Raw genomic sequence first — 60,948 nt, forward strand, 5'->3', positions numbered from 1 at the left:
TGAATCAAAACCTGGCCTTCCCATTTCTTGCCTGTTAACCTTCTTGCATTTTTCTACCTATTCTTCTTGATGTGAGAAGATATCTTTTCCAATAGCATGCTTTACTTGCTTGCTTTTCTTCAGTAAAAACTGCACTGCCACCACTTGTTATTTTTGCTATAGGCTGTCCAACCTCTTCTCTTCCTTCACAAGGTTCTTCTGGAAAAGACTTCTAAGACTCCCACTACTTCTCAGCACTTAGACAGCAAGAAGACATCCAGAGAGAAACACTACTAGACAAGAACAGGTTAGCTCATCTATTGTCCAGACTCGGAGAATACTCCGTGTTCCTAATTCATATGCTTATTCTCAAGGCCAGCACCCCACCATGGAGCAATCTCTCCCCTGAGTTTAGACTGCAGAAAACAGGCTCTAAAGAAGGCACAAGGGAAATCTGCCCTCCCTCATGCAAGAACAGTGTTTATGAGGAGGCTCTTACCCCAGATACCTGCCTTGGTGACACTGCAGCTGCTTGTGCCTGGCTATATCCAAGCTGTAACCTACAAGCTTAGTATCCTTACTTGACCTTGGATGTGCCTTGACAGTACAGACTTCCTTGGTGATGGCTGGGCTAGCACTGATACAGGTTACTACCACCAGACATGCTGATTTTGCTTTTCAGCTTGATAGTGGACTTACCATGTTGGAATGGGTTTACCTAGGTACCTGGATTTGCTGAACCTGGCTACACACAGCTCTGCTCATCCTGGGTAGAAACGTAGGACCCTACCTGATCTATGGCCACTCTCAGCTCTATTTCCCTTATGGAACAGCCTACTTTTCCCTTTCTTTACCATTACTCCCCCTATTCCTCTAACTACTGAAAGCACTACTGAGACTTAAAAGCCCTAACCAGCCTCACCTGCAACTCCCCTACCAATCCCACCTAAGGGCCTGGAGCTCTATTTAACCTCAGCCTGGGGCAACCACTCCTTCCTTCAGAAATACAAGGGGATGGTGGTATTCAGGTTAGGTACAGCCTCTTTACCATGAACATGCCTCATGATTTGGATTCTTGGAGGATACCACCCTCCCCTGGGTTTCCTTGCACAAGTACCATCAGGTGGGTGCTGGCCTGAAAGGCCTCTGCCTTGCTAGCCCTGTGGTCCTCCTTAGTTCCCAGGCTATGAGAGAGCAGCTGGCCCTTGCTGTGCCCTAGCAATTATTTTGCTTCCCTTCTTGGTGTGCCCCCACCTCCCTTTTCTGCTGCTCCACTTTACTTCAGCTATTTGTTTAAAACAAACAAAAATGTTAAGACAATTTGTAAGGCAGCTCCATAGGCTCCCAAAGTAAAATAGAGTAACAGAGTAACCTAGGATTCAGACTAACAGAAAACTGTTCTGTGGATGCAGTTCTATGATTTTTTTTTTCTTATTCCTTATACACTGGAAGAATGCATAATTTCCATATTTATTACTGGCAAAAAAATAAGAAGCTATAACTTGTAGAGATCTGCTGACGAGATACATGTTCTCATGCACTGCATATTTAGTCACCCTTAAATTGAAGGAGGTACATTAAATTCAAAGACAGAATTACTTTATGCATGGAAAACACTACATATTTATAAATATTCAAAGAATACTTCTGGAGGCTATCTGAAGAGCTGCAAATTTCAATTTGAAGGATTTTTATTATAAAGTGTCCTTCAACCTCTTTACTCCTTATTAATAGATTAATAGGGCTTCTCTGTGTTCATGTGTGCATTGCCATTGAATAAAAATGCACACAAGAGAACAGGAAAGTAAAATATTTAGCTGCTTTTGGTGACTTTGAATGACTTCTGCATCATCCCTGTCCCTTGCGCAGCATACTGTGTTTCTAGATGTCCCTTGATCATTCTGACCTCACAGGTACCTACATACTCCACTTCCAAATTCTGATTATGATTAAAGATGTAGAAGAAATCAAGGCTGTTATGTGTAAATTCAGTGATCTGTATTATTTGCGTACTATGCGATTCTTTCTATACACTTACTGTTTTCCTTGTGTATCTCTTTTTCCTCTAATATGGCAACATCACACAGGATACTACATGAGATTATTGATACTACCCTTCTTATAAGAAGAGACAAGGAAGATTTGTGTGTGAGACTTCCAGACAGTCTAGAAAATGGATGATATCACTGGACTTTTACATGTTTTTCCAAATTCAGTCTGAATGCTTTTCAAAACTGTGCAAATCTGAAAGTTGTAATATTAAAAAAAATAATAAATCTATTAGGATGGATTTGCTTAGAGTATTATTTTTTCCACTGGAAAAAGTGTGCCTCAGACTTGCAAAGGACTGTGGGGACCAGGGATTTATGAAAAGTAGCAAATCAAGTGTGAACATACGGTTTTTGTTACATACAATTCTCTTACTATTTTATATTTCTTGTCTACTACATTTTAGTATCTTATTAATTTATTGGTTTAATACACCTTTCAAGTAATATCAGTAAAAGGGTGTTAGAAGTTTTAATGCTATCAATTGAAGGGTATTACAAGTCTCTTGGGAACTGCCGTAGTCTCTCACTGATGTTACTGAAAATAGTATTATTTTATGGTTCTAAACCAGATATCATCCTTTCCTGTACCTTGGAAGAAACTATCTGGTGACAATGTGTAATATAAATAGGTGGGATAGGCTAATAAATGGTCCCAGAAACAAATACAAATGACTGTAGGGGATTATAAAGGGCATACAGCCTCAAAATTGATTCAGCTATATCCAGTTTCATGTTGTGCTTTATCTTCTAGTTAATGATTTAGCTTTCCTTTTGCATGACATCAATGCAAACACATTAAAGATCAGCAATGCCAAATAACAGACACAGGTTTAATTGCTTCATCTACTGTTGTACCAGAATGATAAATTGGTAACCCAAGCTTGTTTGTTTGGCTCCTGGCTTTTCCTGCCTTGTCATGCAGTTATATTTAGGCAAAAAGACATATTTTGCACACATCTTCCACAGTTTACACTTTATCTGATTACTCTGCATTCAAGATATTTATATCCCACCAAAGAAGATGTAAGGGACAACAAGTATTGACACTATTAAAATCTGAACAAGACTATTGACACCAATAGCCTTAAGCAAACAGAAAGTTTGTGTTCATGTTATGATTCAGAAAACAACTTGTTGAGGGCTACATTTCAGGGAAAGCTATTTCAATAGCTCCATGCAAACTGAAAAGCACTTACAGGTTGCATATTTAGCAAATACTCAGAGCATAGATGTGGCAAAGTAATAGATGGAAATAAACATCAAAAAGCTGTACCATAGTGACTTTTTAAATGTCTTTAAACTATCTTATAATAAGCCTGGTATAGGGTTTTATGTAACTATTGAGGTAGGCAGTTCAGTCATGAAATCAGGTATCATCTCAGGCACTCACAGCTGGTTTAATTGCAGACAATCAGATTTCCTCACCAGTGACACTATCTCTCTTCTAGAGGGCCAGACATCACAGGTAAAGCCTTGGATATTTTGACATGCAGTTTGAACTATAATTTGTATCAAAAAAGGTGATATTTTAAATTTATTACTTTATTTCTCAGGGGAACAGTGTAGATTTGTCTTATTATAAATGCTAAAGATAAAATGACTAAACTGCTCTTTTAAAAATACCCTTTTCATGCAGTAATATGCCACCATGACATTATACAGCTCAGAACTAAAAAAAACCCTTTCTGTTTTCTTTCAAGTTAAGCCCTTGCAGCCTCAGGAGCACCTTATAAATTGATGTTGGAGCTCTAATGTGATTGTCATCAGTGAATTTTACAGCACCTGTGAGTAAAGCTGTCACACCTCCAAACAGTAAAATCTATCATTTACAGCAGGGGAGTGAAGAAGCGATCTGCCTCCTCTGTGTTCAAGTTTTGATGGTGATGGATGACTATAAAACATTCTGGCTATGCTTTCTGCATTAGCCCACTTGATATGGAATCTAATGTTGTATGAGTTTGTATCAGATTAAGAGTTACATAAAGGGTATATGCAAATGTGTTACCTCCACCTAAGTTTATAATAATACTCTGTTTTGCACCATGAATGTCAACATGGTATTAATCTTAAGGCTAAGTGATAGGCACAACCTGTAAAAGACTTGACCTTTTTAGTATGAAAGGTTTATTATGACTTCATCTTGTGTGGTCTGACTTCGTGCTGTAGTTTTCCAAGGCTAATTAAAACTAATTATTAATGATGATAGAAAAGCAGAAGACATACAGGACTGACAGACAAAATGAGTGTCTGTAACTGGGGTGCTCCTTTATTGCTCTTCTTAGGGAAGGAAGAGAAATAAAACCTCGTCAGACATCACAGTGCCCCTGACCTTTCCCACCGCCACCCTGCGAAGCACCTACAGTATCTCTTTTGGGGTCCGGGGTTGGTGCGGTACCGGGCGCAGGCTGGACGGCAGCAGTGCAGTACTGCTTTGGTCCGTGCCAGGCTGCTCTCTGCCCCGCTCCACGCGTCCTGTCCTTCGCTGGGGGACACGTTTACTCGGAAGGGGCCCAGAGCGGGGCACTCAGGGGCTCAGTGCTTACGAGACACTGCCGGGGCCAGCCCCGGACCTGCGGGCTCCGTCGGGCGAAGACGCGACTCCAAGCCCGGGCCAGGCGCTCTCCCGCCGGCCCCTGGGCAGCCGCGGCCCCGCCTGCAGGGCGGGGCGGGCGCTGCCTTGGCAGCAGCCGGGACGCGGCGAGCGGCCGGTGTGGCGGAGCGGCGGTGGTGCCGCCATGCTGCGTGCCACGGCCCCCTTCCTGCGGCCGCCCGGCGGATGTCGCTCCCCACCGGGGCAGCCTGCGCATGGGGCGGCCGCCGGCGCCGCTCGCACTCGCTCCTCAGCGGCGGCTCCCGAGGAACGGAGGAGGAGGGTGGCTCCGGCCCCGGCGGCCGAGGCGGGAGAGGAGCCGCTCCTCAGGGGCATCTTCGAGATCAGCAAGAGGAGCTGCGACGTGGTGCTGAGCGCCCGGCGGCTCCGCTGGAGCCCCATCCTGCCCGAGAGCCCCACAGGTGGGATGGGGCCGGGAGCAGGACGCATCCGGGAGCGGGTGGTGGGACCGCCCGGGGCGAGGGAAAGGCGAGATGGGCCTCTTCGGGGGAGCACGGCTGGGAGAGTCGCTTTAGAAGGGGATTAGGGTAAGGTGGTAACAGGCGTGTCTTCTCCCTTCAAGGTTACTGTGGTGATTAAAGAAGTTGCTCATAACTCAACTGAAGTATTGTATCTGGACCAGCTCTTTCTGGCAAAAGCCTTTACTTCTTGGGGGGTGATATGAAGAGGACGAAATGGGAGATGGTGTTTTTATAGTTTCCCAGTAAGAGGATTTTGTTTTTCTGCTGTATCAGCTTTTCCCAGCTTACTCTCTCTGAGGGGAACATAAAGTAGAGCACGTACAGGTTTTGAGGGATGTGCCTGGGTTTTGTGTTGAGGCTTCTGTGGCAGGTTGTCCTTACTTTGTGCTTTTCCAGTAAGGCAACACACTGAAAAAATGAGGAAGGATTTCATCAAGTGGAACACGTTATACACAAGAGTTTTAGAAGAAAATGAATGCTCCTTAAACTTACACAAATAGTCTTTTTTTATTCTTCTAGAAACTGTGAGAACATGAACTTACTTTCAAAACTACATACACACTTTTAAAAGTGCTTGCAGTGACCTCCCAGAACTCCTGTGAAGAAGAAATCAAAGCTGTATTCAGGAATGCAGAGTTTTTGGGCAGCATAGTTGCCTTCTGGTGTGGCGTGGTTAGCTTGTCCTGGCCTAAATTACCAGATTTATTTTAGTATGTACTTTGGGCAGAACTTAAAGTTTCATGAGTAAGATCCAGAACCATAAACTCAGCATACAGAGAAACAGTTTCTTCTGTGTACCAGTTTTACTATGTTAATCTGTTGCTTCAAGGCACTCTATATGCTGCAGAGGCTTGAGAGTGGTGTGGAAACTCGTGATCCCAGTGCTGCTGCTGCTGCAGAGAAATACTCAGATGCTCGCAGCTGAAGTTGTGCTACTTAATTTCATGTAACTGTGTTAGGATATCGGTGCTCCTGAAATCAAACTAATATGGTGCCATGTACAGCTATTGACTCTCATCCTCTGAGTAGCGCAACCATGTAAATGCAGTGCTGTGCTTGGACTTAGATACTGGCTTTTCAGCAGGACCGTTGGGTTCTGATGACAGCTGTGCTGATGCGTGTATAGTTCTTCCTCTTGTGGAGCCAGCCTGGGTGCCTTAGTAATCCTGTTACACAACGCTGTAGCCTCTCTTCCTTCCTTTCTGGCATTAACTACAGGTCTCTGTGTATGTGATCTGAAGTGTGATTTATTAATTATTTAGTTCTGTGTGCAGTGCTCTAATTTGATTGCCACTTTATTTTCTGGCTACTTTAATGTAGCTTGAATTGCCATATAATCAGGTTCACAATTGCCTTTTAATTGCCACCAGTGAAGGATTTTAAGGTATAGACCAGAAGAATGAATTTCAGTGCTTCCAGGGACAGTGAACTTTTTTCTTTTTTTCCTTTTTCCTCCTGGGAAAAATCCACCCCCTTAAGTTGCTACTTTGTGTAAGAGCTTTTCATCCTTAGTTCTGTGATACAGATGCTGGGAGCTTTTCTGTCTTACTTCCTGCAAGGTAATAAAATACAGAGTGCTTATTCAGGCATATTACAGATGTCAGAACTTCAGGAGTCTTACGGAAAACAGCATTGGCAAGCTGGTGTCAATCAGGATTTGGGCTTTTACTGCATGTGTATTATATATATATGTGGATATTTCTTTGCTTCTGACAGTTTGGTTTTGTGCTGTGCAGCATTGAGCTGCTAAATATTTTGGTTTCTGAGAAGCTCTTAATGTCGTACTTCTGTACTAGTTTCAGTGGAAAAGGCAGTGGTGTCTTCCAAATCTTGGGTTTTCCACTGAAATCTGTAGTAAGCTATAAGTTTTCAATATAGGATTTCCAAATTCTTACATTAAAGGGATTTTCAGTTCCTCTGTTGTTATAGATGCCACTGCTATATCATCTGTGGCTGTTTCCAAGGGCTCTTTGAGAATGAAATAGCCTTAAAAAGAAATCTATTGGGTTGCTCCTGAGACCCTTGTATCCTTCTGGCGACATTGTGATGGTAACACAGTGGTCTACCTGAGCAGCAGTCAGAACAATACTTGTGACTCCTTCCTTTGGGCAGCATGGCTCTACTCATGCCTGCCTGGACTGCAGGTGAGCTGAGTAGGTTCTGAGAATTTAATTGTGTAGGGCCTATTGCCCTCACAGGGATAGATCCAGCAAGTGTTTTTCCTTCCATCTTGGGTACAGTAGGTCAGGATGGTTTTACCTCTGCTGTTGCAGAAGCAAAACACAGATTTTGGAGCTTGTATTTTTTCCCTCCTGCATTTTTGGATCCCAGTAGCAATAACCCTGGGGTATTGCAGGTGTGGGACTGTACTGGTACTGGGAGGAACTGTCTGTGATATGGTCTCTGTGTAACAGAAGTACAGCAGTACAGTGTTCAGGCCAAGCTGTCAGTAGGTACAGGAGATGGTCAGTGGCTGTCTCAACAAGTCTATTTGACTGAGATTTGGCTTAAGCATAATTTCTCTGAACTCAAAGCTTCCTAATGTAGTTTGCCTTAGGCTCTAAGAGGTCATATTAGGTCTTTGCACTTTGCCAGTGATGCTAAATGTCTCCTTCTTGGACTTGTATGTAGAAATTCTTTCTATTTTAGGAGAAAACCTTTTTCCTATGGGAGGCACTCGTGTCTGTAAAGTCAGAGAACTACCAGGTAGCTGCTTTCACCACTTTTCCTTAACCTCCCATCCCCAGTAGTTCCCCAGAAGTATTCCTGTCTGGTTGAAATCGTCATCATCTACAGTTCTGCAGTTCCCATTGTATTTCTTACATGGCTGAACCCAGGATACTTGTGCAGCTTGACTTGTTCAGCTTTTAAACAGAACCATAGAATGGTTAGAGTTGGAAGTGCCTTTAAAGATCGTCCAGTTCCAATCCCCCTGATGTGGGCAGGGGCACTTCCCACTAGATCAGGTTGCTCAGAGTCCTGTCCAACCTGGCCTTGCACACTGACAGGGATGGGGCAACCAGAGCTTCTCTGGGCAGCCACTGACAGTGCCTCACCACCATCATAGTGAAGGAATTTTTTGTAATGTCTAATCTAAGTCTCCTGTTCGTCAGCTTAAAATCATTCTCCTTGACCTGTCACTATGTGTCTTTGTAAAATGTCTGTCTCCATGTCTCTTTTAGGCCCCTTTAGGTGGTGGAAAACTGTTATCAGGTCTCCCTGGAGCTTTTCTTCTCCAGGCTGAACAATCTTGACTCTCTCAGCCTGTCTTCATAGGAGAGGTGCTCCAGCTTAAACTTCCAAAGCATCTGTTATGCCTGGGCTTGATCATTTCACACTCACTGCGTAGTTCTGCCCCATTGCATTGTTTCTGTGGAGCTTTCGGCAGCATGATTGTCAGGCAGACTTAGTTCTTTACTCTCTTTGATTTCTGCAGCTTCTGTCTCCTTGAGGTTTTTGGCTACCAGTGCTCACTGAGGACTTTTTATGGCTTTGTCTGTTGTTCACACTCCAGACCTTATAGCAAGCTCCACAGCAACCTCTTCTACGCTTTCAAATAAGCATGACCTGTTATGAATTTTGTGTTCTCTGTTATAACAATGCTTTGGGCAGGCCACTGGAAGTGGAGCCTGAGAGAGTGAATTAGTTGAGTGGGAATGTGGGCAGTGCAAGGCATGACTTGGCTGCCCCTTCCAAAATGCTGCAGTTATAGCCTGGGTGTGCAGCTCAGCTGAGCCTTTTCTCACTGCTCCTAGATAGCCTCTGTCTCATAGCTGGTTGCTTGCTTTTAACAATGCAGTAGGTGTTGCAATGAGATGCAGAGCTCACACACAGTAGCTAGTAGCTATTTCCCTAGCTTCTTTCCATGTGGCTTTCCTATGCTAGAATCATGGAAATGTAGAAAAAACAAGACTTCTCTCTCTGTATTAATAATCTACACCAAAATTATAATTTTTCTCATTTTGGATGCTACTTCAAAATTATAGCAGAGGAAGTTATCTTAAATACATCTCTGAATATTATATATGAGTTTTAGAAGTTTCCAGAAGATAGTAAGAATGCCTGAATGATGGAAAAAGAATATTTGCATTTAAGAACAAATGCTTGGAATGTTTGGGTTTTGTGTGTGTGTTACTGAAGTTTAAAAACTAAGGAAATGTAGGGGATTAGCAGTGGATATGGGAATTATTTGTATTTTAGAACACTTTCAGTTCAAGTAGTGTTAACCCAGTCATCTTTATGCTGTTCTTCCAGTATGTTTTGAGCACTTAAATCCTCATATTTCTTTAAAACCTTTAGCATCCTCTTAAAGATTTCCACAGAATTTCCCAGTTTGCAATAATTGCAGGTTTTCAGCACATTTCTGTCAGGTAGGAAATAGGTCACAACTAGCGCTTGTACTGGTGTGTGAAAGTGTTTGATCATTATGAAAAACTTCATAGTTTCTTGTGTGTGTAGTGTACTTCACTGAAGTGTATAGAAAGTTGCTCTCTCAGCCTGACAGCATGTAAGCTAAACTGAGTATTTGGATATGAACAATAATAATTTGGCTAAAACTTGCTTTTCAAATGTAAATAATAGACGATAATATTCTAAGTTAATTGACCAATAAGAAAGTAAGATCTCTGGAGCAATACAGAGTTCACTATGTTATTGAATATATATTTTGCTAATGAAGTAAAGATCAATGTGGTGTTTAATCATACTATTCTTACATATAGTAAACTACAGTTCTTGTTCATACAATCTAAAATACAGATTTGTAAATATTGTATAGAAGTGCAGCAATAAGGAAGAAAATGACTGATGTATTTCAACAGTGAAAGAGTTAGCAATAAAGGACTTAAAATTAATTCCGAGTGCATAGTGGCCTGCTGCCAAGGCTATTTAGGAACAGATGTGGCTGAAATAGATACCAATAGTCTGTTTGGGATCTTTAAAGTAAGACATCTGTCAGTCTATCGGTCGGTCAGGAATAATGGAAATGGGAACTGGCTGTTACAAAATGGGAATGACTGAAGTTCCACATTGGTCAAATTCAAAGCTTTTGATTCTACTTCTGATGTGTGGACAACATGGTTTATCTAAGTGACTTTTCTATTGTCCAAATAGGAAAACTGTTTTTAAGGAAGAGACATAAAAATAAACAATATGAAGTGTAACTGAAATGCAGTTGTACATGTATCACATGAATATATGGATTTAAGATGTCACATGAAGGAAGAAAGCATTCAGTTTTAAACAATCCCATGGAGCTGAACTTGTCTTACAAGTGGCTTACAAGCCTTATTTTTCAAGGAAGTCCATAAAAATAATGTCTTAGAGAAATGCTGCACAAAACTGTGAAAAAATTTACTATTGTATTTCTTTTTGTGAAAAATGCAACATATTTAAGGACATAGGGTGTATTAAGACAAGATTTCAAAATTAGGCTATATTTCAGGTGGCTTTAAGACATAATGTCTTGATTCTCTGCGTGTCTTTTATCCTTTATCAGCAGATCAGTTTGTGGCTGCATGTTTGAGGAACCATTTACAGGGTTTCATGTCTTCTGGTGTTTTTCTTGTATTTCACATGTTTATGCACCTCTGTGCTTATGTTGAAAGGATGTGAAATGTTGGCTATTATTTATTTTGTTAGACATCCTGGATGTCTAATAGTGGCTTTCCTGTGTACTTTAATTCTCTACTTCCAAAAAGACAGGTCAGATATTTAAATCTTCGCTCCAGAAAAAGCTGTGCTTTGTGTTATTTTAAAGCTGTTGTAGTTCATAAAATGGCAAGTTTTAGACTTGTGCAAAGGTGATGGATTTTGTTTTTGTGGTTTGGTTTTTGCTCTTCAGTTCTCCTGTTGCACTAGATAATAATTGGGCATTGCCATATACTGTTGTTATAGGTAAGGTGATGCTCTGCTTTGTTCATCTCCTCTGCCTGCTTGGCAAGCAAGGGATGGTGGCTGGCTGGGTGCTTGGCACATCATCGGGCGGTTGGCACACCAATAACAAGCCAGATGTAGCTGGTGCTGGTTTCTGGCTGCTGAGCAGGCCAATTGGAGAAAGGTAGGTTGGGATCAAGGAGCAATCAAGAATATTGTGGTGAGGGTGAGCTGATATATTAAGAGAGCGTAAGGGTTTTGGTGGGGTGCCGTATAGGTGTAGGAGGGATTTTTGGGTACTGTGGAGAGGGATATTAGTGAACAGTGGAAAAACTGTAGCTGTTGCTGGGCAGATAGAAGACGTGCAGGGTGATGCTATAGGGTGTGAAATCTGCATGATTCAGGGCAGGGAAATCTCTGGAAAGTCTGGTGAAGTAAAGAGAGGTAGGATGCAAGTTTGTTTTAAAAAAATGTATATATGCTATCAAGCTTCCATAATTTTCCTATTCTAGAATAACTGCCAACTTTTTTGGTTATGCTTTTTGTGCAAAGGTGTGTAAGAGTAAATTGGTGGTCTTCTATGTCATGATGGAAAGAATCCAAAAGTGTCTATTAAAAATAAAAAGGTGATATACTAAGCAATCTTTGCTGTCCATGTTAGTGGCGTTTTCATGCTTGTGATAGTGCTACAGGTCTGACTCCCTTTCTCAGTGTAAATTCATGTTCCTTTAAAATCATTAAAACCACTATGCAGTCAAATCCCTACCTAAGCTTGTCTTGTATCTCAGTTGCTGAGTTGTGCTATTCTTCAGCCTTTGTAAAATACTTTCTAACTCCTTCTCATATTCTTGATGATATTGCAATCTTTCCTTGGTTGCCATTTTACCATACCATCCACAAATTTGTACCCCTTTACAATGTGCCTGTATGTCTTTTCTGTTGCACCAAATGTTGCCAACTTACCGTGTCTTCTGAGTGCAGTTTACTGGAAAATCTGTGTTTTCTTTCAGACAATTTCTTAAGCTTAGAAGCAGTGCTCTGTAAACATCCAAGAAGCTACAAAGTTCCTGAAATCGTTTCCTATTTTATTTATTTAAACGTCTATAGGAAACAAATACAAACCATGATAAATAGCTTGGTCACTCAGAGTTTGAGACTGCTGTCTGCCTTCTCTGTGGCTGTTTCTCTCCCAGAGCTGTGTGCGGTAGCTGTGGGGCTCATGGTGCCTACTTGGGTCTTCCATGTAAGCTTACTTCCACAGTTGTAGCTCTTCATGGTAATAAATGGGTTAGAATTCAGAATGTGATGTTCTTTAGCATATTTTATTTTGTATGTTGGCCAAAGACATGCTCAGATGAAAGTGTTGTTATCTTTACAGTTATAAAATAGAAATAAAAGTAAAGCAGGAAAGCCTGTCATCTGCTCTTGTTGTATTCAAAAAAAACCAAAACTTACATAAACAGTTGTGGGTATCTTATTTGTCAACTAAGTATATTACAAAAGCAGCAGGTAAATGATAGATACTGTTGCTATTATGCAAACCCCAAACAAATACATATTAGACAGAAGGAATCCCTTTCAGTTTGCTCTTTATTTAGGTATATCCAGCTATATTATCCACTGCCTTTAGAAGAAGTTTCTACTTCAATGCATTTAATACTCTAAAAATATTTATATCCTTCTTAGACAATTTATGGAAAAGCCTAAATGGCTGAAAATCTGAGAACATAAACCTGAAGAACTGAGTGGTCTTTGTGTACCTTAACATTAGTGGGTCGTGGAACTAATGTTTTCCCTTCAAGGAAATCATTGGTCCTGGTTTTTATGACTTATGTTGTAACAGTATGTGCAGACAAAAAACCATAATGTGTTGAGTATCTGATATGTGTATTACCATATTGCCATAAGGAACTGCTAGTATGTTAGACACCAACTGATTTTGTGATAGTGTTGGATTTCTCTCACATATGCTTATGTTTTTGTACAGATGATCCTTTAGGAACATCTGCTAGTTTTGCGGTGCTATCTGCTGTTTCCTTTCAAAGTTGACCTTTTTGTCATTTACTACTGGGACTGCTATAGAATTGCATTATGCTGAGATTCTTTTCTAAATTGATTCCTGTCTCAGACATTAACTGTCGATTTTTTGAGTTGTGTTTCACCATTCAATGGCATAGTACAGAGCTGAGTACAACTGTAAAGTTAGTAAATTAACTGTCTAAAATACCCATTAATAATGTTGGGTTTTTTAACTGCTGACTTTAAATAAGTGACTAGAGCTTCCCCCTTCCAATTGTTTAGGCAGTCTCAACACTGCACTAGACTAAGGATGAGGATGGTATTTCTCAAACTATTTCACTGGAGAAAAAGTTTTGGAATTGCCTTCTTGCAGTTTAGGAACCCTTCCCTCTTTTGTTGGAGTGCAGATACTATGCTTTGGGCAGTGATACCAATTTATGATAACATCTTTAAGTGTAGCTGAATAAATGAAAATATATGTGGCACTATATCTGACAGGGAAGATATGACCCTGTAAATGCAACCCAGAATGACTTAGTGTGTTGGAAACCCCTCTTGTATGAATTAGAAAGATGTGTTATAATCTCTCTTTCCCATGTAGATGTTATCTGGGTAACTGGATTTTATGTAGTTGTGATGGAGTGTTGAAAACATCAGTATTTCCTATTTCTGCACTCTGGCTGAGCATAGAAATCCTTTTTATGGGACTTCAGATTTTGCTATCAAGCTGTTTCGCTGTGGGACTTTGCAGGAAAAAAAAGGCATGTTGATTGTTCTGTAGTTTGGAAAAGTGGCTCATTACTTTGCTGAGATACCCTCTAAGTTTGTATAAAGAGTTACTTTCACATAATACTGTTTGTGGTTTTAAAATTTAAAGTGCATTTAAGCATGCATGAGACTTCATATTTTAAAAAATAATTAAGCTTCTGGTATTTCTTTAGGTCCATTTATTGATATATGTTTTCATCTTATGCGTTTTTACTCCAAAGTCTATTAATTCCAAATGTGATTTGGAGTTAAAAGTAATTGGCTTTGTAATTTTCAGTGATGATGCCGCTAAAGGGAAAAAAAACCCAGTTAATTAATTTAAAATGCATTTGTGGCTTCCTCGGTTAAACCTGAATATTTTCTATGAACAGGTGTTTGTTGTTTTTTTTTTTTTATCAAAGTATGCAGATTAAAAATGCACTATTGAATGAGAACACTTTGCCTCCTATACGGTCACAAGGTAACTGTTTTCCTATTGCATTTCCCCATAGAGTCATAACCCCTAACCCCGTGTAAGTTCAGCGGAGCAACAAGAAATGTCCCACAAACCTGGAAGTTTTGTGCTGCTAGAATTAGCATTATTATCAGCTGCTCTTTGGAGAAGAATCAATAAGCTGTGTTTCACAAAGTATCTAAATCTTCATTATTTGGGCACGGTTATCACAACTGGCTTGTCTATGGTGTAGAATAGTATCAACTGAGTTTAGCTTTTGGGAATGAGTTTGGTGCTTGGATTTGAGTGCATTCATTTGAAGCCTTGGCCTGTATTTGTATCTTTATCATGCTCTTAAGTTGGAGTGTTTAAAATGCTTATGTGGAGATTGAAAAGGTGCTTCTTATATTATTCTTTCCCCAAATTTTCCTAGGTTTTTTGCCTCCCCTTTTTGTCCATATTTATTCTTTGATGGGTAGGCATTTGATTAATAGATTTTTTTTGTATGTGTGTGATTTGTGTTTATCACCTTAGCTGAATGTTCTAAAATATTTGAGCATAGTGTCTAATGTAAATGCTAAATATTGAATGTTACTTTGCGAATGTTAGAGATTAAAGAAAACAAACACAGTGCAGAACTGGTCTGAAGCTCTTTATGTGTATCTGTCAAAGACAATAAAGCTCTTGGGAACTTTGAGATGGTTGCAATAAATATGTAAACCCTTAAATTGCAAAACCAAGAAAATGCTTTAAGCCACACTTAATTTGGACATTTTGTAATATGTTTGTAAGCCAGAGCATGTAGAACAATTGTAAGCCACAGTGCTTGATGTTTGTGAAATTGGAGCTTAGAAACCAGAGCAGATCACAAATTATTCAAATAACCCCAGGATAACTTGTGTACGAATTAAAAATTACTTTCCAGGCCAACCACTGGCTTTATTTTACAAGGAACAATGAGCTTTCCTTACTGCTAGTATGGATGCTGCTGTTTTCTGTCATGGTCTGTCAGTGATCGCAGACAGGGATATTTATTAAAAAAAACCCAACACCAAAACAAATGAAGATAAAGGGTGTTTTAAAAAGTAAATACTATAGGTCTGAATTTTCGTGTCAGCCTTGATGTATGGTGGCCTTGCTGTAAGGCATTTGATGAAAGAAAATTCTGCTGCTTATGTTTAAGATCTGGTGTGACTTCCTCCCTTCCCTGGCTTTTTATTTAGTTGTAGATGTAGGAATATATTAAATCTCTGACAAAAAAAATGTACAGAAACTTGGTTTACTTCAGTTTTTTATCTAGTGTGGGGCTGTTTCTTGCCCATGCATTACAGTTTTAAACAAGTGGTCAGTTCATGAACAGAATTCAGTGCTGAACTCTGAATTCCCTGGCTTTTGTCTGTTTAGGTTGTGCAAGATGGTAGTTACCTAGATGGTTTTCAGTACAGAGTAGTTGTCAGTTTATTTGAACTGTGACAATGTATCTCTTTTGTTAGTCCATACACCCAAGTGAATATAGGAAAGTATGCTTTGCGAAGCTCAGAAAATGCAAAGGAACAGATGTTATGTACTGCACAATTATACATATCCTGGAAACAGACCTTTACATAGTGCAGACAGTATTAGAAAAACAAAATCTGACATAGAACTGATCAAGTTAAGGGTAACAACAATAAATACCTATGACTAAATATAACGCTGTTTTGAAGATACTCTTCTGAGTTTGAGTTAAATGCTTGTCATTCTATTAACCCCCCATTTGATAGCTGTTTAAACATCATCTTTGTATTCATATTTTCTGTGTTGTTTTAGTACATTATTAGAAATAGAATAAGTATTCTTACTTTAAAAAATGTTGTAGGAAAGTGGCTTTTCTGAAAAAGCCCATGTTATTCTAACTTAAGTGAAAATTCCTGTGAATAAATTGCTAAAAGTAAATAGGACAAATCTGAAGATAACCAGCTGGTTTTCTGTGTGAAAACAGCACACCTTTGCCTGACTGATCAGCTGAATGTTCTGACGATGGTTCAAAATGAGGTTTCTCCTGTCCAAGTCTTCTCCCTGATACACTGTTTATTGCAAGGCCTTTTGGAGACTCATCAAACAACTGCCATGAAAGGTACTGAAAATTTTCATACTTGGATGGTTTTGGACTTCCCAAAGGCCTGCTCTGTCACATCTATGTAGTGTAACTGGGGGTGAGGTAATTAGGGGTCAAAATTACCATAACACCAGTGAATAATACACACAGTTAGATAGCTATAGATGGTGGTAACTCATGTTAATGACAAGTTTTGAACAGATTTGTGGTTTCATTTAGTAAAATCTGCAAATGACACATTCCCAGGTAAATCTAAATATATTGATATGTTCTAGCAATCAAGAGAGAATTGTATATAGATGTCTATTTTTAACTTGGTATTATTTTTATTAAAGGAAAAAGAATCTTCTGAATGTTTCATATGAAATACAATGTTTCTTGGTCACCTGATTCAACACTCTCATTAAACAATGCTGTGGTTAAACTAAGAATATCTTCCACATCTTTTTTTATTTCATAGATCTTTTGTGATGGAGGAGTAGCAATAACTGTGGTTGCTTTAGAAAACAATGCTTAGCAGAAGAAAGGAGTTTGTAGTTTGTATTTATTTTGCTTCTGTAGTACAAAGAATAAACAATAATGAAAAGGCTTTTTTTCCCTCCATTTACATTTGTTGAAGGGTTAATTATTAAAATATGATAGAAACAAGCAGGTGGTGTTTTGGAAATTTTGTCCCTAGGTCTCACTTGTTTTATGGAACCCATTTGTGGAATATACACACAGAAATGCAGTACTTAATTTACAGTGTAATTTATACATATATGCTTGTTTGGCTTGCTTAAAGCAGCTACAGCCTTTTACATTTGCAAATTTAACAGTTTAGCGATATTTTGTATGCGGGAGCAAGCTAATGAAATTACATTAAAAAGAAGGCTGTTCTTAAATATGCTTCTCTTTGTTTTATGTTTCTAATATTTGTTCTTTTTGTCTAATTCATGGAATGAAGGCTGTCTGAAAAGTTCATAGTGCCTTTGGTATATTAACAATTTAGTCTGGAAGGAGTATGGAAGAGGAAATAAAAGGTGTGGAATAAACAGAAAAGCAGAAATACTGATCTTTTTTGGAGGGGGAGACTGTTAAAATAGAGGTGGAAAAGCCTCTTTAGATTGTCAGTTATGTCCTACAGCACAGCTTCAGAGATATGCTGGTTTAGAGGTTTGAGGAGCAATGGGACAGTGAGTCCAAGAGTTGATATAATTAAGTATACTGTAATGTATTGATCTTTTATTTGAATTCCATCAGCTTGGGATCAATATCAGGAGCTGTAGCTAGACCATTCATAATGTATATGATCAAAGGTTTGTTATGTGGAAAATGTTATTTGTCACTTAAACAGTTGTTAGGATTATTATGTTAAGGCTCGTTAGAACATAAATAGAGACTAAACCAGATATTTGTATGCTTTATAAACCAACAGTTATTTAACCACATCTTGAATACTGTGTGGACTTCTGGTGGTCTCAACAAAGATCATGTGGGACTAGAGAAGGTTCAGTGGGTGACAGTGATTACTAGATAATCTTTAAGGTCACTTCCAACCCAAACAATTCTATGATTAAAGGTAAGGAAAGGCTCCTGGACGAGAATGATGGACTAGGCTGGCCCTTTTTGGTCTGAAAAGGAGGCAGTTGAGATGGGGCCTGGAGAAGAGAGTAAGTGGCAATGGCTTTCTGTCTTCCAACATAAGATATACAGTGCATCTAATAAGGCTAAGAAGAGCCATGCTCAAAACAAAAGGAATAATCATGCAGCAGGTGAAAGAACTGCAAAACTTACTGCCAAAGGATATTGTTAATTCTAAAAGATTCTGTCGATTCAGCCGGAGATGGAAGGTCTTAATGTGAGTGCTGTTAAATGAGTAGAAACTGCAGTCAGTTCAGGGTGTCCCAAATGAAAACAGGTGGGGAGTGGTAAAATAGAATAAATGCTTCCTTTATTATTTCTCTTCTCTTGGCATCTGCATATTGATGTGGCTTGACATAAGATACTAGGACAGATGGGTTTTTGCTCTGACCTGGTATTGCTGGTCTTAAGAACCAGAAACTGGTTACATTATATTTATCTGACATTTTATGTAAAAGCACACATATCAGTCTGTAATTCCTTTTGTATTTGCACTACTAAGCAGGCTTTCTTGGTAGAATTTGAGCTTGAATTTTCCTAGCTTTCCATTTGCAAGGTACTTATTTTTATTGATGGATCAATACAGTTTAGTAAGAATGTGTGTTCTTTGTTTGATGAAATATCAAGAGGTTGATTTTATTAAATGTTGTTAATTACAGTACAGTTGCAGACTGTATAGGAAACATGTACTGCTTAGCCGTAAGTGCCTTGAAAATATTGCTCAGATATATGTTTATAATTACTGTAGTCTTATTTATTTTTATTGTGGAGAAAAGGAAGCTAAATTCCAAATACTATAGCTATATGTGAATAGGATATGAGTCTGGACCCATTAGATTCCATTCTGGAAGAATAATTGGTTTCATCAACCTCAAGATTAGGAAAAAGTGCAACTTCAATATGCTTAGCTGGAATTTTTCCATTAAGGTCTTTCAGAAGATTTCTGATGTTCACAGGGTAGAAGATGACCCTCAATATAAAACATCCATTTGTTACATCAACAGCTGAAGGATATGTGCCAAGGCATCTACAGTAATCAGTTCTTGAACACAGATGATGATAATTTTCTTTCACTGGTTCACTTTAATGCCACGTCAAAGACTGTTGTCTGATTTGTAACGTGTGACTGGATATGTGTAGAAACTCAGAATTGTTAAATTTCCTTTTAAATGAGGAAGGTAAGTTTAATATTTTGATAAAGGAAATTTTAGGTAGAATATTAACAATAACACACATACCATTCAAGTACCTGGTGGAGAGTCTGAAGATACATCCCTGTTAGTTGCTGTGTGGGTGCTTTGCATATAGAATCATAGAATAGTTAGGGTTGGAAAGGACCTTAAGATCATCTAGTTCCAACTCCCCAACACCTCACAGTAAACCCTATCACCCAAGGCTTCATCCAACCTGGTCTTGAACACTGCCAGGGATGGGGCATTCACAACCTCCCCGGGCAACCCATTGAGTACCTCACCACCCTAACAGTAAAGAATTTTTTCCTTAGATCCAATCTAAACCTCTGCTGTTTAAGTTTCAACCCGTTACCCCTTGTCCTATCACTACAGTCCCTAATGAATAGTCCCTCACCAGCATCCCTATAGGCCCCCTTCAGATACTGCAAGGCTGCTATGAGGTCTTCACGCAGCCTTCTCTTCTCCAGGCTGAACAGCCCCAACTTTCTCAGCCTGTCACTCCTTGATCCTGCAACCATATTCAGGACTTTTATGCTGTGAGTAAAATTCTCAGGATCTGTAAGTATGATTATTTACTTCAACCTCATAGTGGTAATCCCTGCACATGTGTTCATTTGGTGTAATGTTAGCTTTTAAAAGTTTGGGGGGAGTAAAAATTTGCATGTATTAGAAGAGGTTTGAATTGTACCTTTGTCATCTGACGAGTTTGTTCAGCAGTGAAAACGCATCTGAATTGAGTTTTGTGTGGTTTGGTTGGTGGGGTTTTGTGGTGTTGTGCAGTTTGGTTTTTGTTTCAGTTTGGGTTTTTTTACATGTCATAAGTAGATTTTATTTGATTTTAGTACTACTGAGTACTAGGATTAGGAATGGACTGCAACTAGGAATAGGGTTGTAAATGTGGTGTGTACCTACAGTTACCGTACCGGAGTTAGGAGTAGATGGGAGATGTCAAGGAATTTGCTTAAAATAGGTAGGAGTCTGCTTGTTTGAGGCCATTGGTGCATGCAAGTATGTAAAGCATACATCATGGAAAAATTTGGGGTGGGCTGTTTGCTGCTGGTTTTTTGATTAGTGGCTCTGTCTTGAAGTGGTTGTTCTGACTGTTAGAAAATAAGTAGGTTTCTGTGTGTAACTTAGCATGCTGATGTAGCTTGATGTAAAAGTAAAACTTGTTTCAATGTTGATAGTTAATTTTGAATCTTATGGTACTTAATGCTGAAATTTTAGTCCTACTTGAGCTAAATTTATAGCTTCTGCATGTTCTTCAAAGTGCATTAACTTACTCTATGCACTGACTATTACACAAATCAAAACCAAGATGAAATTTTCATGAGATTCTCAAAAATTGAAAGATCTCCAAATAGTGTTTTTTAAATGACTCATTATCATTTATTCTTACAATTTGTGAGCTGTATAGCAGCATTAAATATTAAAAGAAGTCAAAGTACTGGCTTTAGCTGGTAATTTTTGAGCGTATTTTGATTTCCAAAATAACATTATATTGAATTTTCTTACAGTTAATCAGATGTTCCTCAGGTTTCTTTTTAAAAAAAATTGTGGAGGTATAGATATACTTTATCAATGGCTTATGGACATAGTTTGACATTTAACTTAGCTTAAAGACATTTATTATTTACAGTTTTTGTTTTATTTTAATGTGTGTTGCAGCATGTATTCAACAATTCTGCTGCTAAATGAAGTAAGCGTACACTTAGCTTACTGCACAGATACATGGGCACAGGTGGACATCTTGGTGCTGTGCACCATGCAGTGAAACACATGGCACTACACAACATGGGGCAAAGAGCACGCAGTTTGAATTAGAAATCATTTTATGGACACATTGTAAATTTGTGCTTGTTCATATATGGGTTGTAATTTCTGAAAAGAGTGTATGTGATTTTATATTGAACGTTTGTGATACACAGCACTCTAATGTAGCTGTTCTTTGTGGAGAGAGGCAGTATTGTATGAGCCTGTTTATGCCAATATCTTAATAATTTATCTTTATAACTGCTTTTGTCTATATTTATAGTAACATTGGCACCCTGTGTACGGAAGATACAATCAGTGCTGAAAAGAAACTTGCATCCATCTGGAAGCAATAAACTTTTCTAAAAGACTGCACAGTGTTACTTAATCCTGTGATTTCTTACTGTGAGTGAAATTAAGGTTTGGTTCAGCTGTGTCACATCATATTGATATCAAATCTTTTGTGAGAGCTTTGTCATAGTGTTACGCTACAAGCTAAAATTGAAGAAAGTCTGAGAATGTAATTTCCTCAGTCACAGGATTGTGCATCACTGCCAATGTAGTCAATTCCATATAATAACAATAATTGTAATACCAAAAAGCTTCTGGATTATTACAGTTTGTAAGCTTTCACTTTATATGAAGGGCTAATTTGTATACTGCACAACTGGCTAATTATCCCTTAAATTGCATTGTTCTAACTATTTTTTGTACCATACATACATCATGTAGAACAAAATGTATTTTAAGTGTGCCAAAATATTTTATGCAATTAGAGAAATACAAGCAGTTCGTCTAAGAGGAAGGCAAAACCCCCATGTATGTTATAAAGATCACCTAACAAAATTCTGTAGGGTTTTTTGTTGCTTTTCTTTTAAATCTGTTACAAGTGTGGTGTGCATGAACAAAATAGGATTCATTCATCCCTGCAGGCAAAGTGGTGTAGCTTCCATTCTTCCTATTGTGGCAACCGGGCTGAAGAGGGCTGGGATGAGGGTATGGTTTTATGCTTGTCAGAGGATTCTGGTGGTGCTGTTGCCATCTCTTATCCTTGGGCTAGTGCAGAAGGTGCAGATAGAATGATAGAAAGGATGGCTAAGTTTATGAAGAAAGTTCATGAGCAAAGATCAATGAGGATAAAGCAAAACATGTAGCTGTTAATAATAAGTTCACGCATGAGCTTATCTCAGCTGATAGCTATGCTTCAATACCTAAAAGCATGAATGGGTAATGTACATGAGTTGCCAATAGCTGCAAAAGGAAATTGTCCTCTGCTTAGAATGGGATGTATCTTCTTTTTCCTGAAGAAATTGTTTCTTGGAAATCTTTTCTCATAAAGACCAAAATTCAGGTATTTGAGGTATGTTGAGTTCCCTGAAAATGAGACACTGATATTTAGCAATACGGATATCTTGTAAATCTGTATTTGTGGCTGAAGCAAATCCCATGCCAGTAAGAGTCCAAGTAGGACTAATTATTAACTTGTAGTTAATCAAACTCAATGATATCATGTGGCTATAAGAGGCTATTTGGTTCACCACTTCCCTCCTTATTTTCTGAAATGACAGAAGTAATTGCCATGATTATGACATAAATTAGTAGGTACAAACCAGTGTGAGATTTATTTATTTTTTTTTAAAGAAATGTAAAACTAAGATCATGTTTCCTTTTGGAGATTTTTTTAGCCTCTTTTAGCTCTGCTAGCCCATTGTACTAAATCATGTAAGCCACTAGATCCCATTCTTCTGTTTTATTTCAGAAATCTCTCTTTTTAAATGAATTCCATTATAGGATGGTTGTTTTGTTGGTCTGTGTAAGACCAGTCATTTAAACTGCAGAGGTGTTACAAAATGATGAAAATTGTTGATGTTTGTAACCCTGTCCTTACTCTGAAGTTTGTTACATAATGGCTTTTACTTACCCCATGAAAAGCCCCAAAGTTTCAGGCACTTAAAAAGTTTGCTGCTACTTTTCCAATCATACTATGAAATTAGGGAGTATGTGGGCCATACTCTTAACATAAAATGTAGAGCTTTCTATAGTTAATCTATTTTCAGTGACCTCTTTCTTGGTGGAATGAGAAAATGCAACTATTCAAAAGCAAAATCTTTGCTGTATCCTCTCAAATTCTTCATGTTCAGAATTTGCTGCTGTCTGCCTTGCTTTCTTTCAGCTAGCATTGTTGTACAATGCTGTTCTGTACAGCATTAGTCACAAAAAATTGTATTGTTAGGGGAGTTATTTTTCATTTCATCATCTCCCTCAAATTCTTTGCTGGAGAATGAAGGGGGAACTCCTCCTTAAGCTGAAACTTCTTGTCTGGAACATCGTGAGGTCTTAACTTAGTCACACTTTCTCATGGAGGTATTTATTCAAGAAGCTATTTGGTTTCTTTTCAGATTACCAGTTTTGGTATGTTTTTTTCTCATGAAGCTCTGCCACTAAGCTATAATTAATAAGCATGGTACTCCACTGCTGTAAACCAGAGATGGAACAAGACACTAATGAAAACTTAGGCTAGATGTCTAATGAGCCTCATTACAAGAAGAAGGGCCCTGTCTGTGGCCTTCTGGGCATCATGGAGATAGAGGATGCTGGGTGGAAGAGTCACTCCTGAGATCTGGTCACACTCAGAGGGGAAGTCCCCAGTCTGGCCCCTCTCCAGGGGTGTCTGGCTCCAGCAAGGGTGACCTCTGAACTGTACTCAGCTCTGCTGTCATAGTATGTGATTAATTGAACTGTTCCTATGTTTGCTCTGTTAATTGCCAGCATCATTTCTCGTTTTGGCTCAGCCAGAACTAGGCAACTTGGCAGCGTTTTGGGTTTTGGTTTAGTTTTGTTTTTCTGACAGAAATTTACCTACTGCTATCCTTTAAAGGTGCATTGAAAATCAAACAAATTTTAAGTTTGTCAGTATAGTCCAACTCAGGACTACACCAAATGTCCCCTAAAGCTGCTCTTCCTGCAGTTGCTGTGATGATACGATGCTGAGCACAGGGGCATGTATCTGCAACAGCCCTCTCGGTTTGATGAGGATGTTTAGAAGAATAAGATTTAGTTTTAAAAGTTATGGTGAACAGGGATTGGAACCACCAGCTGTTTAAAGGTCCTTGGGGGAAAGAGCCATTTGAAACATGGAGAGAGGCAGCTACTGCTTTTTCAATACATTCTATTTTTTGTAGTGTATTGAATGTTGCATGGCACTGCTAAAGCCAATTTTATGTGGTATTTATCACATTTTGTCTTTTTAAAATTATTTGTAAGAGTTATTAAACAAATAAAACAAATGGATTATCTAATAGAAAACTTCATCCCATGATCTTAGACTTTTTTGGGGGAGGATGAGTTGAAAACCTGGGGCCTGACCTATAGGTTTTTTCAAACATATTTTTTACTGTATCAGTTATTCTTCACACTAATCTTATTTTTAGACATAGCTATCTATGACAGTAGTTTAAAATCAGATGACTTATCTAAACTGGAAGAGTGAATACTGCCTTTTACTGCTGTTTTGAAAATAGTGTGTAGCTTCCTAGCCAGTAAATCTGAATGTGCCATTATAAGTTTGTAAAGGGAAGTTTGAGACTTTTCTTTTTTTAATTGATAAGATGTAAATAGAGCTCTAAAAAATTAGGAGACACCATTGTGCATCTTTCCCAGTACTTGCTGGCTCTTGTTGATCGGTGTTTGTGTGATCTTAGGGGAGTGAGCAATTGGAAGTGAAAATGCACAGCAGACTGGTTCAAACTGTGTTGATTTCCTGCTGATGGAGAAGGAGACGGTCCCTGTCCTTGTTCTTTCCTGCTGTGTAGTTTCTTACTGCTTTGCAGCATCTCTAGTTTTGTAGGACTTGGATTGAACTGATTGTTTTGTGCAACTTGTCAGGAGACTAAGTTAGCAAAATAACATAAAATACATAAAGTAGACAATCTATGTTACTTTAAGGGATTTCAATTAACTCAGCATGGTTTTGTCAAGTGCCAGGCATAAGGAGAAGGGCTGGACTACACAGTTGTGGCAGGTGAATGAGGGTAGGTGTCTGTATTGGAAAGGGGTTTAACACCAAGGTATTGCATTGGCTTGGCAAAATACATCACTCTCAGATTCTCTAGAGAAGGAGAATGAAAATTGGTTGTATTCCTGTCAGACGTTTTTAAGCTCAATTTTCTGCCCTGAAGGAATACAGCTGTTGCTGCAAGTGAATAGCTGCCATTAAAAGATGAAGTTAGTAGTTTCACCCTGCTTTTACTCTCCAGCTTTGGAGGAACCGAGGTGCATCTATTCAGTACTTTGGTAGTACTTTCTAAACATCTTGCTGTTCCCCAAGGAAGTTGTTAAACACAATCTGAGGAATGTTTTTCTAGACTAGGACCTTGGTTGTGTTATGCTTCTCTTACACCATTTAAAAGGACTAGAGTAGCATAAAGGTAATATTCAAAGAAAAAAACAGTCCCTCCCCTGCCTGGCCCTTGCTGTACCTTCTTCTCATCTTCCTGTTTGATACTCTTCACAAGCAGAAAGTGCAATTTGGGTTTCTGTGCTTGCAGAAGAGACTGAGAGGCATAGCATCAAATCCTGCTAAAGGTGTTGCATGACCTGTTTTTTGAAATACAGAAACCCTTGAAAATTCAGATGTTCTGAAAATAGCTTTTCTGTCTCATGTTTAGGTCTTTCAATTAATGTTAAATAGCCCAGTGAGCTATACAGTGATTCTTGGCTCTTCTGGTAAGAATGATCATACTAGCTTCTTTATATATTTTTCATTGCCAGACCTTCTTATTCAATGTTGTAGCTGAAAATTGCAGAGGTTTCATAAATCAGTTGCATTCTACTTATTGTGCTTTGTCAACTGCAGTAAGGGAAAATTGTCTTAATGAATTAGTAGTTATTCGTTTATATGAATTAGACATTGTCATATTAATTTTAGATATTCCTAAGCCCAAATTTTTAGATGTATTGTCAAAACTAATTTTTTTATTCTATTTATTTTCTCTTCTGCTTTATATCAATACAGTTATATTTTGCAGTATATTGAAAATAGAATTTTGCAGATAGTGTTCATACAGTGTAGGATGATTTGTAATCAGTTCAATAATAACTGTTGATCACAGTATTTTCTTTGATTTTTGTTTTTGTTCTGTTACAATGCACTGTGTTGTTTTTAAAGTGTTGGTGTTTACATTTAAATAGCACACCTCTCTTTACAAACTGTTCTATTTTTCAGTAGTTCTGCTTTTTTCAGTGTTTATGTTTTCATCAGTTTTGCTGTAAACTTGAGACTCTATTTGTTTAAAGACTGCCTTGACAATCTTAACTCATTAAAATTTGATTCGCTATTTAGTTAAACTGTATTTGAGTGTACTGGTCCCTCACCCTTTGATGAAGCTTAGTGTGTTATATTTAGACATGGGTTTTGATTAAATAGGAGATTAGGCTACCATAAATAGGAAAAATATGAGATAGTCTCATTGCTTGAAATCAGTGAGAGGATAAATAGGGTCATAAAAACTTCCTAGAAATTTGTATATCCAGGCAGGCTTTTTTATTATATATTTGGAAAAAAAAAAAAAAGAGTGGACATGTGCAGAAACTGTGAGTACAATTAGCGTCAAGCAGATAAATCCAACTCTAATCCTGTTTACGCTCTACATCAGACAGATGTGCTGAGATTGATTTAGACAAGCCCTTGGCTTATAGTAATTTTTTTTAAGTGCCATATATTCTGTTTTTGTTAGATCTTTGTTAAATGTTAAGTGCTGTTAGTTTTACTCTTTCCTAACGCCTGTAACCTACTTAATACAGGTTACCTCTCTGCTGTCATGATGACAGGGCAGCCTGGTAGAAGAGATTATCTTTATGCCTTGTAATTAAATTGACTTTTTTCCAAAGATACAACAATGGGAAGTGGGTACTGAATTAAATAAATAGCATGATATCTAATAGATGTATACTTAAATCTTTTGCAAGAACAGATGGTAGCCAATATCTTTCTAAGTAATGTGAGAGGACAGTTAATGTTCTGAAACAGCTAACAATAACCAATGTGATACTAATGAACAAGTAGGTCTCTTGAAATTTAAAAAGGTGTCTAATTCAATATATACTTTATATTTAAACTTGGTGGTTATAACATAGTAGAAATACTTTGTAAATGTAGCTCATTACTTCAGTTTTCTTTATCTGATTTGCTTTATACAAATTTACTACATTTGCAATGGTCTTATTTTCAGTAAAAAAAAGAAGATGGAAATTACAGAATACATCTAGGGATTTTTATGCAGATTTCTTTTCAACTTTAGTAAGAGTTGGCTGTCTTAATCCTACTACTTAGTTCAGTATTTCCTTTACAATTTAAAACTTGAGGATGATGCTGTTGTATGCCTCAGTATTTCAACACTTTATATGCTTCTCCAGGTTGTATCTGGAAATGTATTCCAGTAGAGCAATTAGTCAAATATTACATTTGGAAGTAAAGTGCTGCCTAATAAGAATATATTATTTTCATTTTCACATGTTTTGATGTGATTTTGAACAGCACAAGAATTTGATAAATACAGAGTTAGAGGAAGATGTAAAAGCAAATAAAACTCTGGCTAAAATAGTAACATAAGAAACAAGACAAGCCTTACCTGCCTTATGACTAAATGTCATCCTATGAAAGCTAGTGGGGGAATAAAAAGTATTTTAACAGGCCTTCGTTTTACTTGATTTGTGCAGGGCAAATGGGCTGCTGTTTGTAATTTATTTGTGATGCATATGCATAGCAGCGTAACAGAACTTGTGTTATCTTCAGCAAAACTAATAGTTTAATCCAAAATGCTATCTGTTTAAAAACATTTAAAAAGCAGACCCATTTATCGTATCTGTATTGGTGTGGGGCACTAAGTGCTGCAGCTTGGCTGTTGCCACAGAGCAGTTGTATTTCATGTGCCTTTACCCATCTTCCTAAAGCATTGAGTTTCAGTGTATGTCTGACAGTGACCCCCCAAAAATGCTGTTTTAAAAATTAAAACAAGTCTTAAATAAAGGTATTAAAGTATGTAGTTTTAGGTAAGTGATTCAGGGTATCACAAGTAAGTGTTTCATTTAAGGCCTACAAAGACGTTTTGCCCTCAGATATTTTAGAAGAGCAATACAAAGTGCGAAAAAAATGCAGGTCTCTGATTTAGTAATGCTGGTATTAAGGTTGCTTGTACAATGTCCACTCACCCTTTGAGCCTATGCAAAATCATAGTTCAAATGGAATCATATACATTTGTTTGTTCCTCAGTTCTCTGCTCACATTCAGTCCATTTTATAAAGGATACTTTTATAGCAGACACTGCAGAACTTTGAGCTTTGTTTTGTTTTCTACTGTTTGATGAGTTTCCTACTTTTTATTTGCTGTGTACTTCTGAAAGTCTGCACTAGACACAATTCCCTGTGTACTCTCTCAGAGCACACATTTACTTGTCACAGTATTCCTGTTAAAATTGAATGATTTTAGTCTAGTTTTACACCTTAGTAGCTGAAATACGGAAAATTAAGATGGTAAAATGTAACAAGTTGGAAAAATATGGGGGAAGTATAATAAATTAATATTTCTATCAGCAGTAGGTTATTTGGTATGGAACAGGAGAAAATGGGTTGTTTGAGAACTGTCAAGAGAGGTAATGCTGACCTGAGCTTTAGCTCTATTAGCATTACTGAGATACAGTCCTCCAAGATTTCTATATAGGAAGATGATCACTGCATAGTCTGGTTCAAGAAATAATGTTGAAAAATGTCAGCATTACAAGAATTGACACAAGCTTCTTTTTCCTGCTCAGAAGTATGACTTCCTGAAGTCCTTAGCTTCAAGTGGTGTAATGAAGTAGGCAATGCTTGATTTTGCAGTCTCACCTGCAGTGCCGTCCATCTTTTCCAGGAAGACAGTTAAAATAGACTTCTGCAGCTTCTCTCTGGCACTTCAGAGTGCAGCAACTATTCATCAAACAGAATCTGTTATGGCTTTTGCTATTGAGAAACCACTTGACTGAGCTGCTGTGTATTTGGAAAAGGTTTCTGGTTACCTTTTCTTGCTTTGGGCTGCAAAGGGACTTTTATCAGCCTAGTGTATCGGATGTGCTGTAATTGCAAAGAAGGGGAAACTTCTTTTTGTGTCCAGAGTATCTGACACCTCCAGGAACGGTAACATTTTTTCTTCAGTCTGTCTGTTCAGCTTTGGTTTTGAGGCATCAGGTGTTTTACATCTCAAGAGAGCAGAAAAAGGAGAAACCTTTACCATGCTTGTTCACTTTGTCTTTAAAAGGTAGCTGGAACTAGTGTCACTGAGGTGATTGTGTCTGCAGCCATGGGGTCTGTGTGTATAACAGTCCTGACATAAGAAAACCTCCATGAATCTCCCCTTGTATGAGGGTCTTGAACTGTCACAAGAACTTTCAAAACTGTTTTTATTGTCTTCTAAAGTAAATTCATGACCTGGAAAAGAAAGAAAATATGGGTGACGTGCTTTTGGTTTATTCTTTCTTTTTTTTTTTTTTACTTAACTATTTTACGATATGTCTCTAGTCTAAACCCAAAAGGCAGCAGTTGTATCAAATGAAAAAAAATATGGAGCATGTGGTTAGCTTGGGTCATAGGAGACTTTCTATGATTTAGGAGAATACAACTGCTATGACTTAGGAGAATAGAATTAAGAATTTGCTTTTTGAATGCAAATGTAGAAAACCCCAGCTGGTTCACTCTTAGATTCTGCTGTTCTGTTCACTTATTTTTTTGATTACCAGAAAAGGGACTAAATAATCTGTTTAAAGTCATGTTATTTGTGTAGCTGGACACCTAACCTAAATAACAGAATTGTATTGGTAAATACAAGGCCAGTGATTGAGGCAAATGATAGGCAATAAATTTAAATATAGGCATGAGCAGATGCAACACGTGAATCTGGAAATGAAGCCATAACAATATTTCTTTTTAGGTAGTACACCTAATCATATTGATACCAATTTTTTTGTTCTTCTTTCTCCCTACAGGCGATTCCAGCATTAATGTGCAAGCTCAGGAGGAGATTCTTGAAATGAAAGATGTATTTTCAGTAAAACTGAAACGTCGTCGTTTTGTAGGGCAGAAGAAAGGGGGTACTTTGTTGGGTATCACAATTTTTAAATGCTTGAATAAAGAAGAGAATAAACTAACAGACTGTGCTATCCATTTAAATAACTTAAGTGAAGATCATTGTCATTCATGGTTTAGACATCTAAAGGAAATTCTGAATGGTAAGCATTGCATTGGGGTTGGTGTCATTATTTCAGACTTGTTTCTATTGGCGATGCCTAAGGTTGAGGGAAGCTTAGAACTGTACTTTCCTTATGGAAAAGACAAGCAGATATGAAAATGCTGGAAAATGTTTACCACTGAAGTTTCATGTGGTGAAAAGTAAAATTTAGGAAAGTGACTAATACATCTGTAAAAATTAAACAAATTGGTGATATTTTTTGGAGGTGTTTTGGAAGTTACTGAAAGTAAGGATCTTACTGTGTTCCAACTGAAGTGTCTTCAGGGAAATCTGTTTCTTCAAGAAAAAATATTTCTCTGATGTTTCACTTGGAATTGCAGCACATATGATGGTACTATATTTGTTGCAGTGCTGGGAACTCTTCAGGGACTTCCCAGTGGCTGTTTATGAGCTCCCATTCAAGACCTGCAGGTTCTTTAAGAGACTAATGAGAAATTCTTCATAAATTCACAGGTGGAAGCGCTCTTAAGGTCCTATAGGACTCGCACTGTAGAAGCTGATACAAGGTGTGTTGACACTAGCTGGCAATGAGAGGCAATTCTTTATTTTAAAAGTACCTTTCTGTGTTTGCCTGGGCTAATGCCAGTGCCAGGATGCTTTGTTTAACTCATGATAATTGTATGTTTTTCATGGAAGCTGTGTCAAATCCAAGGAAAAAGCATTCACGCTTTAGGGTCTCCCTCCCCCTCAACAAATCAAAGCTTTTCTCTGTAATTTAATACCATCAGTGTTGGAAAGACACACGATATAGTACAGTTGTGATTTGAAAAAAAACCAAACCAACAAAAAAATCCCTTCACAAAACAAACGCTCTGATTTAGCTCCAGAATGTGTCTCTGTTTACAGATTATACCAAATGAGTTTGTTACAGAAGAAAACCAGTCCATCTTGTAACAGACTATTAAAACTCCAGCTGGATTGTTAATACTGAGCCAGATTGCAGAATTCAAATCTTTTACATCTGTAGAGTTAGAAACAACAGTTTTAGTGTACTTCTACTAAAGTTACTTTGTCAAAAGCAGATATTAGGGAAAGTAAAATAACATGAGTTATTAACGGCACATTCTTATATTGTTTGCTTACAATATGCTTTGGATTTTCCAAATGAAGATGTGCATTAAAAACTGCCTTCCCTTGCCCTTTTTTTTCCAAAGAGTTTATCACAAAATAGCTAAATCTGCAGAAGTGCCAAGATTCCTGTAGATCTCCAGCTACCCATAAAGGCAAGGACATTTGCATAAGGAGCAAATGTCTGTTTTGTTCCCAGATTATCCTTCATCTATCAGGAGCAGTGGTACCATATGTTCACAGGAAAAAAAGCAGCAGTATCTCTTGCTCAGGTTGCCTTGACTTCGAGGTGCAGTTCCTGTTTTATAGCTTTGTAATTGGAAGCCACCTGAACCTGAAAAAGAGCATTCTGGGTAGATATTCAGACTGCCTTTCTATACAGAAAATAACCAAGAAAGGCAGCAGTATTTCTACATTCAGTGTGTCAGAGAGGCATTATCAGTAACTCAGGGCTGGTATAGTAATAGTATAATAGAGAGGAAAAGTCCTTTGATTTAAAATGTACCAAACATTGGTTAGAAGTTCCCAGTGGGCTTCAAGTCTGGACTGCAAGTATAAAATGCAGATAAGTTTTGTTGATTCATCAGTAACTGAAATCTCAAAAGGCATATTGGTGTATCTCTGCTTGAAAGAGTGATGAATTTTCATGGTTTTTGCTGCAGCTTGTTTTCCTGATAGTGATGATGGTGTTTGCTAGTGAACTCAAATTGCCTCCTTTTTGGTTTCCTTATGAACTCCAAGAGAAAGTTGACTATTTTAGAGGGACAAAATTTCAAAATTTAGGTGTACATGTTTGGGTTTTTTTCTATTCTATCCGGTCACAAATTTTCATTAACTGCTGTGTTATTTGCTTGAAGCAGTTTTTTTATTGCTTCTGGGCTGGACCAAATGAAAAGCAAGTGATTTATCAAAGAGTCTATATATGCTTGGGTATTGCTGTCAGTAAACATGTGCTTTCATTTGTCAGGATGGCTAAATATTGCTAACAGGTGTGTTTCCTCTGGAAATAAATGCAATTTTTATTTGTCTGCATTACTTTTTGTCAAGTTTTTAGATTTTTGTGCATATACGTTAAGGAATATTACTAGCAAGTTTAGCTCATGCCATCACTGATAGAATTTTATCTGGAGATTTGTTCTAATGAAGATTTCAAGATTTTTTTTACATGCCATGTACATAGTTTCACTGTTTTGTGTCTGACATGAATGTTTCTTGCATTTTGCATGTACATTCTTAGTATTTTCATAGTGAGTATCCTCTGTTACTTTGGATGTGTTCAGTGTACTTCAATTTAAAGTTTAACTAGGTTGTAACTTTTCATGAATCCTGTCATCATGTAAGTGAGCACACAGGTACAATACAGTTATTTAGAGTTGAATTACAGTGGATGTTATTATGGCTCTGTGTGTGTGACAGTTGCAAAACACATGGGCTACCATCTTCCCACTTTTGAATAAGTTCTTATTTTCCACATGATGATGTTGCTGTTCAGGTGCATGCCAGTTGAATATAAAGAGCTTGCTCAATGATACGGTGTTCAGAAAAACTGACCTTCTGTATATCACATTTTGCTTGAACTGACACAGAGCAACCGCTGCCACTTTAAGGCATGCACCTATGGGGCCTTGGCACTAGACTGGCTCCTGAAAAGCCCCAAGTTGTAGTTTAGACAGCTTCTAGTATGCCACTGATCTCACATCAGAACTGTTGCACACCTGACTCTAAGCGATTTCCATTTATGCATCATATCTTTTTGTATTGGACTTATGGGCAGGTACAGTTATGACATAGTGTGTGAGTGGAATTCACTGTTTTATTTAAAATTCTCTGTGCATGCAAATACCCAGTGTTTCTTAGCGGGTGAAGGTAGGCGCAAGAAGTGAGATAAAATGCTTAATTATAAATTTTTTCCTTCCTTTTTCCTTTTTCTTTTTTTTAGCAAGATAAGATTTATTTTTAACAGTTGATTTGAAAAAGTTTTACTTAAAAACTCTGTAAACTAACAGAAGGCAGTAAATATGGTTGAGAATAAATGATAAAGTAACAAAAAGTTCATGAAGTGCATTTTATTTTTATCTACTCTTCTGTAGTATCTTTTATAATGGGATTTGATATGAAAGTCTGGAACTTCATGCATGAAGTTTTAATTAAACCATTAATGTTAAACATTAACTTTGGTTAGTTAATATTAACAGTGGTGTCTCCATAGTTACATTATCAAATCTCTCTCATAATGTTAGTTTTCCTCATGTATAATATTCTTAGTGTCATATAAAGTATTTATAAATGTATTCAGTAATGACATGATTCCAGGCTCTTAACTTCTGTAATATAAACCCATTTCATAATGCTAAGACCTGAAAGCAGCACAGATGTATGTCTGAGCATAGCGTCTCTGCTGCCCTATGAGCCTTTGTTTTCAGAACACCCTGATTGACCCACCACCCTTCATGGTTCACTGATTCACTTGATAGATCAAGTTTAAACTAGTGCATATTAGCACATTTGTTAGTACTAGAGGAACAGTTGGCCTTCCTGCTTTAGGCTGCTGGTTCGTTTCAAATGGAGCAGCCACAGAAAACAATAACAGAATACCAGTTAGGGAGAACACCAAAAGGCTGACAGACTGAAATCAGTTACAGGCTGTAGTAAATGACACTGATTCATTCATATAGTTGTTGTTAAAAAGAAATTAAAATATTATTATTTAAAAATACTTTTAAAGAAGTTTCACTATATAAGTGTGTGAAAGTTTAACTTCTGACTGTTATTGGCTATTCTTTCATTAAAAGCAGTTATTTGGTGTTTCCAGAGCATGCTGGGAATGAAAAGGGATAATTTTTGTTGTGATCCTTTCATGCCAGTTGGCAATCACAAAACCGGATCAGTACAGTAGCATACCATATCTCTGCTCAAGTGCTTTGTCTGTGAGATGTATTTCTGTAAACAGTTTTCCTCTCTAAAAAAGTAAATTGATGTTCAAGTAGTCATAAAGAGAATATTCTAGCACTTTTATCCTGTGAATTTTTTTATTCTTGAAAATCTCACAAGGATTTATGTACTAACACTGATAAATACAGGTCCTGGTTTAAAATCATTTAATAAATTAAATTTTTGATTAAAAACAAACAAACAAACCCTCCCCCGGCCAAAAAAAAAAAAGAAAAAAATCTAAATTTTCCTTAAAAATCTATTATTTTTTTCCCTCACCAGCTGAAAAGCCTGTGTTCTTTCACCTACTTTTGCTTTAATTTAAAACTTTATATTGCCACCTGGCACTTAAAGTTTTACACCTAAACCTCAAAGCCAGTTAAGAGAGATTATGTTTGCTTTTTTCCCCCCTTCAGTTTTCTCCTAATTGTTGTTTAGCAGTATTGTAACTCACACTGTCTGGATAACAGAATTTGATGCTTCATCACCTTTCCCTACTTGTACAAACTGTACACTCTGTACTTTCCTGTTCGTTCCCACTGCTTTGCGTGTTAGAAGTCTGGTGTGTGTATATATATATATTTGCATTTAAAGGTATACTTTACTTACAAATCAAAGACTATAGTCAGTTTTTACAGTTTTATATCTGGTTGTTGGTGTGGGTTGAGATTCATTTAGGGCTAGCTGATCAGCAGCATGCACATGGCAGCAGATTTAAATCTTTTCTCTTTTAAATGAGTGCTTATTCTTGTAAATTTCAATTTCATTTCTATTGAAACTTCAGGTAAAATGGCACATCACAGAAATTACATTTTTAGTCTCACTATTTTTATAACTTCTAAAAGACTGCAACAATACCAGATAGCAGATTTCCAATAAGTGTCTTGAGTATCAATTAATCTTTCATGATTTGTGTGTTTTAATAGTCTTTAGGAAATTTTGTGTAATCTTGTGTTGTAATTCCTATGATTAGAAATTGCCTGTGTACATACCTGCAGTGCTTGTTTCCATTTCCAGAGAATCAAGAATAGTTTAGGTTGGAGCAGACCTCTGGAGATTCTGTTCCAGCTTCCTGCTCAGAGCAGGTGAGCTTCTAAATAAGACCACATTGCTGAGAGCCAGATCCAGATAAGTTTTGAAAATCTCTAAGCATGGGCATTCTAAAGACTCTAGGCAGTGTGATCCATGGCTTAACTGCCCTGATTGTGGAGAGTGGTTTTCTTTATTTCAGATAGGAGTATTCCTTGTTGCAACTTATGTCCCTTGACTTTTTGTCCTTAAACCTGTAAAGAGTATGAGCTGGTGGTCTTTATTACTCCCATAATAGATACTTAAGGATGGCTACACAAAGCCCAGCTACCTCTCTTTAGTTACAGTTCTCTGCCGGACTCACCCCAATTCATCAATCTAGTGCTGGGGGGACTAAAGGTGATTGCAGTTTTTGATATTCAGGTTCCAAAGATGTTGAATAGAAGGATATAGTGATATCCTTTGAACTACTGGTTTTCCTCTTATTACTGCAACCTAGTAAGCACTTGTTCTTCATGGCATCAGTGGCACACTGCCTACTCAGGTTCAACTCCTTGTCCATCAGAAACTTCAGATGCTGTCTAAAGAGGTGCTGCATAATTGGTTGATCCCCAGCCTGCAGTGTTAGGGTTTTGCCAGGCCAGATGCTGGACTTTGTGTTTGCCTTTATTGAATATTTTGAGGCTTTTGTCAAACCTGTCTTGTAGCTAATTAAGGTTCTTGTAAACAGCAGACCTGCCCTCCAGCACATCCACTGTCCTCACCGAGTTCCCTGTTTTCTATCTCCTTTTTAAATAAGATACTTTTAAATATAGGTACTAAGGCTTATTCCTGAAGGCATTCAGGATTCGTGAGACATTGAGGATTCATCAGAATTAATTTGCCATGCAATGACATGGCACTGTGTATAGCATTTTGCCATAAATATAATTAGAAATCTTGTTCTTTATGTATGCTTTCAGGTTATAGGAGCAAACTGGTCCGGTAATTTTCTTCACTATCTTTAAGAAATCTTCTAAGATTTGCAAACTGGATTAAGTGCTAGTTTTCACTTTCAGATTCTTTGATGTGTTTCAGTAAGTGAAAAAATAATCTATCGGACCTCTATAATTGTTAGGTTTTGATCTGAAGGAATACTTTCCCCTTTGATGCTGAAATGGTATTCAGCTTAATTTCTCTGAGGAATTGTTCTTGTTCAGTTGTTGAGGTAGAGTAAGTGGGAAAAGCTTCAGGAAGTCTCAGCTGATACTCTGAAACTACATGTGGATGTAAAAGTTGAAGTAATGCTCTACAGGGGGCAGGAAAATGTGCTTAAACTCTTGGTTCCTTCTGGAGTTGTGGCCTACTGCAAATTTTGTTCTTGAATGTTGAAAGCAGTACCCTTGTCAGATATTCCAGCATTCATTTGGCCAAGAAAGCAGTAGTCTAACCTGATACTGAAATAAAATTCAGAATAGTTCAAATCATATATTTTAAATAACTCCCCCAAAAACAGCAGTATCACAGGCTACCACTTGCTTTTCGTAGCAGACCAACATTAACTGAATCATGGCAGTTGTAGGAATTCTAGAAAAGAGAACTTGTAAGTAATGTTACTGTTTTAGTAGGAGTTATTTGCTATTCAACAAAATGCCATATTCCAAATAATAAAATTACCTCATGGGATCAATGTGCAAGACCAGGTACTCTTTGTGTAGCAATATTTCTCAGTGTTTGCTCAGAATCCGTGACTTCGAAGGCCTAAATGTAACTTTTTAAGAACTAAAATGAACAATAATTATCATATTAATGAATGATATTACAGAAATTCTTATTTCTTTGGACCTCTTTCAAAATGAGGGTATTTTGCTTGCTCTATTTGGTTTGCAGTCTCAGAAAACAAAAGCCTTAAATGGTGGCATCAGTCTTGTGGATGTTATTGTCATATGCCTCCTGGGAGTGTTGCATGTTAAATTCCAAGAAGGATATATTTTGATACTTGAGGCTTTTGTTGCCCAATCTTACAACTTCTCCACGTTCACTCTGATCCTGGGTCAAGGTTTTAACTGGGTTATGACATATGCTTTTCTTTCTGGATCCTACAATGTTTTGGTTAGTCTGACTCATTTCTACTGTTTATTAGCTGTACACATGAAAGGAATCAGTACTGTAATTTTAAGGTAAATAGTGCACAGCCAAGAAGAAATTGAAACCTTTCTTAGATTATAATTTATTTATTTTGTTGAAGTACTGCAGTGGTTCTAATATTAAATATTAATTTAAGCTGTAAAAATAACTGGGCTGTGTGCAATCTTAAATGTTTTGTGTTTTCTTTTTAGGCTTTCAAAATAGACCAAAATCCTTAAAAGTATTTGTTAATCCAAGCAGCCACAAAAAAGAAGCCACACATGTTTATTATGAGCAAGTTGCACCTCTTTTTAGGCTTGCTGACATCAAAACCGATGTTACAGGTAAGTTGCTTCAAAGACATCGTCTAATCTCTCGTGAAACTAGTACTTAAGTGTGCAAGACAATTTGAATTTACTGCTAATCCTTCTTGGCTTTGACTTCAAGTACTGCATTTGGAACTGTAATATATAATACATTTTGATTTGGTCAAAAAATGTTTTGTTAAATCTGTTATTGAATAGTTTTCCTCTATGGTTATCAATACTAGTAATTTTGGTGGGTTTTTTAAAGCGTTCAATTTATAAAAAGATATTATAATGTAATGTCTGACAGTCTTTTATATGCTTGCTAAGAGTTGTTCCTGCATTCTGAAAACATGTGTCCGTAGGTACTACTTCTTTTCTGAGAGCATCTATTGGCCTGACACCATAAGAGGAGCTTATCCATAGGGCACTTTATTTCTGGATTCTGATTCAGTTTCAGGGATGACCTGGACACCTAAGTGATTAAGTTCTGTGCTGACAAGAGCAATTCTCATAAGGCATATGGACATGACTTGGTGTCAGGAGAATGTGAAGGTACAACTTTAACATTGTTGTGATGCTGCCTTCTGCTCAAAAGTGGGTTCCCTGTGGCAGGTTTGAATTTAAGGTCCCAACTTCTGGCAGAGTTCTGCTTTATGTCCTGAATTTGCTCTTTTGCTTTTTCATTTGATTTTTCTTAAAGCACTAAAATATTAATGATCTGATTATTACTTCTACCCCCTTCTGTGAAGAGACTGAAACTTATGCTGCATCAACTTTGGTCTCCAAAACGACCCAGGTTTACAGAGAAACTATATTAATATTTCATATTTCAAATATTGGGGGGTTTTATCTATAGTATTTCCCTTAGTACACTGCTAATCTTTGATAATGCATTTCATATCCACGTGAAGTGTAAACTCTGGTGCAAGACATTTTAACACCAAAAAATCTTCTCCCTATTTCTGTTGTAATTGGCTGGCAAAATAATCAGTTCCAGCTTAAGCAAATTATAAGACAGAGGGCTCATCCTCAGTTGTGCCTCAAATATCTTGTGACATCATGACTAGTTCAGGTTGCAGGCCAAAAATCATTCTAAGCAAATCTGATTTAGGCATGAGGATACGATAATGCAATGAGTGTTTGTATATGAGATTTATCTTGCTAATTTTGTTATCTGTACCTATGCATTTTTTAAATACTTAGCCCACAATTTAAAGTAAAAACAGTTGAAGATTAAAGACACATGAGTGTGAAAAATAGTCTGTGTTAGAATTCCTTAACTGATAAGGGAATGCCAGCAGCTTTGTATAAGTTTTGATTCTCACAGATGTATTTTTCACCTGCAAGGCATAGATGATAGTGTAAATAGATTAATAATAAACTGTCTTCTTAAAAATTAAACTTAGCAAACCTTAGGTAGGGATGACTGCCTTTCATATTGTTAAATTAATTATGACTTTGTTTTAAGCAATTATTTAAGCAAAACTAATTTTATTCCTTACTATTGGTTAGTGTTTCTTTTATCATTACTGTGGACAGAACCTTGTTTGTTAGACTCTGTTAAAGGCAGCATTATCATTAACCTGTCTGTGATTACATTTTAGCTGTGTAATGTCATCTGACATCCTAAAGCTGAACTTATAAACCAGATCTGTATCAATAGTCTTTTAAACTGATTAATAGAATTTCATATGAGCTATGAACGTAATTTGTAGCCATTTTAGAAGCATTTTCATAATTGAATACAAACAGTTAAATTTTTTTTTTTCTTAGAATTTTTCTTTTAAATTTCGGAAAAGAACTTCGGGTTTCAGGTAGATAAATGTTTAATGGCTTATCCTTAAAATAAGGTTATTTTGGTAATGTGTAAGTACTATTGTGCTTATTAGCTGCCTAACACTCCTCCTACGGGCAAAATGAGAAAACTACAGCTTTAAATGGAGAGACCTAAATAATTAAGAGCTATGTATTAAAAAAAGCAAAGGGGGTGTGGTGGTGGTGGGTGCTGAGTGAAAGTCCTGTCCGTTGGTACCATCTTCTAATAAAACTAAGTGCCTTGTTTCAAGTAAATTGATCAGGTTTTTTATTTCTCATGATTGTTTTGGATTTTGTGGAGTGCGCATCCCACTGTTGCTATAATATGGTCAATATTTACATACATAGTGATGTACAAAGATGTATTAGGGAGTAAAAGTTGAAGGCTTTTGTATAATTTTTATACTGAAGATAGCTTACTTTCAGTCTTCTCAAATACATATATGTAAAGCTTAAATTTTATTATGCAAAAAAATCTTAAAGCAAATTTGAACATCTGAATTGGCTTCCACTGCATAGGAAAGACTTACAGATTACTAAAAAAACCCCAAACCAATAAACTTTGACAGTGGAATGCTTGAAGACAGAGGTCTTCTCATATAATCCTATGTTTTCATAGCTGGCCCTTGCTTCTTATAAGATCAAGATTGCCTGATCTTATTCTTCATTGTAACTTCTGTTGGAATAAACTTTAATTTAGACCTTTGGAGTGGAGGTGGTCTTTCCTACTCACAGATATACAGTGGCGAAAAGGCGTGTACGTAAATGAGTGAGTTCTGAAATAGCATTTCTTTTATCCAAATATGTTTGAATTTGGGTTTTTTTTTGTTGTTGTTGAGGTTCTTTTAGTGTTATTTTTTCCCCCAAATTTACTTTTACACTAGAGAGATATTAATTTCAATAAAATTCACTGAAGTTCTTAGAGTGGATTATGGTGGTTGTTTTTTAGGGTTATTTTTGTTATATGGAATAAACAAACCTCTAAGTGTTCAGTGCAGTTAGAGGGAATTGGCAAATTTAAACTAAATCAGTACTTTAACTGCAGTTAAGGCTAAGCAATACTTAAAATCTGGCCTTTATACAACATTTTAAGCGTTTGTCAATCTTGAGTGCTGCAGCTGTGATACAGCTGTTAGGACAAGAACAGTGACCCTTCTAAAAATCCAGTTCAACAAAAGCTTGCTCCACAGTTGGGGTACCTACAAGTGCTGGCAAATACTGGTAATTTGGTTTACATGTTTTAAAAATATGTAGGTACCTTACAAAATCTTACACATCTTGACTCATTTTTCTTCATTATAATCGCAACAGACTGCTAGCTTGTCTCACTTTTCTTCCTGGTTTCGAGTTTTCTGTTTATGCATAGCTACAAGCTGGGTATTGAGACAAAACCAGTCTTCCTCATACCCGCAGTTTTAGGGCAGGGTCACAAAGGAAAAGAGTGATTAAGAACTGGCCAAATAACATTAGTTTAAACTTACTATACAGTAAGTAAACTTACTATAAGTAAGTAACTTAGAATTAAGTAATTCTAAGAAAGAAAAAATTAATATATTTTTTTCATCCAGTGTCCACACCAGTTAATCTGCACTTATCATTAGCAGTTTTAATCCTATTGACATTAGTCTGTGACATGAGTGTCAGTATTTGTACATGTCACATAAAAGTGTTCCACATTTTGAAGTGTTGAGCTAATTCTGTGTTGCTTTTTCTTTTGGTAGGGGCTGAATCCTTAGTTTGTTGTTGGCTATGGGAGATAAAGTGTTAATGGTGTTTTGGAGTATGTGTGACTGTTCAAATGAAGCACCCTGTCAGTGCCCTTCTTTCAGAATGCTATTACTTGAAACTTAACGCATACTGGAATTTAGAAGTTGGGAACAAAATGTCCTTGAAAAAGGAGGAAAAAAATTTAGTTGTGTTAGAAATAGTTGAAAAAAGCATCAAATAATATTCTTCTGATAACACTTTTGCCAAACATGTCATCTGAATCCTTCTCAAATGGGTAAAGAAGCCCTTTCTTCCTCTCATCAAAATTTATTGTGGGTTTTTTTTTTGGTTTGTTGCCTTGTGGTTTTTTGGTGTGCTCTTTTTCTTTTCCCTTCTCCCCTGAACTGGAACAGGACCACATGTTCAAACATCAAGCTTTTTTCCAGACATCAGAATTACTTTTGTGTCCCTCTGAAGGCTGCCAAGCCTGCAGGAAACTTTTTATGTGTGGTCTTTTCATGCCTGTGTTGGATGTTTTAGGTTTTTTTTGGGTTTTTTTCCCCTACTTGATCAATTTTCTGTATGTTGTCAAGAAGCTTTTCCTGGAAATTCCATTTTCCATTACTTCTTTGTCACAATGTTTGAAAATAGATGCTGTGTACCTCTTTCATTCTCTTATCAAATGTTAGTTTTCTTGGAATTATCTCTGCTGTTAAGCCTTTCAGTAGTCAGATATAATTTCCAAACTTAAGGCAGATGCAAAGAGGATGGAGTCGCCATCAATCTGGTTATCTGCCTTTATTGTTTTCTCTGTAGACAGGTCCTCTTTATCTTCATGTCCTTGTTCTTTGAGTGAATTAATTTTGTATTAGTAAATGTAACCTGCGTGCATTACATTAGGAAACCACTAGGCATGATTTCTTTTACGAAATAAAATCTTATTTACTGTACCATTTTAATGAGAATGAACTTGTAACTTTCTTAATGTCATCATGCTCATTTAAAAAGGCATGTTACCTGTTAAATAATTGTAGGTTTTTGTGGGAAGTTTCTTTCACCTTTAAGCAGTGGTAAAAAAATGGAACCTTTATGGTTTTATTGGTCAGGTTTTTCTCACAATTTACAGATAATGATAAAAGGATAGTTCCTATTGGTAAAAGCAAAACTGAGTATAATAGCCAGAATATTGCACTTTGATCTTCCAGAAGAGGTCCTGCAGGAAAGGAAATTCTGGAAATAATTCCTTAAGCTATTCTAGTGATAGGTATTTCAGTAGCAAAATGATCATTCTCTGCCTGTGATATAATCAAAATAATTCTAGGTTTCACTTAAGAATTTCCAAAACATGAGGCACTAGAACTTTGCTAAAACTGGCTGGGAGATTTTGAAGTTTTATGTTGATATACGGTTGTTTAGTGTGAAGTGCAAGAATTTTATCACTTTTAATTTTGTTTGCTTTTTTGTAAAAAAAAGTTCTATATATGCTCACTGTCTATGGATTTCTCTCTCTGTGTGTCTATATAGGGAAAGAAAGAGGTTTTCAGTTCTTGTAAGCAGCATTTGAATAGTCTGTAGAAGTTCTGTTATAACAGGTACAGATATGGAATGATTGTTTTAGACACCAAAACTAATAATTTTAATAGTGTTTAGAAACACTGGGGCAAAGCCTTGAACTATGCTAGCACCAGGGACAGGCAAGCATGAAAGATTAATGTAATTTTGCATATAATGATGCACATTCTTACACAAAAAATCCATCTGCAAGTGTCATGTCAGTCAGCAAAAATCTTTGATGGGTGGCTGCAGCTGGGTTGTCTCTTCTGGCAAAGCTGGCCTAGAAAATGCTAAATGTAGTTATGATGCTCTGTGCCATCTGCAGTATGCCAGTTTATCCTGTCTTCGCTGGCATTTACAGTACTATATAGGGTATCAGCAAACACAGAGACATCAATGTAGAGTGACAGATTCATTTCCTCCAGAGGCTATGAACTCTGGTGTATACTTGTGCCACCTTCCTCTGTGTGTTATATTCTGTTGTCGCTGGTATTTGGCTTGATTTCATACTTCCGTGTTTAACTCCTCATATTTTTGATTTAGCAATTTGCATATCCTAACACAAAGGCAATTAAATTTGATTCATACTGAAATAATTCAGTCTTAACTGAGGATATGCTTACATTTTCCTGAAGTTTAGCAACTGTGTCAGTGCTGAAACTTGCATTTTGATGCAACAAACTTCTCCTTTGATTCTCTGAATTTAAATGCATTAAATAGCCATGTGTCTGACGGCAGCTGAGTTTTAATGTGTCTTTCCTTTTTGCTAGCATAACTGTAAAACATACCTTATCGTGCTTGTAATGTGTTTAATGATTTAAATGTGTTTAATGATAATCTGATCTGAACTACTGGATGTTCCTTGTGTAAAAACTTAAAAAATACCCTAAATTTATTGAATCTTCTAATAATTAAATACTGTAATTTTCTGCAGTAACTGAATATGAAGGACATGCTCTCTCAGTACTTAAAGAATGTGAACTCCAAGCATTTGATGGGTAAGTTTTTCAGTGACAACGAATGTTAGTAAACCTTATGATGTTAGTTTTTATTTGTATTCCAAAACTATGCTAGTAAGTATTTGATGAATTATGCTGTTTCACATATATATTAAGCCTGAGAAAATCGGTTCTTATTAGATGCTTTGTTTTTTTATTGCTTACTGACAATAGGTATGTATTTTAGATTCATAAGTATTGCTAAATAAACATAAAGCTTTTGTAAATGTGCTTCATGAAAATGTCAGTGCCTGTATCTGCAAGAATGGCGCTCTATCTGTTTCACTCTCTCTATTCAAAGGGTTCCAAAGGAGAACATTTTATCTAACAGTAACTTGAACGTCTTTTCAATGATTAAAATAATTCAAACTTCTTTGAAGTTCAGTGAAAATTCTTGTCCAGTTGTTTTTAAAGACCTTGCTATGAGGATTAATCTTGAAATCTTAGTATTTTTACATTAATCATTCAATGATAAGATTCACTAATGTGAAGGAATAGTCTGGCATACTGTGGAAGTCTTACGGCATTCTTACAGTTCTTATTGGAATATGCAATGAGTCATACAAGAAGGCTTCAATAGTGTTTTACAGTCTAATCAATTGGTATTAGTTCTAGAAATTCATGGATTTAGATGAGAAAATATATCTAAAAATGTATATATGTATTCCAGATTCCAAGGATAATTTCTTTCCAATCAAGATGTGTGTTTTGAGGTGCTAGCTCAGGAACCAGTTAATGCTGGGAAGCAGATATGAAGAAAGAGAAGGAAAAGCCTTCTTTTTCTTCATGCACAAACCACTTCTACTCTGAGTCTTACTGAAGTTGTTTCATCTTTGATCATTGAGTAGAGTTACTGAAGTACTTCCCCTGTAAGACTTCTCTCCAGTAGCCAGAACTTTGGGCAAATAGGAACAGAAGAAGCTGGAAGAATAATGTTTAAGTCAATGTACTGCTAGGATTTCTGAGGTGAAAAGATCCCTGTCCTTTCTAAGTTAGCTAAATAAGTGTTGTTTGTTTGTTTTCCTTCCTCTTTTTTTTTTTTTGTCATGTGGAAATTAAGTAGCTTTTATTATTGGAGGTTACAAGCAAAAATGAAATTTCTGAAGTGTTTGAGAAATGAGTTTTATGACTCCCCACATAGCTTGGCCTCCATCTATGTACTCTTTCAATGAACACAATACAGCATTAATACCTATTAAATAGCTAATTTGAGATACTTTTTGATTTGAGATCATAGTGAAGATGACTTGCAAGGGTAACTCTTTATACTGATGTACCAAGAGATATCTAAATTTTTATTTTCAAGTAAAATCTACAGAGAGCGATAGGATGAAGTCAGCATTCATATTATGCTGAAGAACTGATACTTTGAAAAAGAAAGCTGCAAAACATCACTAGTCTCTCTCTTCTTCATTATCTTTAGAGTAATTCTTAAGAGCAGGAAGACTATCTGAAGTTGGGATTTTCTTTTTCAAATTGCTTAAAGGCTTATGGTGTACTTTTGGTTATGCACCTGTGAAGTCCTTTGTGACTTCCCCATTGCTGTCTAGCCTAAGAATTTTTGCTGTAGATATAAATATCTTATAGGCCCCCCAAATTCCCTCAGTGTTTCCCAAATTAAATTTTAATGTCAATTTTGATGTATTGAAAATTAAACCTGAAAATTTATGGGATCTAGTTTGAATTGAGAATGAACTCCACAACAATGAAATTGTCCTACTGATGAAAAAAAAAACAGGCAACAACAAAAAAATCTAACAACCACCTGCCATCTTGTCACAGTTTCCATTAGCTTTTGAAAGATATTATTTGTTCTTTGAGAAGTGTTGCTTGTGACTTGGCAGGCTTCAATTCTTCCCTGCTTTACCCTGGCTTCCTATCTGGGTTTGTTCAAGTTGAATACTGTGTCACTTAGTTCCCTGTTTAGAAAATAGAATAGCACTTCTCAACCTTTTTAGATGTGGAAGGCATTGTATGTGGTGGTAAGAGGTAAGGTAGTTTTTTTGCTGTTTTTATATGGCAGAGTTAATGTAGAACTGATCTGCCTTGCCCAAGCTTGGAAGCAAGGTAGGTGAGGACTGAAGGCCATGTGAATAGTGTATTTGTGAACCTTTGTCTTATGGTAGACTGACAGCTAGACAGATGTTCCTTCCTCTAAGGAGCCTTCTCCAAGGTCTTAGTCAAATCTGTTTGCTCGGACTTTCTACTCCTTGTCTATAGCAGGTTCTCCCTGATTAGCTTTTGAATCCCTGGTGGTATCTCTGTTTTCAGTTAAAAAAGGCAACTCTTGATTATTGCTAAATTAATAAAAATTAAAGTTAGCAGCAATTTTATTCTATTCTTTAAACTCTTCATCTATTTTCAATAACAACAAACACAGCCTCCCAAACACAGAAGGTAATATATTTTCAAAAGTTTCAATAGCAAGAGGACAATCCACCTAAGTCCTTCCAGGTGTGCAGTATATCAGACTACAAAGATTAACTGGTTTTGCTGCTGTGGAAGGTAACTTTTAAGCCTAGGAATAAACCAATCTAAACAAAAATGAGACAAAAGACAGGAGATGACTGTGAGCTGGAAGAAAATGTGCTCCAAACTTCCTATATACATTTTTTTTTTTTTATGTGGGCGGTGTTTAGACAGATAGAGGAAACATTCCTAATAATACAGAAATTAAAAATAGCCAGGAAATAATAATACAAGCTGAAGAAAACTGCTAAAGGAGCTAATTTAATTTAAACATTTAGTAATGTAGTGAGAACTTGCATATGAAGAGCTTACCAGTTTTATCTGGTTATTTGACATAGTTTCAGAACTGAATTCATATAGACATGAAAAAAATATATCTTAAGTGCCACCTAAAGTCAATCTTGTATTGTAAATGCTTGGAGTGTACTATTACTATTTTTATCATTAAAATGTGTTTATCTTAAAAAGATATAACTTTCAAACACTGGTGATTTGGAGAATCACTTTAACAGTTACTTAGATAAACAAAAACAGAAAAAAAGAAAGATGTTTGCTGTAACAGAGCTTTTACAGACAAATGCATTCCTCTCCATAGCCACAGCAGGTGGGAGTTTAATTACGTGCTCCAGAAGCAGTGATTAAGTACCTTGATGCAAAGGATTGCTGGCACTAGGGTTTTATACCTTGCTAAATCCCTCAACTGCCTGCGTAGTGTGTGGAAATAGCTGTTTTCAAGTATTTTTATTTTTATTGGACTATTTGGTGAGTTGTTATAAGGTCATTTAGAAAGCATTGGAATGCTTAGCTGGATCAGCAATGCAAGATTTAAAAGAACTTTTCCATTGAGGCACTTGAGCATGTGCTTAACTCAGTTCACATGCACTATGTGTGATAAGGTAAGAAATATGTTCTAAGTTGTTAAATATACTTACTCCTACTGAGATAGAAGAAAGCAGAAATAAGGATGCTTTTATCTTGTTAGTTAACGTTCGCTGATCTGACAGTGAAGCTCTATCTTATTCTTTAAAAATGTTTTTTAGCTATTTGAAGTATCATTATGTGCATGGTGTGTGATAGCTGCCTTCCACTTGTTTGCTCAGCTCTGGCAGAGTTTATTTTGAACTGGTTAGCATTTTTGTTTCATAATAGGGTTGTTTGTGTCGGTGGAGATGGATCTGTCAGTGAAGTTGCTCATGGTCTGCTACTTAAAGCCCAGATAGATGCTGGAAAAGACACAGACTATATACCAACACCTGTTAGAGCACCAGTTCCTCTTGGAGTAATACCAGCAGGTGAGACTGAAAGGTACTGTTACATTTTGTAAATCTTTTGTTTTAAATCCCTCTGGCATGTTTACAGTTTTGGCTACTAGAGGCTGTTCGTGGTGCTAAAGTTTCAGTTACTTAAGGGAGCTATTGAATAACTGTCCTAAATTAGTGATTTAGATTGATTACAAATGACTAGGTTTTAAGTCATTATGATAATTTATAGTAATGGCACAGATGAGCTTTTTGCCTAAAGGAAAAAGCTCAGGATGAAGTAAACTAAAATAATTTTCAGCTGATCCATGCAAAGATCAAGTTTTGCCCCTGTTTGCTGCCAGAAATGGTACCAAACAAAAACTCTCTAGAATTTTCTTAATATAAGTCATGTTGCTTTCCTTTTCTCTCCAGTTTTCTTGGCAGGATTCTCAGTTGGATTCATGCTTAAGGTCTATTTTTAAATGGTGTCCTAGGAATACATTTTGTGGATTACAGTTTTAAAAAAAACAAAACTGCACACGAAACAGCTTTGTCTTCTCCTCCAGACCTGAAAATGTATGCATCTCTTTAAATCCTGTTGGTACTTTATTAACTTACACTTGCAATCTTGTGGTGTGGTTTCTTTGTTTGGGGATTGGGGGGGGGGGTTATGTGTATGTGTCCCTTCTCCTCACAATTTTCTTATTTGTCCTTCTTAGGGTGTGACTAAGGCCAGGCAGGGATGCTTAGCTAGAATTAGTACAGGTAGGTTGATTCTGGACTGGTATAGGAACCACTTCTCTTTAAAAGAAAAGGGATAGTTTTACATGGATGCTACCTTCTGGTGTGGATGTTAATGCGACTACTTAATGTGATTTCTCAGATGTTTTCAATTAGTAAGGAAAAAATTCCCTCAGCCACGTAAACAGCAAATTGTTGTTTTCAGTTTTCTGTCAAAAAAAGAGCAAGTCAGTTCCCAATGGAGCAAGCAGGTTTTTAAGTGCTTTGACTTGCTTTGCACTTCTAAAGAGTAGCATTAAGACAGGGACCAGTTTCTTTCAAATATGCAAGATTACACTAGCTTTTTCAAGTTGAGGACCCCTTGGAAATGTATTGGTGAAAGATACAGTAATCTTGAAGACATGAAGCAAATGAGTATTAGTACAGCAGTTGAACCATCACTTATGTTCAGTTGCTGTGAATATCTTGATAGTGCTGAGATGGAATCTCCAGCACTGACCCTGTGCTGTTTGGATGTGCTAAGGTCACTATGCCTCATCATAGAATCATAGAATAGTTAGGATTGGAAAGGACCTTAAGATCATCCAGTTCCAACCCTCCTGCCATGGGCAGGGACTCCTCACAGTAAATTATGCCACCCAAGGCTTCATCCAACCTGGCCTTGAATCATTAGGACTTACTCTCTCTAGTTTAAGACAAGTATGCCATTATCAAAAAGGATTTGTGAATATAAAAGAATACTGTATAGCTTCTTACACAGAATGCCATAGACTTTGTTAAAAGAGAGAGTGAGAACAATTTATGAGAAACTCCTTTACAAGTTCTTAAAAAATAATCTATAATTTATTTTATTTCCATATTACTGACATACAAAAAAAGTAATCAGTTAGGAAAATGGGTAAGTATACTTGTGCACATGATGAAGATGGATCTCAGTGGTCAATTAATCATCTTGCCTGCCCAGAAATCCATTGTACCAAATTATTAGGAGTAAAAATAGCTGAGTGAAAATAGAAGCTTTATTACAGGATTGAACTCTGGTCATAGCCTCTATTATAAGCAGTGAAGACAACATTTTGAAGTTTCAGCCAACTTGATGGGAAGGAGCTGCTCTTGGAACAGTTTACCTCCTGAAGAGAAAGGTCCAGAGGGGAGTGTGTTTTTACTTCAATACTCTACTGAGCTCCCTTATTCTGGCCCAAATCAAATGGATGAGATGTGGGGAAGCCTGCAGTGGCACTGCTGGCCATTAGCAAAAGCGTGTGTTGCTATGGGAACTACTACTAAGGAGCTGTGTGGTGGGGGAATGGGAGGAAGGGGAGGGGGAACTGGAAGAACATTAAAAAAGCTATCCAGTTGTTACAGAACAAGAGACAATCTTTATCTGATGGCTGTGAACCTTTTGGTCCTAAATGGTTCATTTAAATAAATTCATGATTTCCAGTTAATTCAGCAAAATAAAATATTACTGAGGGACTGTCAGTTTCTGTGATATTTCAGGCAAAGAACCAAAATATTCGTGCAGTTTTCATCAGAATTTTAGCTACGCTTGACTAGGAAGTCATTACATCACATTTATCTGTTTGGATGGGGGAGACATTAACAGCCTTATGAATATTCATGTTGTCTGGTTAATTAAGTTAATTGTACTGCAGAAGTGCTTGCACTTCCAAGGACAATTTTTTTCTATACAATTTCTGGATTGTACCTTCATCAGTCATGCTTTACATGACCTGCAGATACTTTGTCCTTAGTGTGATGCTTCTGCACATTTTGTAGGAAGGAGGTTGTTGGGAATTGTTGTAATGTCAGGAAAATGGGTTCATATTTTGAACAGAATTGTATTTTTTGAATAATCTTCTTTGTTTCTGTTTAAAAAAAAATGCTGGTGACAGAGAAGCTGGAGTTGCATGGATGAAACCTTTTTCCTGTAAAGTGAATCGTTGGAGCGAGATCTAAAAATGTGACTTAGTAACCTGTCAGGGGGGTGCATGCCCATACATGAGCATCACAGAGGTTATTAGTCTCCAAGTAACATGATAGTGTTTGGGGAAACCATCTTGTTATTGGTAAATAATATTCAGAGCTTACATAGAGGAGAAAAAGATTACTTGGGAAAATGAATAATATCATTAAAACCATTATTTTGGAGTCACCACTTAAATCAGCAAAGCTTGTATTAGAATGTTTGTTGTATGATAACTTCCATTGTTTTCACTCTATTTATAAGCTTGGTGGCTGTTGGTTTGTTTTGTTGTTTGGTGGGATGTTTTTGGGAGGGGTGTTGGTGGTTTTGGTTTTGTTTTTTGATGACGTTCTGCTTGCATAGGAGCTAGGCAATGAGAGACATTGAATTATTACTGGGATCATAATGCTGTTGTACTAAGAGTTTTATGTAGGGAATACTTGCTATTGCAAAACTATGCTTGTTCTAGGGCTAGACCTTCAACTCGTGGAAAGGTGGATGTAGCACTTAGGCTTTTGAACACAGACATCACTTCGTTTATATTCCCAGGAGTCATGAAGGGGTGGGGTTTTGCCGTGTTTAGTTCTGCAAATGTTAATGAGCTCCACAGATTTAAGAGAAGGATGCAATTACTTGTGTCTACCCTGTTTAGTAGGAATGAGATTTAACTCTCATTAAAGTCAGTATGAAGCTTGATATTGACTTCAGCCATGGTCATTTGTTATCTTGCTGCCATCTGTATCGATAAATTTCTCTTACTTAAACAAGAAAATGCAGTTTTAACACATACCAGCCTGATCTTCAGAAGTACAGAAAAGCCTTGTGCTCTTTTCTTAGCTTGATCTGCAGTGACAAGGAAAAAAGAATAAATATTTATTTTTATATATATTTTTATGTATATATAAACTTAAATAGCTATTTTATATATATGATTATATATATTTTTATATATATAAATTTATACATATACGTTGTTTTTCAAAACAACAACTTTCCTATTGTCAGTTTACAGGAAATACATGAAGTTTTCATGAGCTGTAAAGATCTGCTGCTTGTGTGTCTGATTTCCTTTGTTTGGGAGAGGTTACCTGTAAGAGTTGATAAGAGTTGCAGAATATTGATCAAAGAAAACAAAAGAGTACTTTTGAACTACTACTTTAGCTAGCTTCACTGGCTAAGCAGAATTAGTTAGATCTAGATGTTAAATCTCATAAGTAATTCAAACATGAAATTCTGTTGGGCAGGTACTTGTATTATTTTGTGAAGAACTGCTATTTAGGTCAAACCTAATTTTCATGTCCCCAAATTTTCCATATAGAACTGTATTTTATGTTCCTTGAATTGAAAACCTCACTATTTTGTATGGTAAATGGTATGTAGAGCTACTATTTTGTATGGTAAATGGTATGTAGAGCTACAATTTTGCCTTTTTTATGGGTATTGTGCAGAAATGAAAGTTCAAATTGCTTTTAGTTGAGTTGTTTGGTATAAATTATTGAGATTGTGATATTCTTAATAAACTGGACTTCCTGTAAGTGTATCTAGAGAGACTTCTTTTGGGAGGAAAAAAGCTTTTAGCTTTAGCTTTTGAAGTTGCAGTTTATTATTCTCTTAAAGCACTTCATAATCCCAGTTTGCTGGATTTTAACACTTTTATAGGAAAAGGAGGAAGAAATTAAAGTATATTAACCTAGAATAAAACTGTATGTAACCTGATTTCTTCCATGTACCACTGGAAATGTAATCTTCAGGGAATGTTTTATATCTGTAATCTTGACAGATGTACCTCACTTGTTTCCTTTACATAGTAGGAACCCTGAGAGCCTTACTCAGAGCTATTCTCTCTGATGATATGAAGGTTTCCCATGAGTTTCTGAATATTCAGAATTACTTTTGGAGGCTGAGAAGCATTGAGAATGTAACAGGTGCTCTGTGAGATACTGACATACATTTCCCAGTTATTCTTTCACTATTGTTTCTAAGAAACTAAAATGTAGCCTCCAAGAGGCATAGCAGCTGCCTTAGACTAGATCTAGTAGAAATTTGTCTGGGAAACGTACTGGCTGAGTATTACATTATTTTTACAACCTAAAAATCTTTCCCAAATTTATCTTATTAGATAATCTGCCTTCTAGTACAGTTCCTCGGTAGAGCATGTAAGTAGAGAAGAAGTGATTTTTAAGGAGCTAGTTAAAAAAAACCCAACCCTCCAACACATCAATTTTTGCAACTCCCCCTTGGTCTTTATAACATTTATGAATGAATTTGCAGAGATGATTTTTATAGACCTCTGGGAGTTTAAATGGTTTTAATTTGTACTATTCCGCATTTCTGCTATTATCAAGACTAAGGCTTTCTTATTTTGCAAATGCAGTAAATGTCTTAGTTTCTTAACTCAAAAGATGTTGTGTATATTTTTTCCTGTATTTCAGCATCTGTCATTTTTACAGTAGTTTGTTTTCACTTTTACAGGTACTACTAATATTTTGGCTTATACTCTCCATGGTATTAAGCATGCAGTGACTGCAGCGTTGCATATTATAATGGGTAAATATTTATACATATATTATTAATTTTTCAATAATAAAGCAGCATTTAGAATGCCATGAGTTTTTTAATAAAGATACAGCATTATGCTGTATCACTGAAAACTATATTTTTAAATGCAAATGATTCTATCTTGGTTTGTAGTGTACTGGAACTTTGTCTATAGTTCAGTAATAAGGATTGTGGACCTCATCTCCTGGTAACTAAAATCTGCCATGGAATAATGTCTGATTTTGGCATTCATACGCTCTTACTGATGTTATTTTAATGCAAAAAGTAACCTTTTCCAGACTCTGTGTGTGTTGTTATGCAATGATATGTTGCATAATCACTTGATTATATTGCCTTAATGTACCAGCTGAAGACAATAAGAAAATACACAATTCTCTCGAGGAAGTTGTTAGGACTGGGGTTTTCAGGAAAGTATCATTCATCTTTTTAGCTCTATGTGTATTTCTTTAAAATACTAAGTGTCTATAAGAAAGCTTTAGTAATAGAAAAAGAATTGCATCACTGGCCATTTGGTCTGCACAATTAATAGCTTTCTGAATGTCAAAATGTAATTATGCTAAAAGGAAAAATGAAGTTACTTGTGCAAACCTCATTTTCAGGTCTTAGGAAATAGCAAATACTTCATTGAGCAACATTAACATTCCTCTCAAAGCAAATAAAAGAATTCCAAATGAAAGAAGAGAAAAATGGGGAGGGTCCATCTTGAGTCAGCAGTGGAGGAGCCTTTGCTCTGTCTCTTAGATGGTGATATACAAGCCTTTTAAGTAAAATGTAAACCTGTCCTTTTTAATCAGAGAAAATCAATCTAATGGAAACTACCCAGGTTCTATTACAGAAGAAATGTATGTACCCTACCTTGAGCAGAATTAGATGTGTAAATTCTGTAACTGTAAACATTAATACATGTAAACCTTCTCATATCTTTCTAAGTTCCTATATCTCCCATGGTACACTGCTTGGCCATTACAAATTTTTGGTGAAATGATTGCAAATATTTCTGTAGAAATATTATATTTTGTTTGATATTGATTGTTGAAATTCTGAATAGAATTAAGCGTCAGGTCCTTTGCAGTGTGATGAAGTATACGTTGAAAAAGTTTGAAAATTCATTTTGAAGCAGCTGAACTTTGTTCTCTGAAATGACTGCTTTATCTGTATCTAGACTGATTCTGGTTTCTATTAGTAAAATCTGAATTCCTAAAGAGAGAAAAGTCTGGAGTATTCTTTTGTGGCTAAATTAGGTGAAAAGGAAATTATAAGTTGTATTTTGTTTGAAATACCAATGCAATTTCTCATTTCTGATCCTTATCTTTAATACTTTAGGACACATTCAACCAGTAGATGTCTGTACTTTCAGTACGCCAACCAAGCTGTTGCGGTTTGGATTCTCAGCTATGTTTGGTTTTGGTGCAAGGACTTTGGCTTTGGCTGAGAAACACCGTTGGATGCCCTCCAATCAACGGAAGGATTTTGCTTTTATCAAAACACTGGCAGATCTCAAGTATGCCACGAGCTGTTATTTTTCTAGCATTTCTCATTTTCTTGAGGAAAATGTAATAATTAATGTGGTAAGAATATAGACAGCAGTAGTTTAGCTGTCTTAATTGCAAACAGATTTAACTCAGATGTGATGTATAACCCTCTTACAAATTAGAGAGGAGATAAATTCTGCATATTCAGCATCTTGCTAAAGTCATCTTAACTTGGATAAAAGTCTGTCTAGCACTCAGAATATTGGTTGTCATGTTAGTAACTATTAATACTTTTCTAGGCCAGAGGAATGTGAATTATCGTTTCTACCTCTACAAGTTCCTCAGGAAGACTCTCATGAGAATGGCAAGTAAGTAAAACAGAGTCAAACAATTCCAAAGCTACAAAAGTGTGTCTTTGAAGATGAAATTGTACAAATTCTTAGTTCTGTTCAAATTCGATCATCAGGTAAAATAACCTTAAAAAAACACACAAAGCTTTTTCTGAACTGCAGGCTCCTACACTTTGTAAAATGTTCTCTATAGAAAGTCTTCCAGTCAGTATTACTGTTTTTTTCAGTTCCATTAATATCACTCTTTTCTAAAGTACATGTTGTTCAAATGTGCTAAAAAGACTTTAAATTATTTTACCTATATTTTTTCACTCTTTTAGAAAGAAGAGGGAGAAAATTAAAAAGAAGGGTGAGTTTTTGCTTTTATTGTTATTTAAAAGTAAACTGTGGCTGTTTAAACTGGAGTAATATTGAATTACTCTGTTATATTTAGGTAGCAAGGATCAATGGCACAAGATTCAGGGTCACTTCCTGAATGTGAGCATTATGGCAATCCCTTGCCTGTGTTCAATGGCACCAAGAGGCTTGGCACCTAATACGAGGTCAGTAGGGGTTTAGAGAATTAGTCATGTCTATAAATTCTGACATCTTACCTTAAGACCTTGGCTTTTCTGAGAATACAGGCCTGTATTTAGGTAGTCTGTGTCCCCTCTGGAATGGGGGGAGGGAGCATGAACTACAGCAGACTCTATAATCCCAGGAATTGTAATCAGTTTTTGGATCAGGCAAATAAGGTCAAGCAGTCTACTAATTGCTGTGATTAAATTAGTTGGCAAGTCTGACTTGAGTAGTAGTCATGGAGCAGTCATCTGTCATAGGATTTGGCTATATGTAGAAACTTCATTCTTTATTTTTTCCAAATATAAAGGTGCCTGTCATCTTCTGCGTTAGAGCCAGCAGAAATTAAATAGGAATCTTTCTCCTGGTATGAAGAACTGAAATTCACACTTGTCATGTTGTATTTTTTATTTCCCCTGAATGTGGGAAACGGTGTTTCTATGTGTAAGATTTTGGGAAACAAAAGAGTTGTGTAATCTGGTTGTCGACATTTTGCCATTAGCTCATTGTAGAGAGTATTCTTTGTGGTGATCAAAACAGTTATCCAGGTGATAAATATTTGTACTTGATATATCCAGTTGACCATTAAACAGAATAGCAAGTATGAACTTTGAAGTTATAAATGAAATATAACATGCTCCTGCAAAATGAATGCAGAAATCTATATTTTTATATATGTGTGTGTATCTATTAAAAAACAAAAAGCCCAAAACACTCAGCCAGGTTGCTGAAATGAATCTGGTTTGTTTCATTTGACCATCATCAGGTGAAAATAGATGTGCTTTAAAAATGATCAGGTATTTTTCTCCACAAATACTGGCTGATCTGGTAGAATTTGGTGTCCTAGAAGCAATGTAGATACAAGTGGTTTTGATGAAACTCCTATTGAGAAGTTTTCTTTGCTACAGGCATCCTGCTAAGCCTCAAGACAGTACTCTGATGCTATTCCCTCCTAGTAACTTTCTTTGTTCAGCATTTAGTATATCACCTACCAGTCAGTAGAAACTGGTTCTTTTATTACATACTTGTCAGTCAGTAGAAACTGATGAGAAACTGATTCTTTTTCTTGTCAAACCCAACCATTTCACCTGTGCTAGGTGGCCCTGCCTTGACAGGGGGGTTGGACTGTATGATCTCCAGAGGTTCCTTCCAACCCTAATAATTCTGTGAAACCTTTCTTTTTAGCTTTACCTTCTCTTTCCGTCTCTTCTGGCACCTGTTTCTTGGTGACAGGGAATTTTATGACAACTCCATGCAGTTATTGCAGGTTTGACCGAGCCTGTTTCTCCCACAGTGTAGTTGCTCAGTGGATTCCCCTTTTTTGCTCTCAGTGGATTATTTTTCCACTCTCTCTCTAAAAAAATAATCTTAGACGTGTAGTCAGCCGGTGGGGTAGGAAGAGTAGACTCTTCAGACTGGTGCTTCACTTCTCGTAGTGAGTAGCATCTTGAATGTTGCACTAATTGTTAAGAGACTCAAGACCCATTATGGAAGCATCAGCTAAACTCAGCTAGGGTTCTCCACTCTGTGCTATTTTCTCCAAGAGGAAAACTTTTTGCTGTGTGAAGGCATTTGAAGTGGAATGAAAGCTCTGCCTGCTGCCTATAACTCTAGTTAACACTAGTCTAAATTTGCAGAAACATTTCAAGGTATGTTTAACTGTCTGCACTATGTAAGCCATGTGGGACATTTGTTTCTTACAGCATAGGTGTTGTGCTTTGCTGCAGGTTGGACTTGCAAAAGAATTAGTGACAGTTTTTAGTCACCTCCTGAAGATAAAACACCATAGTGCCAAATGCATTGCCTGGTAGTGTCCTGTGCCCGTCTATTGCAACAAATATGATAAGGAGGCAACTTTTTCAATTACACCATCACTGTTTTCTAAATCAGCAAAGTAATGCTGTGCCCGGTGACTGATTCCATAGTTATGTAAAACCTATCTTCCTGGATCTTGCTGTGTCATAGTCTGAGAACATTCCTGATGCAGTTGCTCAATGGAGAGAGGTCTGTGGTGGTAGGCTGGCAGCATTATTTTTTAACATATTCCTAACACATTTTCCAAGCATACATGCTGAATGAATAAATAAATATATGTATGCATGCATATTCAGAAGAGATGAAATACCTCTTCTCTTTACAGAACACAATCTCAGCAGTGATTGTTGTGTTCATTAGATGCTCTTGTTGAACATTGATTTGTCTCTATAAATTACAAGGGACTTAGGCATGATTGCATTGGGATTCAGGTTGTTAGCTTCTGAGATAAAGTACACTTGCATTAAGGAATCTGTGAATTCTTACTAGCTCATTGTCTGACCCAGATTCTCAAAAGTGCTAAAATATCAGCGGTGACTGGATGCCTAGGACCGTTGAGTCTGCAGTGTAGGGTCTCCTCTTGGTTAAATTCTAGTATGTGACTGTTATATCTTGTGCAAAATTCTCTTAGTTATAACTTTTATGTGAAATGTGTAAGTAGAACTGTGCTGAGAACTGCTAACAGTTTGAATAGTGGCATAGTTGAAGATCAGGATCTTTGTTAGGGCAGCATGAGTTTTAATGGAGGAGGTGAATGAACCCGTATGCAGTGGGCTGTGTGATGGGGATGGGCTTGCATGTGTAATGGGAATGGCTTCATGGTAAAGCTCTGTTTCATAACATTTATGGTAACCATTCAACTTTGCTGGAGAGAAAAGTGAAAAGATGAATTTGTGATCCCCAGTGTTTAAAACCACCTTTTGAGGATAAAATAAGGGGTGGTAAATGATGTATTAGGGTCAATAAATTAAGGGTATTGATATTATTACAGTGTATGTTATAAATATATAGATACTATATTACGTTAATTGCATAGCTTACATTGATCTAGAGGGGGTGGCAAAAGATTTGAAAAACATTGAGACTGATTAACCTATTAAACTTCTGAATTAAAGAGTTTTCTTCTGGGACATAAATTGGTTTGCTTTTCAGGTTGAATAATGGAAGCATGGCTCTTATTGTTGTACAAAATACTTCTCGAACAGAGTTTATAAAACATCTCAAAAGATACGCCAGCGTAAAAAACCAGGTACTGTTAATTTCTTTCTGGGGATTATAAAAAGAACAGTTAATCGTGAAGATAGACATGCTGCAAGAGTTAATGTTAGCATCCTCATAAGGAGACTTAGCTTCCTGTCAGAATACATTAGCCCCCTTTTTATCTGTGTGGGTTTTTTGTTGGATTTTTTTCTTTTTAAATCACTGGACTAATACCGATTAGCCTATTTCAGCCCATCTGTTGTGGTTTAAATTGTATTTATGTTGTACCATAGTTTTATGGGTGTAAAGCCCTTTCACCAGAATAAAGGAAATGCATGCTGTGTTCAAGTTTTGTATAGTACAGAGATCAAGGATGCAGACTGGGGGAGGCATCATGCAACTCTTTCTTTGCCAGGAACAGGTAAAGGTCATAATTTCAGTAGATCACTGCATGCTATGCTGGTAGCAGTGGATTAAGACCATTTTTAACAGTAAACATTCCATTCAGTTATGAATGTTGGCATAAACTGCATTTTAATATTGTGATCACTATTCTGCCTATGAAGAGAAAAAGGAAGCATCCAAACACAGTATCTTATTGCTGTCCTTAAGACCTGGTGTACAGCCTTAGCACACTTGTACTGGTTCAGATGCTTCAGGATTATTCCCTTTTACAATCTGGAGTTAAGTGTTTCCATTTACTTGAGACAAAAATCTAAGGTTTATGTTTGAATTCATCAACAAACACAGAGTTTGGGGAGAGGTGGATGGCAACTTCATGTGACAACACCAATAGCTGCATTTAGGAAACAGTTCATACTTTCTGGTTATGCTTTTGGAGGAAGAATTTCCTTTTTTCTCTGCCTTTTGTAATTAGAAAATAGCTAAGGAGATGTGGACCCTCCTTTAAACTGAAGATGACCATTTACTAGAATTCTAACTAGCCTTGTTTAAGACAGGAATACGGATAATGAAGAATGGAACACAGGAAAAGATCTACTTTAGCTTTTCACATCTTCTGAAAGCATGTGCTATTTTACTATGTGCAAAATGTACCCCCTCACCTACAGATTGATAAAGTCTGATATAGGAATGCAAATGGAACACTACCACTTTTTCTGAGGCATTATTTAGGATAAAAATAGCATGTTAATCTATAAATGCTAGCTGGAATACATAATGCCTCATGTGGTCAAAGCTGGAGTTAAGCATTTCCATTTACTTAAGTCCAGAAAGAAGAAAAGGCAAGCTTTCTAATTTCAAGTAATCCAGTTTGTCGCTAAGATACCACCTGTATCTTTCATCTTCATTTAATATGTATCTGTGTTTGGTTTAGTTCAATTTTCCCTTTGTTGAGACCTACGCAGTTCAAGAAGTAAAAGTACAACCACAGGTTAAAAGTGGGCTTGATGCCAAAGAAAATACGTATTTGAATGCTGTTTCTGCAGAACAAAACTACCCTTGGAATATAGATGGAGACTTAATGAAAGAGTCATCACAAATTCATGTTCGGTAAGGCTAAGTATTACGTTTATGGACTGTATACATGTAACAGATTAGTACTGTAATCTTGTATGTAGACATTTTACATATTTATATAATAAGGATGACACTAAAATTAGTTGGTGTAAATTCTGTAAGAGTAGTACTGTTGTGCACTGCACGGTTTCCCTTTTGCTATTGTTTTGGCCTCTGCCCTGTTGTCTCATGCCTGTTGTTGGAAAGGTTTATTAGAACCCACCTGGCCTCTCCTTTCTGGTGCTTCATTGGCTTCCAGCTCCACTTCTTTCTGCCACATACTTTACCCTTCTTAGAAAAGAACAGATGGATATAAAGGTCTGTGACTCCTAGAAGCTTATTTATGGGGATAAGGATTCCTGCTTGGAAAGCAGTGTGTGTAAGGTTAATAAAAATGTGTCATTGCTCAATTGTGGAAAAATTAGTGCTGCTTGAGAATAGTCTTCTCCATATCTAGAATCTAAAACAGACACTATGAATACATAGGGAACTAGGAGGATTATCAGAGGAATTAAATGGGTGGTGGCTCATTCTGCTGCAATGCCCATAGGATTAGCTGGGGGCACAGAGCTCAGCGTAACAGCCTGGTATGCAAAATAAAAAGCAGATCATGTTACAGAATATGTAATAAACACTTCTGAAGATGACCTTATAAGAATTGTCAAAATGCAGTTCACTTGATTTTATTCTGTGCAGCAGATCCCTTCACATTTATTCTCCGTACCCTTAGCCCCCAAAAGTGGCACTCCCATCACAAGAATTAACGAAATTGATAATGTTTGACTTCCTCACTTCACAGGCTGCATCCTCAGCTTATTAATCTTTATGGAGTCAACACTGATGACCTGGAAAGTTCCCAAGCAACGTGCAATTGCATATAGAAGGGACAGACTTCAAGTTCTGCATTAAAGCATCCTATTCACACTTATATACACAGCTTTACAAGGTCCCAGTCACTCACTGAATTCAGCTGTTGTAGCAGAAGCTTAACTGGGATGATTGTAATATTTCTGGTTTTAATTTTTATCAAGTTTCATATTTTTAACAGGTTGTATTTATCTATAAGGAAACTGTTAACGAGAAAAAAAACTGGTCATATTGGTCTATTTTAAAATTTAGGGTTGAGAAGTGCCCATTAGAATATATTTTTTTCCTTTAAAATAATCTTAGATTTTGTAATAAATTTCATGTGAGGTACTTTTAAGTCTGCTGCTGCTATTCATGTTGTCAGGTAACTCAGTTCAAATAGAGCTGGGGAATGGATGTATGGTACCAGCGCCTGCTGAGGAACAGTGTCAAAATATAGATTTGTTTATATTTTTAAATTGAGTACTTCCATTTCTAGTTAGAATTTTTAACGTTGCCTTAATGTATTTGCTTTCAAGTAGTTTCTAGTCAAACAGT

The 60,948-nt window shown here is 36.8% G+C and overlaps 1 protein-coding gene across 2 annotated transcripts; it reads left to right on the forward strand.

The window, feature by feature from the left end:
• The first annotated feature begins 29,905 nt into the window (after positions 1-29,905).
• On the forward strand, positions 29,906-60,465 carry CERKL (CERK like autophagy regulator). Of its 2 annotated transcripts, XM_031052291.2 has the most exons (12): positions 29,906-30,119; positions 37,486-37,617; positions 43,592-43,655; positions 47,274-47,416; positions 52,545-52,619; positions 53,955-54,132; positions 54,403-54,471; positions 54,774-54,802; positions 54,887-54,995; positions 57,979-58,075; positions 59,363-59,538; positions 60,344-60,465. In XM_031052291.2, the coding sequence occupies exons 1-12, from the start codon at positions 29,921-29,923 to the stop codon at positions 60,423-60,425; spliced, it is 1,353 nt and encodes a 450-aa protein (XP_030908151.2). In that variant the 5' UTR covers positions 29,906-29,920; the 3' UTR covers positions 60,426-60,465. The 2 variants fall into 2 exon arrangements, with proteins under 2 accessions (XP_030908151.2, XP_030908153.2); XM_031052293.2 differs by lacking the exon at positions 54,774-54,802 and having other exon boundaries at positions 54,891-54,995.
• The last annotated feature ends 483 nt before the right edge of the window (positions 60,466-60,948 follow it).

This window comes from Melopsittacus undulatus, chromosome 8 (assembly GCF_012275295.1).
Source record: "Melopsittacus undulatus isolate bMelUnd1 chromosome 8, bMelUnd1.mat.Z, whole genome shotgun sequence".
Lineage (NCBI taxonomy): Eukaryota > Metazoa > Chordata > Aves > Psittaciformes > Psittaculidae > Melopsittacus > Melopsittacus undulatus.

Coding starts and splice junctions, on each gene's coding strand:
- CERKL (XM_031052291.2), top strand. CDS start 29,921: ATGAAAGATGTATTTTCAGTAAAACTGAAACGTCGTCGTTTTGTAGGG. Junction 52,620..53,954: donor AGCGTTGCATATTATAATGG/GTAAATATTTAT, acceptor TTAATACTTTAG/GACACATTCAACCAGTAGAT. Junction 54,996..57,978: donor GGCTTGGCACCTAATACGAG/GTCAGTAGGGGT, acceptor TTTGCTTTTCAG/GTTGAATAATGGAAGCATGG.